This window comes from Stigmatopora nigra, chromosome 1 (assembly GCF_051989575.1).
Source record: "Stigmatopora nigra isolate UIUO_SnigA chromosome 1, RoL_Snig_1.1, whole genome shotgun sequence".
Classification (NCBI taxonomy): Eukaryota; Metazoa; Chordata; class Actinopteri; order Syngnathiformes; family Syngnathidae; genus Stigmatopora; species Stigmatopora nigra.
Window position 1 is genome coordinate 8,379,002 of NC_135508.1, and position 71,559 is coordinate 8,450,560.

The window sequence follows — 71,559 nt, forward strand, 5'->3', positions numbered from 1 at the left end:
AGTCCTTGATGAAAGCTGATAATTATGAAACATTTGCTTCAGAAAACAATGTTACAGTCATTAGCCATTTCTCTAAGCCCATTCGTCGACTAATCACAAAATCAATCGGTGACTGGTCGACTATCGAGAAACATTTGTGGCGGCCCTGTTCTGTACCGCGTAGCGTGTGGTGTTGACACCAGTCACCAACAAGGCCATAGCCATGTGACAGAACCGGTCGTATAATGTAAGTGGCGCTACGTGAAAGGACAAGCGGACCAGGGAGGTGGATTCCAAGTCACGTTTTTGAGGAGACCAGAGGAAGTGACTCAGGGTGTCCAAATATGGCCGCGGGGTCACAGACACTCTGGAAATATCCCATCAGCTGCCGCCACTTTCTGCTAACTCGTGCTCTGTCTGACATGGAAAGTCCACCAGTCGCTGTCTATTACAGCCGTGAGGATGTGTACGTGTGGCTGTGCTGCCCCCCAGTGGACGCGCAACTTCTTACACCAACAAACATTGCCTACTTAAAGCTACAGTCATGTTTTAGTAGACAGTAATCACTCATTTACCAAGATCCGCCATAATAGGTGAATGACCGCTATGTAAGGACAGTGTTTTTATGGTTTCTAAATTATATTGGTACATTTAAAACCCTCTACTGTTATTTAACTCCCATAGGTCGATACTGCCCTCTAGTAGCCAGTGCTATAGCGCCTTGGCCCGAATATAAGACGATGTTTTTTTAGCTTTGCAATTAGACTGAAAAAGTGGGGGACATCATACTCATTTATGATGATAGATGGCGCTAGATTGCTTTAAAGCAAATGCTGAACTTAAGCATACGAAAGCAAATCCCTGCCACAAAGAAGAAAAATAAAACTAGCGGAAGAACGAAGAAGAAAATACAAAATAGTGGTAAAAACAAAAAGAGAAGAGGTATCAGAAAATTGAAACATAGCAACAATCTCTAGAAAAGTTTGTCTAAGATCGGGCAGTTTAACCTGCCTCTGAGGAGAAGTTGTGATGTAAACTTCAAGATAATGTTGACAAATGAGACAGTCTTCAAACAATTGCAAAGCGGCTGAGAAATATGGTGTAAAGGACTGTAATGAAAGATGGTTGCTTGAGCTTACAGGCAAAGGAGGAGTGCAAATCCAGCGATGTAAAGATTCCTCTGCGCTCTGAAGAGTTTCATGTGAATGTGTTCAACAGCGGTGGGATTGTTGGTCAAGTCCACCTTCTCCGTCACACTGTATTTCCTTACCTCACGGAAGGCGTCTGCAAAATACAAATTAATAAATATTAAAAATATGATGCCAGTGGTTACAACAAACGCCATCAACCACATAATTATCATAAACACTCACCAATGAGAAGGAAAACAAGGATGGCCATAGCCACCATAAAGGAAGTGTTGCCATATGAGGCTATAGTTTGGACCAGTCGAGATCTGAAGATACTGTTCCACCTGGACCAAAAAGAAAATCCAAATTGTGAAATATTCATAAACAAGTCCAAACTGAAAAGTAGAAGAAAAAAGGGGAGGTTTCAAGCATGAAAAGCCCTTTAAGGTCATGCATTCAGCCCTGGGTTTTAACTAAAGCACTCACTGTTTCTTTTTAGCCGTTCAGAAAATGTGTCCTGAAGCAGAACCTTCATTTGTTTTAGTTGACGACTATATTCGCCATTTAAAAAAATAACATCTCTGCTTACTTGAGTACTTTAATAATAAGATATCAACTTTTTTTTAATGATTATTAGGGGCCAGGGGACAACTACTTCTACAAAGCAGCGTATATGCAAATTAATCATCTGAAAGACAATGTGCCACATGACTCGTCTTAATGTATCTTAAACAGAAGGAATTCTAATTTATCCCTGCTGGAAGAATTCAACAATTCTCCATTGTCAAAAATGTCAAAGAGGGACAGGTGTTGATTTCAAATGGTTTAAATTGCCTTTAAATATAGGCCATGAAATGGTAATTTGATGCTTCTATCATGAGATGCATCAATAGTGTCTTTATGACTCAGCTTCAATCCATTTCCAGTGAATCTGCAAATCCTAACATGAATTTGTACTTGAACTCGCACCTCTTGGCAGAAATGAACGGTATGCAGAGGAGGAGCACCAAGAAGACCTCCACATACAAGAATGCAGCCACGGCGGTCCACTGAAGACTCATCACTGTGAAACACGCACAAACAAAACACACCATTTTTATCTTTGCCAAGTCATCACATGCATTTGATTAACTTATAATCCTGCTCTGAACTACTCGGTCTTAGCCTTATCTTTAATCATTCGAAAATCAATCTGAAGTCAGGTTTTATCATGGTCCAAACTTTAAAAATTCATAAGGACAAAATATGGTTCTAAATTACAACATCTAACACTAACGAGGACAGTCTGCCTGTTAAAATTGAATAGATACCATCGAAAAACGTTATCTTAGTTCCATCCTTTAAAAAAAAAAATCAACACGTAGTTATGATACAATGTTGACTAACTTGTCCACGACTAAGAACAGGTTTCGAACATATTTACATACTGTGCTGAACAGAATGGTACCCGTCTATTTGCTGGAAAAACTGACGGTAAGTACAAAAAAGCAGCTTTGAAAGAAATAGGGCATTTGGATTTATTTAAAAAACAAATGTTTGACACTGACCTGCAGATGAAACTGAAAAAACACCTTAAGAAAAATGGAAAACGTACTAAACTGAAGTGCGTTCAAGTGTTGATCTTCCTTTAGTATATTAGCTTGGGGCACAGCCAATACTTCCTACTTCCGGGGGGAAATGCCAGCTCAACGAAAAGCCGCCACGTGATTGGTTAGATATGTGGAAATGGGGGCGCGGCTACGCACGAAAAGAACTGATTTGTCGTGTTATATATTTTTTTAAATTACATTTCTAAGCCTATTCTATTTCAATTTTCTTTTTAAATTCAGATGAAATACACTCAACTAAAAAGGGCACACTTCCATCTAATGAATCACTCATGCGTCATAATTGAAGAATTCGATAACCCTAATTAGCGTCACGGGGCTGCAGTTCCTCTGACGGCCAGCAGAGAGAAGCACAGTCCGAATATTACGACGCCAAATTGACAAATGATAATAAACAGTGGGTCATTTTATATAATTTGTTGTTTTGATGCTGTAGTTCACAAAACAAAACTTAATCATTGTGCATATACAGTTATTATGTAACTCTAATAATTCTAGTTTATTTTTGTGAACAATTACAACTGAGTCTTTAGCATATGCATTATAATTAATTCAAAACAAAGAAACACATGAGTTTAAAGAATGAACACATTTTAATCACAGTTGCACTCCAAAACAATACAGCACTTTCTTTATCAGTGCATGATTTGATGGTACACTGATCACTTCAGCACTTATCAGGGTTTTCAAAAGATCATTTATGCTTGGAATGTTTTGTGAAATGGATTGTTGTTTGAATACTGAAAGAAAACAAAAAAAAAAAAACATATAATAAAGGGCACTCTAACGTTAGTGTTCAATTTTGGATTCAGTATTTTCAATTGTTTTTTTTACTGCACCATTTTTTTACTGTAATAGAAGTACATCTCTCTAGTTTTTGATCCCTGACATTCACCACAATCAATTTTAATTAAAAAGTTACAGCTTTTGAGAACAATGCAATTAATCAAGATTATTAATTTCTACATGTTTTTGAATACGGAACTTTTCTTTTTGATCAAGTCACACACAAACAGTACATTAATGTATTTTTACAATTGTTATTGCGTGTTTGGTTAATTTCTCTATGGCAAACACAAAAATAATCAAATGAAGATGTTAATGAAACCTTTATTTAAAAAATGTAAACACGAAAACAACGATTTATTTTATTGCTAAACAATTGCATTATTAATATTAAATTGGTAAAAGAAGCAATTGCGCGTGCATTTGTAAATTTTTGCAGTCAATCTTTCAGTAGTGAAAGTAATGAAAATCTGAATAAATTGTTGGAATATTAAATGAACATTTTATTTTCATCATGTTTTAATGAATCTGCTTTGAAAAAAAATCAAACCATTGCCCTTGAGAAAAATAGTTAGGTTACCCCCAAACTACTTCCTTTTTAAGGGGGGCTTGGGGGGGATACATTTTGATCTACATGAGGCCACAGCCATGTTGCTGCTCCATTTTTTTTGTGGTTGCCTGGCTACTCTCCAACCAGCAAGCAACCCCCTCTCCATCTCTACATAATCCCCCCCATCCCCGAGAGTGCTGTTATCAGCAACATGCAGCCCCCCGATCCTGGCAGTTCATTCTCAGGCTAATGTGTCTTCCTGCTGGGGGAGGGGGGTCATTGAGGAAAAAGCATTGGGCTCCAATCTTGGGAGTGTCACGGTGCTTGCTTAAAATGATTAAGAAACATCAAAAGGACACACTAGCTAACAGTAGCTTTGTCCGACTACCGTTACCCCATTTCCAAGCGGCCTTCCTGCCTGCCTATCATTTATTAAATGTGGCAGCCGTGGCCATGTGACTGGCCACCACCCAATCATAAATGATGCACAAGATGGACTAGCTGGCTGTTGCCGGGCGGATTAACCCTGGCAAACCCTGGAGAAAAGAAACCAATCAGTGTACCTGACAAGATGGAGGGGGTTCTTTTTTTTAAGTGCAATGATGAAATGGTGCTTAATTGACTTCACGTTGGACTGACCTCCGATTGGGAGTGCTCGGCAACATCTATTTTAGTGAAGACATTTCACGGCAGACAGGTTACCAAGGCAACCCATCTGTTTTGTTGGGAGAATTGTGACATTTACGTCCAATGCTGTCCACAATCGTCGTTAAAATGTTCTGAAGCTAATTTCATAGCAACACCGCTTTCTCGCTGGATTGTCAGCTTTGTGGCAACCATGTACTTTTGGATCGAAACCAAATCTTGTATATAACCAATCAGTGCATATGCTTAGGTAGAGAGGCAGAGCCGGAGTGTTGTTTACACTTTAGTAATGATGTCACAAAGTCTGAACAAAGGCAATTGCAATGTAGAAAAAAGACAACGGCTACGAAATGAAGATGGTGGCCATGGTTACATTTCAAAGTAAAAAAAAAAAAATCAAACAAGGCAATGTTATGAAACATGTTTTCACAAATAAACACGTATGTTTCATTCAATCTTTTGTATTGTGATGACATCATGGAGAAACATCATCTAATGTTTTGTCCAGGCAGAGTTGGCCGCTTTCCGCGGTTGGTTTTCCTGATGTAACGCCGAGCGGACGTTGACGTCGGCATTGAACACTTGACACATCCTCACCTTATAAGACGCCATGACTGAAGTTCCAGTGAAAGCGTCGATGGGAAGTTCATTAACACCTGACTCGTTGGCACCCACAATAAATAATGTGTAAACAATAATTTAAATAAAGAAAATCAATAAATACCGTCGTGTGTGTGTGATTTCAGTAAGTAGATCTGGCCCAACAGCCAACTCACTAGCGTTTTCAGTCTGTTGAATTCATTAATTAGACATGATCCATCAGCAAAAGCTAGCATTACAGTCTGTTGAATTCAGGAATTAGACCTCAGCTAAATTTTCATTCTGCTGATTGCAGGCATAAGGCCTGATCCAACAGCATGAATGATCATTTTCAGGCTTAAAATATCAGTAATTACACATGACCCAACATCACTAAGTTTCATTCTCAGCCTGTATACTTCAGTAATTAGAACTGTCCCTACCGTATTTATTAACATTTTCAGTCTGTTGCTTCCTCCCACACAAATACACACACACACACACACACACACACACACACACACACACACACACACACACACACACACACACACACACACACACACACACACACACACACACACACACACACACACACACACACACACACACACACACACACACACACACACAAGCACACAAGCGCACACAAACACACACACACAAACACAGACACACACACACACAGTCACACACACACAAACAAACATACACACACACACAGTGGCGTTGGTCCAGTAGTGGCTTTCCTTCCTTCCTGGTGAAGAGCCAATCCGGATCTTCCCCTCAATGCCAAGTGTAAATGTCATTTTTTTTGTCTCTTTGATTCTACTTTACAAGGTCTTAGAATTGAGTGAATTTCCGCTTCGATCTTTGATCTCGGCTTTGGTCCGAGTCAGTTCTGGTATTGGTTCTGGTCTTTACATGGCACTGCTCGCTGGGTACAGTATTGGCATCATGGCGTCCTGAAAGGGGGAGGGGAGGGCAGCGATGGAATGTTCTGAGAGTGGTACAGTTCAAACTGGTCAGGGGTAGAGGGCCGTAAACACTGTAGAGTTTTCCCTGCCAATTGGTCGTAGCGTAGCTGACCAGTGAAGGACGGGTTAGGGTGGGGGGGAAACACAGCTGTGGTCGGTCAGCAGGCGTTGCGCGATTGGACGTTGACTTTCTTGTTGCTCGTTTTGCCGGTGGTCTGGTTATTTACACGGCGTCTGAGGGTCCTTTGTAGCCCTATCTAGCTGTCGAAGCTATTTTCACAATTGGGTCCCAGCCCGTTGCTTGGTAAATAAATAGCAAATTGATTGATTGACTGGTGCAGTTTGGAAAAAAAATGAAAATGCTGATCCCGTTCCCCCAGTTAGCAGGCGTCTTTGTTTTTTTCTCCTCAGCTCCCCGACATCAGGTTGATGGCTTGTTCCAGTTTGTGGCGCAGTTTGTGTTTGCGGCAGTAGGCGTCACGGTCCAGCGCCGTCAGAACCTGCATCGTTGTCATTGGTCAGTTTATGAAGTACTCCCAGATCCGATAAGTAATAATATTGATTCATTCATCAGGTTTTGTATTTTTTTTAATATTCCTTCAAGGTAACTAGTAACTCACCTCTTCTTTGTACTTGTTGATGTAGAAGTAAAGCTCACTGAGCGCGCTCAATGTATTAAACTCAGTGCCATGGAGACGCGACTGCTCCACCAAGTAGGCATCCATGTCTTGGTCGCTAATGCTAGGCATTTTTGCGATGTCTCTGTAGTACCTGCAAAAAAATGTTGTTTAAACCCTTAGCCTCTCTTGGAAGATACTGCTAGTACATCTCCCTCTATGTTCACTAACAAGTCCACATAGCTTCTGCGACTACCGATTAGGGAAGTACAGTAATCCCTCGATTATCGCGTCTTCACTTATCGCAAAATCACTTATCGCGAATTCACTGCGATTTTTTTTAGACAACCTTTTTTATTTCTAAACCAAAGCCACTTTTGACACTAGGACTCAGCACTGAAGAAAAAAAGTTAAGCTAATAGGGGTGACCGGACTTCGCAATTTTTCAATTATCGCTGCTTTCCTGATGTTCCACCATTAAAATCAATAATTTTAATTTTTTAATCAATTTTTTCTGTGTTTTTAATTCAAAAATCATTTTGTAAAAACTAAAAATATATACACAAAAAAAAGCTAAAATAAACATTGTTTTAGATCTATAAAAACTGAATATTCAGGTCTTTTAATCCAGTTCTTTTAATCCATTTATTAAAAAAAATCTAAATATTATATCTAAAATGGTCCAGCCCACGAGAAATCAAGTTGACGTTTAAGCGGCCCGCGAACCAACCCGAGTCTGACACCCATGGTCAATATTAACCGCGGTATTCGAGGGACTACTGTAGTAGGAATTTGGGACAGTAGCAACTATTTGAACTGAGACTTTTAAGTTGACTATGAGGTTATAGATAAGCTAGATAATATGTTAGCTACCTCTCCACCCAGCTCTTGTAGTTCGGAATGTCTTTAGCGTAGAGCAATTTGTTAGACGGGGAGTCTTTTCCAAGTCGATGTTCCGATGTGGAGCAAGAGTCCATGAAGGTCTGAGCCACGACTGACAGGCATGCATCAGTGATGCTACTTTTGTGAATGTCGAAAACAAATTGTGGATTCTTGATGACGTTGACCCAAAACCTGAGAGGAAGACTAAAAAAAGACGACCAAAAAACAGTCTCAACTGTAATAAACAAAATGTAAAATACTTGTACATAAAGTGGTATAAGACAAATCCATATAAACACACAAAGACAGTACACATGGCCTCCTACCAGTTGCTCTTCCAGGTGTGTCGCACGTCCGGGTCACTGATCTGTCGCTTGTCGGCCTGCTCGTCCAGAAAGTCGAACATGTATTTGATAGCCAGCGGCAAAGCGGACCCACGGTGAGCAGTGCTGAAGACCGTCTCGAAAAGGTCATCCACAAACTTCTGTAATGTGCCCTGATGTTGAGAGAAGCAAAAAGAATACTTAGAATCAATTGGAACGACGAGCTGAAATCGGAGGAGTTTTCTTGACACCTTTGTTGCTAGCAGGCGTGTCAGGTAGATTTCTGAAACCATTTTACTGCCCCGATCTCCTTCGCGCTGGTCGCTGTGCTCGTGGTTCTTAACGAGGTGCCACAGTTTTGTTCCTGAAGCAAATAGGAAGTCTGTATTATCACCAGACCAATGGCTGAGTCACTAGCACTATGATACATAGCTATTTGTGTGTTTGCTCAATGCTAGCTAAGTAAAATGTCAACTACCTGTCTCTTGGTCTGGCGTGATCATGGGCGCTCTGGACCTCAGACTGTCGGGACTACTGGACGTGCGCAGTAACGATTCTACAGAGAGGCAGTTAGTTGTGTATGAGTGTGTGTGTCCACGTGCTGACATATTTAGATAGTTAGCTAAGACAATCCTGTGTGTTTGCATACCATATCTGCTGAGCGATCTGGTGAAGGTGAAACTGTTGGCAATGTTGTAAGCAGAAACCTGCTTCTGGACCAATGCCACAACCGAGCCGTCTGTTACCTGACAATGCATTGGTGTTGCTGTGAGACCATGCGTCACTTTTGGGTCTCACGTCGCATGACGAACCCGATGACGTACCTGATAGTGAGCGAGTGTATTGAGTCGCTTCCAGTCGCTCTCAATCTTTGTGGTCACGTCTTCGTCCTGCAGGATTATCCTGGTAAGCCGACCTTGACGCCATTCTGATAACACACGTGCCCCAAAACAGCCATTTTAGTCAAGATGTTGGTAATGGGGAAACGCACGTTGTGTCGCAATTGCAATGAATAACTTCACAATAGGGATGAAGTGTGATAAATAGAGTAAATGAATCAATGAAGCACAAAGAGGGTGCTGTCACGCGACTAGAGTGAATAGTTTTGTAATTTCAATTAAAGTGAATAGATATTAATCAAATCAAACCCTAACCCTATAAATAACGTTCATCCTTTTTAAATCTAAGCCCATCATATTTGTACTTTCGATAAATTGTATTGTAATTGGAGTGAATGTGCAAAAAGTCAGAGTTAATCGTATCATAGTTGGACCAAAGCTCATTAGAATTGGATAACTGTACAATACAGTAGGTTAGACAGCACACGCCCATTTTGAGCGTCTTCATTGATTTGAGAAGCGTCATTGTACCGAGATCCATGTCGTCAGCTTGCTGTCGCTGTGAGAAGGGGATCCCCTTATAGACGGCGTCCAGCAATTTGTCTTTGACCTGCGTCACTGTGTCGCAATTCAACACCTTAACCGGCACCTCGGTACCCGCCTCGCCCTCCGGAGGGATGCACATCATCGTCTAAAGGGGAAGAAGACGTGCTCAGCCGAGGTTTGTCTGCGTGAGTGTGCGAGCATATGCGGGCATGCATGTTACCAGCTGCTTGTAGTCAATCTGCTGTCTGATGAGTTTGTCTTCACTAAGAGAGTAACGCGCTTCGCCTGTAATGGCATCAATGGGCCCTTTCTCCATCTGCTGCTTGATGGCGCAGTACAGCATGAACAGAGGCTCGCCAGCACATTCCTGATGGCACGACAATAAAGTACATTTTAGCTTATACTGCCAAGTTACCTGCCCACTACGGACTTATATCAAAAGTACATTGTATCATAATAAAATTTCCAGCGATCCTTCCTCCCATCAGCTGTCAGGCTCTTTAACAAAACAAATGGCTGAATGTTAAGACCCTATGTATATATTTATATCTATGTGTATGTAAGTATATGTATGTATATGTATGTATGTATATGTATGTATATGTATGTATGTGTATGTATATGTATGTAGATGTATGTATATGTATGCATATGTATGTATATGTATGTATATGTATGTATATGAATGTATATGTATGTATATGCATGTATATGTATGTATATGTATGTATAAGTATGTATAAGTATGTATATGTATGTGTTTGTATGTATATATATATATATATATATATATATATATATATATATATATATATATATATATATATATATATATATATATATATATATATATATATATATATATATATATATATATATATATATATACACACACACACACACATATATATATATATATATATATATATATATATATATATATATATATATATATATATATATATATATATATATATATATATATATATATATATATATATATATATATATATATATATATATATATATATATATATATATATATATATTTTTTTTTTTGGGTATACTATATAACACACTAAACTCCCCTCACCCAGATGGACATGAACACGTTAATCACCTTGAGGAAGCGATAGAGGAGGAAGGTGAACCAGTTGGTCAGCATCTTCTCTGCCACGGACTCAGTTCTGCAACACATAATTCAAAGATGCTGGGGGAGCCCGCACGAAGGGTAGAGGCGGTGGCGAATGGTTGCACGCGGACCTCCTCAGTAAGAGCTTAGGGTGGTTCCGGTTCTCCAGATTCTTCTCGATCAGGTCGGCCAGCAATTGCTTGAGGACCACTGTGGCGTACTCCATGCGGCCCTGGTGCAAACCACAGCTATTAGCATAACGATCATGGCATTGGGCCACGCTCAAGCACTAAAAGTTCAGCAACGTTGCACTATCCTTCCATACTACATAAAGCAAGATGTAAATGTCCTGAATGTACTTTTTGGTATACTGGTTCTAACTGTTATAGAATCTGAAATTTTGGAATGTTGGCTTAAAAAAATGCCTAAAAGTTTAAGGTTTTATGAGGCGTGGGTAAGACTGATTGGAATCAATTTCAATGGACAATTTAATTTCAAGTCATGTACATTTAATTTGCCCTTCAGGAAGCAGAGTGTTGTTGGCCATTATTTAGCAACAAAGCAACAGTACCTGCAGCGCAGCCATCAGCAGCGAAGCCACGTTCCCGCGGTCCCGCATGGAGAATGACCTCTGAGCCTCCAGCGTGTGGATGAATGTCAACAGGAACATTTTGTTGTTTAGAAGCTGACTGAAAAGTCGGAGGGCTTTCTCCACATTCGCCGGTGACTGAAATACATGCAGGCGTACGTATTTCTGACTGTATTTTCCCAATGTATAATGCAATGTAAGTTAGACATACATCCAGCTCCTTAAGTACGGGATGTTCTTCTATTCCTGGGAACATAACCCTCATGGTGTAAGTGCGATATTCCAGGAAGGGAATCTTCACTCCATCCATGTCATTGGTTAATTCCTGAATGTCGGTTTGGAGCTCGGCAAAGGCTGTCCAATAGAAAATACCTGTGTTAGTTCAACGCATACATAAACAAGTGTGTTGGGCGTAGCTGGGTGTGCAAACCTTCTTTGCATTCGAGGGCCACCCTGCTTTCCAAGTTATCCATCTGCAGTTGGAGTCGCTTCAGCGTGCGGTCCGCGTCCCGCGTCTTCCGCTTGTAGGCGATCAGCACAACGATGATGGCGACCAGTAACACGCCGCCGCCCGCGCCGATGCCGATGATGGCGGGCAGCGTCAAGGCACTGTCTGAATAAATGTGAAGCGTTCCAGGGGAGAACTCCAGACCACCAACCAGGATCTATAGAGGGAATGCAGTTGGAAGAAAAGGCTTACTATACCACCAAAAATGCACGAGAATGGTCAACAGCAACAATGCCATTTGTGTAGAAACTAAGGACTAAAAAGTTGACATTGCAAATGCTCTGGAATTAAACGAACAATTAAAATTGGCTATGAGAGACTTGAAGATTAAACGGTTTGACGGTCGGCTTACTAAAACGCGCTGCTCTCCAGTCAGCTCTGGCGAATCACAAAGCAGCTGATGTTCCGAAACCGTCAACGAGCACGGAGACTCGCCAATCAGAACGGTGTAGTTCAGACGGCTGTTGCCGGGGGCAGGAGGGACTAGGTTCTTCCCCTGTGGATAAAAGCAGTTAACAAAAATCTTGTTCCAAGTCCAGGCTTCCTGTGTGGACAGTTCTTTGAGTACCTTGAGGATGATGGGGGACCCTGGCTTGACCTCCAGGATTCCAGAATTTCCCAGGGGGTCGAAGGTTGGATTGGGGTAGTGCGTGAAAGGAGTAGCGTTAAGCACCAGCAAAGAAGAAACCTGAGTGCCGTCAAGCAAAAAATCAGGAAGACTGATTTACTCGTGGGAAGTTGAACATAAAATATAGGAGGCATGTTTGTGACATGCTGGCCAACATATTTTGAGGTTCATCACCTGATCCAAGATGAATCCAAACTCCTCAGCATGCAGCGCCACGTCTGGGGGGTTGGGTTTGTCATAGACCAGGCCGGGAGCCAAACAGGTCATGACGCTATCGTTGACTGCAGTGCAGAACTGAGAACGATATCATTGAAAGGTGTCATTGTAACAATCTGGACCTTGTAAAAATATTGTGCCATAACACATAGTCCTAGCGCGAGAGGAAAACATCCCAAAAACATGCACTACAATCCAAGTTCTACACAGGTGTGATTGTAAGTGTGAAAGGTTATTTGTCTTTGTGTCTACCTTTGTGAGGATAAGCGTTACAGAGAATGGATGAATTTTAAAGGGTGACACAATAGGCAATGAATGTGACAACAGCAGAGCCATTCCCATACTGTGTTAAAAGCATGTGACTTTCTGACAATGTAATATCATAAATCAGTAATATGTAATGCAATAATCATGTGGCATCAAGGCAATGTAACATGAGAATCGTGTAACATTAATGACACAGTTAATACTAAGTGATGTCATAACAAAACCATGCAAGGCTGTTAAGACTGCGGTGTCATGACCATGCAAGATCATAACAATGTTACATAGTATGACCAAGTTAGCAGGCTTACATTGTTGGTCTCCACGCCACCATATTTGGCTCTGATTTTGGGTTCTTGGATTGTGAGGAGGTTGGTTCCTGTCACTGTGATCACTGTACTTCCACTACACACAAAGGGAGTTTCAGATGTCTGTATTGTGATTGGTGGAGAATGAAAAAGGGCAGAGGCCTACTTGAGAATGGACCAACTGGGTTCAATGGCAGTGATGGTAGGATCCTCTGTGTATGTGTATTTGATCTCTGAGCTGGTCACTTCCGCCTTGTCGATCATCAGGCGAATGAGGGCAGGCCCGATTCCAAACGGTGAGGCAGGGGTGATACAGACCACCTCACGGTTAATGCGTCTGGACGAGTATGAGAAGAATTTTCCACTTTGACTACTACTGCTACAGATGTGTCATTGACTTAGGTGTTTTTCCACTCACTTGACAAACAGACACTCGTCTTTGTCGATGAAGACTGACACACTGCTGCCAGCGTCCAAGTTCCGACCCGCTACTGTCAGTCTAGTTCCTCCAGAAACTGGACCTCTCTCTGGACGAACGTTGATCAAACTGGGACTCTGAATTTATGAGGAAAAGCACATTGTAAGTCTTCTTAGGACTGAGCATGACCAGCCAGAAGATAAATGTAAGTTCGCATGAAGTCTTACCACGAACGCATAGGCTTGTGTGGACATGGTGCGGTACTCAGCACTACACACGCCAATACACAATTCTACTGCACCGCCTGGAGAGTGAGGCAGTAACGCTTCTGCCATGTCACATACCACTCTGTAAGAGTACACACACCCAAGAAGACACACAATTACACTACAACCAAGTCTACTTGTTTGTATTATTTTGAAATCCTTTGTAGTCATGTCACAATGACACTAAAATTTCATGTCATTTAGTGACTAAATGCACGTCAGTCGACTGTGTGATACGTAAATGTCACCTTGTTAGCACATTCCAAGGATTTATTTCCACTGACCTTTCCGCGCTGATGTACAATGAGGGGACGGGATTACAGCGAACACCGGCCACTTGCACATGCGTGATCTCCTTCACCTGCAGGCCTAAGTTCTCCCCCTCGATGGTTACGCGTGTCCCCCCTTCACGAGGCCCTGTCAGCGGGGCAATCTGAGGAACACGGTTAGTCAATCAAGGAGTTGAAACAGTGTCGTGGGCGGTTCTGATGCAGCCCGTGGCCGTTCCCACCTTGTTGATTCGCGGATGGCTGCAACGCAGGTTGTGGCGTCCGTGGTGCATCCAGCTGTGTTCTGGTGCCGAGCAGTGTTGACGCAGTACGCACTTCCTGCTTTCGGCGCACCATCCACACTGAAAGGCGGTTGGTGCTTTCAGGCATTGGCCACAGCTAGAGCGCTGAGCCTCACACTTGTACAGCAAGGCTAGGTATGTGACGCCACATGAGGAGGAGACAAATTGTTCACAAGACACCATTTTTTTAATATGTTGTCCTCCATGAATGCGGGCAAGTTACAGCAAAACAATGAATTGATGTCGATAAGCCAACACCAACCTCCAAAGTCAACTAAACATGAGTCAGGAAAATATTTATATCAGATCACGCTACCTTTCATGGACACGGGCTTGTCGATAAAGAAGTCTCCGTCCCAGACAATGTTGAAGTCCACAGGAAGGTCAGCTGCCTCTGTGCCCTCGTACCAGTACTGTGACAAAACAAGGAAATGTCAATACGACCAGACAGCTGATTTTAGGGCATTTCATCTCATTTTCTGAACCGCTTTATCCTCATTAGGGTTGCTAGGGGTGCTGGAGCCAATCCCAGCTGTCTCCGGGCCAGAGGAGGTGGACAACACCCTGAATCGTTGGCCAGGCGATCTCAAGGAGACAAAGGACAACCATGCACTCACAATTTAGAGTGGCCAATCAGTTTTTTTTTTTGCAATGTGGGAGGAAACCGGAGTACCCGGAGGAAACCCACGCAGGCCCGTGGAGAACACGTAAACTCCACACAGAAGGACATGACCTGGATTTGAACCCAAAACCCCACAGCTGTAAGGCCACCCAATTTTAGGGCACATATGTGAAAAACCAAACATTTCCACTTACATTGATTGACTGGCAGTAACATAACACGTTTTTCTGAAGGTCAGGAGGAAAAAACTACGCAAGCAACATAAATCTCTACAAAGGAAGGCCACACACAATCGATTCAAATCCAGACATCTTTCTCTATGATGTAGCAGATAGGTGAACCAGTGTTTCACCATACAGTAGAAACTCCAAAGCCTTGGAAATAAAATGATATGGAGTGTAGTACATTTTGTTTCACATGCAACTTTTGTAACGTGCACCTTGCTAGATCTCATCAAACGCTTAGGTCTGAATTCCACTTGCTTTTGTTGTTTTTCTGGTTCGATAGAGCTGCTTCCATTTGTGCCCATCTGTATGCAACAATTCTCTGTTTGTGCATCTAATGTTTCCATTTCCATTAAAATGATCCAGCTGAGCCCACCCGGCAACCTGAGCACGCAAGTACACACAGATGCACATTTATGCACACACACTCAGACTCCCATGACACTAGTTATTAGCGACCAAGAGATGAGATACCTGTAATCAGAAAGGGCTTGTGGACCCTGTTGACATGTGTTACAAAATAAATCAACAGTAGAACTGAAGCACAATGAACCTCTCTATTACTCTTTGCAAAATCTGCAGAATTAACACTTCAATTGGAGATTAATTTACCTGTATATATGCTGAGGGAAGAAGAAAAATATCATGTTTTTCCCCCAGAGAACAACAAGCCCGTGATTCAAATAAACAACTTGAAAAGCGAATGTCAGTGCATGTTAAAAAAACGCTCAAGTTCCTCTTGAATTAATACATTTGCTGCCACTGACATCGACACATTGAATTCATTTGAACTGAGAGGGTTGAGGGACCTCAATCTAGCTGTTGATTGGACATCTGTAGCCGTCAATGGCACTGACACAATAATTATCCTGCCATTTAGAATGGATTGAAAACCTATTGCTGTCAACGGCAATGGATGAGTTCACCATTTAACAACCCTCTAAATCCACACGCATGCACACACGGTTTGTAGCGTTTTAATGGAACAAGGACAAAAGAAGGTCACTGTGTTAAGAAGTCGTCTCAGTCAGAGGCGAAGCAAGCGTAGCAAGACTGTGGGGGATGTGGAACGCTAAAGTGTAACATTTTCAGTTAGTGGGGTCTGTAGTGGGCGGCGGGGGGAAAAATATTGATGGCTCGACACAACTCAAATCTTGGTATAATTCTTTTGACCTTTCAAAAATTGCCACAATTTGTCTCTCTTGCTTTGCTCCAATGTGCTGAGGCTTTTTTAATGTCTTTATGACCATCTTTGAAATATATATATATATATATATATATATATATATATATATATATATATATATATATATATATATATATATATATATATATATATATACATACATATATATACATAAATACATACATATATATACATAAATACATACATATATATATACATACATATATATATACATACATATATATGTTTGAATAATAGGACTTGGGCGGGCCAAGCATCCTGGGTAGCGTAGTCTTACCGATGTGTTCTGACACTGGATGCAGGATGAGTTGAAGCGGACCGCTGGAATGCGTTGGACTTTGCCCTGGATGTGGAATACGCACTCGTAGTTCTTCTGGCCCGACTGAGGTTGCGGGAGGTTGCGGGCTCGCAAGGTGATTGGACGGACCAGACCGGCTGGCACAAGGATGTCAGATGTCGGGAGGATCTGAGGACAGCCCTGGGTACAAGAAGTCAAGGTATCACTGAGATGGCGCTACTTTTTGCCAATGGGATTCAGAATCCAGCAAAACATAGATAAAAGGTGCTCTTAAATTAGTTTTGAGATACTATGCAGCAATCCCTTGATTATCACGGCTTCAATACATCGCAGTTTTTTGTTAATTTAATAAATTCAATACAATGTAAAAATCCATGCTGAAACTCAAAAGTTGAAGCCACTCCCCTGTCCTCCGCTTGCTACAGCTTTAGGGGTGACCTAATTTGCAGTTTTTCGTTTATCGCAGCCATGTCTGCTCTACATTAACCGTAATAATCGAGGGATTACTGTATTAATTTAGGTTATTTTTTGTTATAGCTTTCATCTCTAGTCTGAGCAACTTGAAATTTCGGTTGCAGGTGTTTACCTTGTTAAGTGCCAAATTGAAAAAGGTCTTAGGTTTGCAATGGCAGGTGGTGCTCACAAACGCAGACACATGAGCAAACACTCGCTAACAGATTTCCTCAGGGGAGTTAAAGCTTCATGAGCGAGCACCACCACAGTAATTAATTGCCTTGTGATTGACAGAAAGCCCATTAGCAGTACAAGAACCGGACCACGGCTCAGCATGTTGCAGTGACTGTGGAAAAATACTTGAAATCCAAGGGACACTTGCCCACACACACACACAAGCTGTTCTCCCAGTCAACAAATTCACAAACAACCATTCATCCATCTAATTTCTGTATCTCTTGTCCTTATAAGAGAGGTGTAACCTAAACCCTGGATAGTCCCCAGTCAATATCAAGGCAGATATACTGCAGGTGTGGCCAGCACATCATTCTGTGTGACCCCTACAAGTAAATCATGTAGTAAATCACATGTTTTTAGCTCAAATTTAAATGGCATCTTAAATGGAGAACTACAGATTTTTTTTTAATTGAATTTTGAGTTTTTTTGTTAGGTATTTTTAAACGAAACTTATATCAAAAACAAAAAAATATTTTTTTAAAAAATAAAATTCGAAAGATAATAGTAAAACTTAATGTTTCCCTTTTTAAAAAAAAAAAAAATACAAACACTGGCAATAAATGAGCTAAAGCAGTTTTTTCTAAAAATATTATATCAAGAACACATCTCATTGGTGAACCGATTATCAAAATACTTTTTTTTTAAATTAATTTGTAGTAGCCCAAGTTAGCAAGACACAAAGGCCCTTTTAAAAAAATCCTAACCACAATATGGCTTGCATCAAAGTTGATTACGACACCCATTCTAGGACATATATGCCATTGACATATGTGTTGTGCATAAACATTTGCATTCTACTATATACTTGAATAGGAAAACTAACATGAAGATAGAGTGGTATATGGTATAGAAAGGTTTGAGCAAACTGGTTTACCAGAGCCGTGCTGACCCGTCCCTCCAGGAAGGAGCAGTCTTCCAGATTGTTGGTGCACATGTGACGATATTTACACCAGTGACATGGAAACATGCTGCCCACACAGGATGTGCACCTGGAGACGGGAAAGAGCTATCAAACAAGTGGCAAGGCAAAAGGTCAAAATGGGATGTGTGAAAGTCATTCTCACGAGTTCAACACAGAGCAGTTGTAGAAGGTAAAGTTGGTGCTGATAAAGGTGCGTCTTGTCTCACTGGATCGAAGACTGAGTTGAACATCCCGCTTCTCTCCTGATGACACCACAAAGACAATTAACATATATGACAAGTACATCGTTATGTGTGTGAATGGGAGGGACTGACAAGGGAAATTGTTTCAAAGGACTAAATTGCTTTCAATCACATTACTGCAACACTTGTATTCTAGCAAAAACTAAGAAGTAACAGGCAACACTGCTACTGAAATGTACCAAGACAATCAGACAAAGCTAAAAAACCCTCGTGTTACTAAAACACTTTGATGCGAGTCTCTCTGTAACTACAAAAAAAGTGTCACAGACAATTAAAACCTCTCCCCGCACAATACCGAAGCATTCTCACATGACCAAAGTCCACTTTCGCCCATTAACTCTCACACAAACAGTGGAAATGCTTTCAAAATATACAACAACTCTCCATGCCGAAACACTCTGATGAAACCCTTATGTGTAGCACACTGAAATAATCATTCTAATTCAAACCGTTTCAAAAAATATGTATCACAAAATAATCCAGAACAATGTTATTGTTGCTCCATCTTTTGTTTTTACCGTAGGAATGTGTTGGAGGGTCTCTGAGGGTGGGTGACATGCATGTCACTTGACCATCGGCCGCAACTTCGGCCGAAGTTTCGCTGATGTCTTCAAATACGCAGGACACGCCTCCTGACAACTCTGGTACGTAGTGCACTTGTATGCTCAACTGCACACAAAAATATGTAGTACTTCAAGACATCTTCCATTTGAGGAGTGTAACGGGGTGGCCAGACAATTTACAGTAAACGTAGACAGACGCCGCCTTGAGCGTTGAACCATAAATTGAGATTGCCACTATATTGGATGCGGCGCTATACCAGAGGAGGAATGGGTTAAGATCTCTCGCTCACTTGCTGCTTGTAAATGTTGTTTTCCACTCAAAAAACAAGGGTAGACGCCAGATGTGCCCCTATGTTGATTGTGATTGACAGGCCAATTTCAAAAAATGATTTCAGTCGATTGGGTGCTGGTAAAAAGAAAAGAAAATCCACTCATAAACAAAGAAAGTATAGTCTGTTGGCCTTTTTTGCTATTGGAATTGTTTTTGGGTTGACATACAGGAGGGCTGCCAACCTAAGATGATCCCATTTCAGGAGTACCTTTGTCCTATTTCCGGAGTTTATTCGGAGTGAATACGATTCACACAAAATTGATATGCACAAGGCAAATCATTGGTCAGAACTTGTAACTCGGATGATTTACATTGCACTCGTGTTATCAAATTATTCCAGTTTACAATGCAGTTGAATCAAGATGGCGGAAGCCATAGCGATAGTGGGAATTTTGAGGCATTTAAATTGGAAATTTGGTACTTTTCCGAAATGGTTGCTTAAAAAAAATCGAAGTGACAATTTTTGGGGATTTCCAGAGTTTAGGGAGGTTTTTCGGAGTTTTCCTTGCATTGTAAACTCCTGAAATTTCGGAGTAGTTAGCAGCTCTCCATACAGGTAAAACAGTCACGCTCTTATCAGTAACAAGGCAAATTGAAATGGGGGAATGAGCTTTCTCACTTCAAGTGGTTAGTCTATGGCAGGGATAGGGAGCCTATGGCTCGGAAGCCATATTTGGCTCTTTTGATAGGTGCATATGGCTCTCTGCTAAACTGTGAGAAAACGCTGTTGAGCGAGCTCAGTCCTGAATGCATCAATAGGAGCATTACGTGATCATTGTGGCGCCAAAACTACTTCTAGTGCGGCTTTAAACATTCTTTTCCCATTCGATTCTTCTGCATGCATTCTCCCATTGATTGTCGTTGATTAGCAACAGCACGAGAATGTTGTTAAAAAGATCTCAAAGAACGTTTGTTCTTTTAAACTGGTGACCCTACTACAAATAGTACACGTTTTAGTTGTGTTTTTACGATTAAATTTTGAGTATGGCTCTCAAGGAATAACATTTGAAAATATGAATTGTTTATGGCGCTCTCCGTCAAAAAGGTTCCCGACCCGGGGTCTATGGCATTGAGTTCATGTACTTTGTAGTGCAATTTGGATACGTTTTCAAGGCAGATCTCCTACTATGGGCTAACATGGTCAAGGCGCCATCTATGTACACATCTATGAAGGGACATTCTGTACCTGCATTGCAGGGGCAGTCACAGACATGTTGCTGGGAGTAACAGAGATGTTGACACACTGATCTAGCTTGGTGTTGAAGTGCTGAGGCTCCTGCCACTTCTCACATGCTTCCTGTCTTGAACATCTGGAGGGGGGAACATGACAGGATTATCATGCATGATGGCAAAAAAGTCAAAAATGAAAATTAACATGAAACATTGTGGTTCCATGGACCTATTCACAGTTCATGTGCTAAAAAAACGTGTAGACTTGTGTGTATTTTTATGTATTTTGTGGACAGTTGTGATATGCTCTAATATATATTAGAATATGTAAAAAGGCAGAAGGTAAATTCAAACAATTTTAATGATCAACTGTTTAGAGTCATGGTTATTGCTTCTTGACCGTTATGTGATTTCTGTTGAAGATAATATTTTGTAGGCTGTCAAAGTAAAAGAGTTTTATTAGAAAATGAAGCAATGTTACAACATTAAATGCACTGTGCACCACAGTATTATGAACTAATGATGCATCTACTAAAGCCTGAATGTGAGCAACATTTTTCCTTCATGAGCACAAAGAAGGTCTCTTGAATTCTGAAGGCCAAGTTGATTGATCTAGCAAAGAGGAAATGTCTCCACCTGGACTTTCAACATCAAAGAAGCTTACAAACTGTGTGTGTGTGTGTGTGTGTGTGTGTGTAGTGTGTGTGTATATGTGTGTGTGTGTTCCCTTGTGGCGTCATTAATGTTTCTATAAATGCCTTTCACACACAGAAACATGCAAGCATGCGGTGAATAGCTGAGCCAATCAGAGGCGAGAGTGAGTTGTTTGCTGCAAATCCATCTATCCTTCCATCTAAATACAATACAATACACACTACTTGTATTATTTCATGTATTGCTCTTACTTGTTGTAGAGGACACACCATCCACAGTGAGGGTCTCCTGAAGATAAACATTCCGAACAGGACTGATACTGTTCACATGTCTCCACGGGAAGTCGACTCACCTGATACCGCAACAACAACAAAAAATGAGGATGTCAGATACTTGTGCGATTATATTGTGCATTTAGGAATAGCTGTGTCCATGCGTGTGTGTGTGTACCTGTCGGTCACTAAGCAGGTAGATGAACAAGTGGTCCGGACTGAACGTCATGTCTCTCAGGATGGGTTTTCCTTCAACTAGGGTCACACTCTCGTACAGCAAAGCATTAGTGGACGGTGGGGGAATTCCATCTACGCGGATCTGTGACACAAACACACAAACACAAATTTAGCCAGGACGTTATTATCCAAAAGACCCATGACTAACATGCCAATCCATTTCTATCGGAATTTTTGAATTTGCACAGTGCAATCTTTTTTTTTGCCCTTTAAAGTGTATACCGTTGTTTTTCCATGTACAATACACGTTTGTCTCTGTATGCGGACAAACAGTACAAATATAGTGTTTTATGTCAAGTCACACTTCAGTCCAATAAAAAAAAGTTCCTGTCTTTCAAACTCATAAACTCTGTCCTTCTACTTCATCTACGTGTGACCCAAAAAAACAAGACTGACTGAGGATGAGGGGTGCGAGATGTGTGTGTGTGTGTGTCAGGTGGGGGTTTACATGGGGGTACTGCAACGAGGAAAGCAGGTGAGAGGAAAGGGAAGGAAGAGAGACTGTGTGATGTTGTCAGTGTGTTAATGAGCTGTCTGCTTGTTGTGCGTTTGGTCTTAATTTGAGCTGATGAGTCCCACCTCCCACCACACCAGCACAAACACAGTGAAGAGTATGCGAGAAAAGGAGGAGGGGGCTTGAAAGTAGGACACTGCAGCAGACAAGAACGATATATGCTCACATGCTTGCGCATACACACACACGCACACACACTAGAGCCCCCCCACGCACACGCGTTCTTAAACACCCCCCAAAAATGTAAAATAACAAAGGCACACACAAAATTGATGAACACACAATAAACATGCTCACACACCAAAAAAAATCCAATAAATAATGGACACACACTTAAACAGACAATACAGCAAAGGTGTATTTACCGACACGTGCGCACGCAATTTTTACAACGGCACAAGCCCGCATACACGCACGCGCACGCCCATACATGTTCTGTTATGAAGACAAATGGGGAGAAGACAAACTCATGGGTACACACAACAACAAGACGGCAGGTGGTGAACACGAAGATGTTGTTTGAATTCCACAACGCAGCTGACGTGACACTGGAGTCGCTACCCGATACGCCTTCCTACAACACCCCCGTACACTATGACCCCCTCCTTCCTAAATCCCCGTTACGCTCACACAAGAAGGAATTGATTGAGGAAGAGTTGACCTTTCACCCGTGTTTTAAAACCTAAAGGCACGTTTCCAAACATGCACACACTGATATGTGGACATTAACCTTTCACCTTGAAACATTCTGCGTGCGTGTCTCTGTGGCCTCCATCTTGTGTCCTGGGGTGTCATGATAATGAGTATACCTATCAATACACTACTTGTATGCCATCCCAAATGTGTGTGTCTATATAAACATGTGATATATCATGGACCAGTGAGTTCTCAGGCATGTAAACAAGTTAGCTTTGAAATTCACACTCACACATAGGGGCAATCTTTGAGTTTTCAACTAGCATACCATGCAAGTTTTGGGCATGTGGAAGGAAACTAGATTACCCAGAGAAAACCCATGCAAGCCTTGGGAGAACATGCAAACTCTCCAACCAGAAGGTCCCTTGATCTCAGAACTCTAAGCCCAACACGCTAACTACCGTATTTTCACGACTATAAGGCGCACTTAAAAGTCTTAAATTTTCTCCAAAATATACAGTGCGCCTTATAATCCAGTGCGCCTTATATATGGAAAAAACTGAAAACCAAAAACGAAAAGCCACCATTGTCGGATATTAAAAAAAACACAAACGCCTGAACTGAAACAATACTGTTAAATATGCAGATGCCATCTTAGTTTACAACATCTTCCATCATATAGCTCCTCCCCCACTGCAAGATTGTATACAAATAATCCAAAACATCAACAATGGCTGGCTCTAGAGGTGACTGTGTTGTGAGTGCTTCATACCTGGAAGTCAATAGCAATTACCGTATTTTCACGACTATAAGGCGCACTTAAAAGTTACATTTTCTCCAAAATAGACAGAAAAACCTTATAATACAGTGCGCCTTATAATACAGTGCGCCTTATAATACAGTGCGCCTTAAAATACAGTGCGCCTTATATATGGGAAAAATGTAATTCATTGAGGGTGCGCCATATTATGCGGCACGTCTTATAGACGTGAAAATACGGTACACCAGACCACTAGTTTTGAAATAATCGCCCATAATTCATTTTAATATGATATTCAAATAAATTTTCTCCAACGGCTCACCTTCATTCTTAATCTCACGAGATTTGTCTGGTATTTTCTGGATAAAAGAAGGGTAAAATTTAAAAAAAAAGTTGATGATGATTCATGGGAAACAAAACAACAACTCCATAAATCAATTAAAAGCACATGTCAAGTCATAAATTGTAATAAAGAAGTAGGTCACCTCTGAAATCTGTCTAGCGCAATTAAAAGGATAATAGCCTACACAGTTGTCATGAAGACCACATTAGGACAACATGGATGGATACAAACAAGGGATTGTGTTTGTCTGTGTGAATTTTGCTGACATACACACACTACACATTGTTCATTGAGCCATCAGAGCCTGAGGGAGGAAGACGAGGAGGAAGGCCAGTGAGGGGTGAAATGAGGGGGGACTAAGCTTATTAGCCCATCCCCCTGACACACACACACAATGTATAATAGTGAGACCACCAACGGACGCTTTTTACCCCGTAGTCCCACAACCAATACATCATTTTTGTGCGCTTTCTTCGAGCTTCCTTCAGTAAGCAGGAAGCACTTTTGTCTATCTCTCTCTAATCGCGACACCAGCTTTTGTCAAGTTGTCTGTCATCTGTGTGTGTAATATGAGCTCCTTGGGAGAAGTGGCAATTTACCCCTCTTCCTATTTCACTGGGGCAAAGAATACAAAACCAGAAAAATTTTGAAGACCCTTACACCCCCTTTTTTTTTCGAAATGAAATATGAGCCCCGGAATTCTCCAAACAGGCTTGCTTAAAAATCAACATGCCTGACATCTGGTTATATAGTATGTGGAAATCCTCTTTTGCACTTTCTTACAAAGAACGCCCAGACATAAATAGATTGGTAATAAATGGTTGTCTTCTTGTTAAAGGCTGTGTAATGGCATTTTATTGATTTGATTCTAAATTAAGGGTTGTAGTGGTCGCCTGACTTCAACATGGACAGCATGGGATCGAGTACCACTGAGTGCATCACGACCAATTAGCGGCCAGTTTAAGATGTAGTCCGCCTTTTGCCCCAAGAAAGTTGGGATAGGACACAGCACCCTGTGACCCAGACATGGAAAGAGGTGTTTAAAATGGAGATATGCTTTTAAATACATGAAATATGTTTGAAGATAAGTGCCGAATAGCTGAAATATAGCAAGAAACACATACCTGTCAACCTCTACTGATAACTGCCCTTATAAATGATTATGATTCCCGTACAACCCCCCCAAAAAACGTACATACACCGTACGACGCATGTTTACTCGCGGTAATTCGTTTCTTACTAGGTGGCTCCTCCATGCTTGCTTCCACGATATTTACTCTATGTATATTTACGCATGTGCAAGTCATCCTTTATCGATATTACTGTACGCACCGCAAAAAAAAAATACATACCATTGAGGATAATTTTTGCTGGTATACCGTGACAATAGTAACGATCGATGACAGTAGCGTCGTTGGCTACCAGCTTACGAGACTATCTGGATTTTAGCCAAAACGGTCTTGTTGAGATCGGTTTTCATAAATATTGGCATTTTTTTAATTTTTTTTTTTTACCCGTACAAAAGTCGGTGTAGTGCGTACATGATTTGAAATGGTAAAAAAAGTAGAAAATACGTGTAAAACGTACAAGTTGACAGGTATGGAAACACAGTTTAAATTCTTCATCTGGCAGGAAATTTGGGTGAGCCTAATCAAAAAGTACTTCATGCAATCATTAAAAAAACTGTGTTTCTGCTCTGAATATAAAGCCTAAGTGGCTATTAGGCACATGGCAAAGTCTTCATTCATAACTTGGCTATGAAGCATTGCCTATAAGTTACAACCCTATAATACACCTTCCCTCATGTGTTTTATGTTAATTGCGCTTTGTGTAATAAGGTGCGGGAAAACAACTAGCCGTGGATGTGGGAACGAGTACTGAAAATGTGAGACGCTACACCTAGCGCACCCATCCACAAACCCATGCAAAATTAGTTGTGTATGCATAGAAAAGAAGGTAGACAATGTAGCACCCAATAGAAAAGAAGTGTGGATGGAGCAGAGAGAGCGGACTAAGACCTGACTGGCCAGCCGTGGTGTGTCAAATTCTTTATGGAGGGTCACAACCATTTTAGGGGTCCTTGGAATGTTCTTCATGAGGTCCTTGAGTTTTTTTCTAATGATTGACATGGCCACCCATTTTGTTGTTGGAATTGTCTTTCTATGCACTGGATTTTGTGGTTTTAATATGGAGACCACTTTTTTCCAGCTAAAAATGATGAGTTTAGTTGCATGAAGAGGCTGGCAAAAAGTCGCCATTTCAACATTACGAAGGTAACGTAGGAAGAGATGAAACATGATCCGATGAAGCATTTTACGGAGACATCGACTAATTCTTCTGTCGTCTCCATGGCAACAGCATAATAATTAATCCTACTCAGTGTGTGTCAGTTTATGTGTTCCAGTGGGGAATTCTAGGAACGCAGTTATACACTTACTGAGACATGATCTCTTGCAAAAACACACACAATGGCAACAGGAAACACAAGGTTAGACACAAAGAACTTTCTATCAAAAATTGAAGACAGCCACACACATATACATACACACACACATACAAGCTTCCATTATCTCCATGACAACAACAATCCCATTCATCCATCCATCCATTTTCTCAAGCGCTTGTCCTCATTACAGCAGCGGTGTGTCGATCTGGCGCCTGCTTACCCCAAATGACTTGCCGCTAGAATAGTTGTAGTACACCCCGAAACATCGCCAACCAATGTCAAGCCACATTCAAACAACAAATGGAGCAATCAAACTGACATTAACCAATGTAGAAACAAGGGCAAAGTGAATATAGAGAAACTGAAGGGGAAAAAAATCACGAGTCGGGCCTTCAAACTCAATTTTGATTAAATTGCTATGTCCAAACAACTGGTATTGGACTATTTGGGTAATCGGTGTAATTTCTGCTCGATGGTTGGGATATCCTCCATGACATTTCTTTTCAGTGGACTGGGACAGCGTGACCTGGCTGCTTCTTCCACGGTTTGATTTCTTGCAGTCGCCTAGCATTACGAAACTCGTTTAGCTACAAAATTAAGAGTTCTATTTAAGCGGATGACTAAAATGTAGCAATGTCGAAATAACCTACCACATAGGCTTCATGGCAGAAGTTGGTTTTGATTATAATTTAACTAATTGCCAAGTCCTAGTTAGTAGGTTTATTCTATTAAATAACACAGGCAAAGAATCAGTAACTATTCATTGCTGTGGCATATGTTTCAAGTCAATGTCAGGGAAAATATAAACATGGTCTGAATTCCAATGTCAGGACAAATGATTGAATGGTCTCCAGTAAATGCGAGGGTCCATATGAACACATTGAACTATAGTGGTACCTCGACATACGAGTGCCCCGACATACGAGCAATTTGAGATACGAGTAAAATTTTGGGAAATATTTATCTTGAGATACGAGACAAATTTTGATATATGAGAAGCTGCTCATAAGAACATCATGGGCACTGACCCCCTCATCGCAACTCCCTCCTGTAATGTCCCTATGAGCACTGGGCGGAGCTTTGCATTTTTTCAGTGTTTTTCTCGTTAGTCAGTGAGAATGGCGTATATATTACTTCTTGATGTTCATTTAAATGTGTTTATGTTATGTTACGAGCGCGTTGCCATGCACTAAATGCCCCCCCTTTCTCCCTTCCATGAATTCCGTCTAATTTTAGTACTATTCAACCACTAGTTATTTACTTCGTGAATGGATGGCGAATTAGAACAAATAAAAATGTTTTTCCAATCCTATATGCTGTTTTTTTCAGAGGGTTGGAACAAATTCATTTGTTTTTAGTTCATTTCTATGGGAAACGTTCATTTGAGTTACGAGTAAATCAACATACGAGCTCAGTCCTGGAACGCATTAAGCTCGTATCTCGAGGTACCAAAGTACTGGTCAATCAAAGGCAAGGTTCTTAAAGCCAAATATTGGACTGGCCTCCAAAGTAATGTCATGGCAAATATTGTGTAGCAAACTATGAACTGACAGAGAATCCTTCATTTTGCTAACTCCACATTTTTTTCTAACTCTACAGTGACACCGACCGCGATACTAGCGTGTGGCTGGCACACAGTGGGTTTCCTCCCATCTCACATTTAGAATGGGTGTGTCAGTCTGCTGACCACACGCACACACCATAAAATGCTCCGTTTTCTATACAAACCACACATACTTTTTATGACTGTGAGTTAGGATGTCTGTCCTTGAGAAGAGTTTTTATGGATTTGAAAAATTGGCGTCGAAGGACAGTGAGCGATGGAATGAGATAGGAGGATGAAAAGAACGTGTGTGTTGAATTGTCTGTGTGTAACAATATTTTTATGAGACATTTTTTGCTGCATAAGACTCATACACACACACACAAACATTGCCAAGGAAACGTTTGTAGCCACCACCAACTTTTTACAAGAGTTTGTCGTGACTCATGAGGAAGGGCGCACATAGTCATAAGACCAGGATAAAGTCGCATCATGTTGTTATAGTACACGATAAAATATGAAATATGTGAACTAATTCAAGCCGGGTGTCCTTCGGAAACCCAAAATGAACATGTGTTTGTATGCATGTGGGTGTGTGAGTTCAGTACAGCGTGTCTCCTCTTCACCCTGTGCTGTTTGTTTTGAAAAGATGAGCGTGCACAAACACACACTCGCACAAACACAGGCAGTCTCAAAGAGCCAATCAGATGAGAGCAAAGAACATGTGCTCTCACTATCCGTCCATCAAATATATTTACAGTATTGCTGTCTACTATTTAACAGCCCACCATCCCACCCGCGGGTGCGTTTGATATGTGCGTTTACACACAGGAAATGGCATTTGCACGCAGGCAAATTCGCACACGTAATATATGTGTCCTATGTGTCACTTTAAAATCATATTTTTCTCTCTGAAAATGTCCATAGAAGCAATATATAATAAATAGGATGTGAAAAATATAATTAGGTAATCTGGAAAGAATTAAGGATTTATTTGCACCATAATTACTTCATTTTAGTTTCTTCTGTGTGGGTTTTTGCCCGTCGGGTAGCAGTATAATTAGCAATGTCACTAGATTTCCTAGTCTGTCAAAAGCCTGCGTTTGGTTGGACTAACCACATCAAACGGACCAAGAATTCAGAAAATTGGATGATAGGTTCCAGGCGAATGTTTTTTTTCCACCAATGGTCAGACACACCTTTAAGTTAAAGTTAAAGGTTCTATGAAATTCAACAAGAGATCCTATATAAACCATCACAGAGAGAGAGAGAGAAAAGACTTCATAATGAAAGTCAATCCTAATTGGTTTTCATTTCATAGCTTCCTTTGCAGGGGCTACTTTAGAAATATCCAAACAGAAGATGATGTCACACCCAGAATGAGCTGCAGATTTTGCAGTCTGTGTGCAAGCTCTCCCATTGGCTTTCTATTCTTATTCTGTTGTTGCCATTAATGCAATAATTATCATTATTTTTGACCTATTCATCATTTCTTAGAATCTCTCTCTATATATTGTCTATTTCTCAACCATTCTTCCTTGACATTTTATCCATAAAGGAAGGAAAAGTCATTATCTCTCTATATTTGTTGCAATTTCATGCAGACCAAATAAGTTTTTCATTAATGATGACGATAACAAAAATATTTCATTGAAAAACAACAAAACAGAGAGAGGTTTCCAAGCTTGTTTGCTTTTGGAACAAATATAGAAAAGACTAAAATAGAAAGTAAGATAATTGTTTTGAGGATTTAATGCCATGGCCATGTTGCCCAGGCTTGGTCTGTAGTGTGTGGTTGGAGATCAAAATATCATCTGCTTACAATCCAAATAAAAGCACTCACTTTCTTCAGCTGGCCGCTGCGTGTCCCCACAAAAACCACAGTGTGCTCGCCATAGGTGTACGCCGCCACAGCGCCCATCCCCTCGGTGCGGTCCTCAAATAACGGACTCCCCTCGATGACCCGTAGACCGCCCAGTGGTTGATTCAGCACAAGACCACAAAAGTCGTCTCCTATCTGTTTCGGCTGAACAAAACAAAAAAAAAGTTCAATAACAAAAATAACCACAGAGGCCCTTTGAATGTGATCACGGGAGACAAATTTTTAAACATGTTACTGTAAAATTAAATAGTTACACATCTGGAAAGCCTAACTCTTATGTTATATTGTAAATCTAATCTGCCTACTTCCGAATCACTAGTGTCAGTCCATGTAATTCATACTATATTAGCGATGGGTCTGTCTTGTAACCAATCTGATTTAAAAGCAATTTGCATACATGTTTAGTTAACTATTTTTTTTTAAATCGGAATAGTTGTTAGCACAGATTACTACAATATTGTGATTTGAAAGCCTACTGATGAAACGCTGATTCCAAAAGTCAAAATGACATATTTGAAGGCAGATTAACTTTAAGAGTTTTGAGATAATGGAGACCCTGTACTCCACTTATAACCCCCCATATCTCCAATTGCAACAGAAATAGTGGTTAGGACAGTAGCTAGTACTCTGTCAGATCTTTTTATTGACTCAGGATTTCTTTAAACTCTTAAAAATTGAGAATAAAATGCCTTCTTTAACCTAAAACTACAGTAAAGTGGTTTGATTAGTGTTGGGACTCACTGTGTGGATGCAGGGTAGCTCCTTGTTGAGTAACCATGGCAATGAGAGGCGGCCTATCCCGCGATAGCAGGAACGTATTCGCTCCCTCATGGCCAGGTTGATGTCATGCAATGTGAACAGACACAGCAACGTCTCTCTAGGGGGGTTTGAGCGGTTCTTTTGACCCTGAACAAAACACACAAACACACAATCAAGGAGAACACCAACATTTGGAGGGCAAGTGTGACTAACAAAAACTATTACATCACTAGTTCTAAAAAGCCTAGCAGGCCTAAAGTTAGATCAAAACCAAGACTGCAAATAATATGGTATACGGTATACTATCATTTAAACTGCCTTAAAATGATACACAATTTCAATATTAACGCAAGTGCCTGAATAGAGGAAAGTAGAGGAAATTATACAATAATTAAAAAGGAATAAATTAAAACAGTTGCCAGTAAATGTTGAGATTTTATACTTATGTGAAACATCAGCTCTCGTGTTTTATATTGTAACACTCATTTGATTTTTAATGATCGACCGAGTGTCATTTGCTGTGCATTGAATTTTGTTGTATAGGTGCATTAGTACTATTACCAATGTGTTGCAGTACCCAGTTACTGGTAGTACATAGCTGGGTAGCTTTCTCTGTGACCATTCATCATGACTAAGTACTCATTTTTAGAATCGCTGGCCATTTTGAATGGCCTTGTTTGGGAATGGGCTTGTGTACGTGCGTATAAGCAAGGGGTGGGTGATCTTGGGTAGAAAGGTTCATGCTCAGAGTAGAAATGAGTATCACATGAAGATAATGGTAACTACAAAAAGAAAAGCTAGGTGCAAATGTACGTAAAATTTGAAAAAAAGGGAGATGGGGAAATTGTTTTGTCCTTAGGTGCTGTTTGCTTGTAAAATGTTGCTTTGAGATATGATGGTGTCAAGCATTCATTGTTAAAAAATGGCACAGAAGAAGGAGAATGCATGCAATAGTAACTAAAAGTGAAAGTCACCTGAGAGAAGATGACAAACAGGACATCATCATTCTCTGACAAGCCAAGCGCTTGAGCCAAGCGTCGTCCAGGTTTCTGTTTGTAGGCAGCTTGCACTAGTCGGTACTCCACTCCGTCCTTAGTGCACCCCAGGGGGAATTCCACGTAGGAGTAGAACTCAGTGTCGTTAGAACACATCCTCACAATCTTGGAGGTGAAGAACTTCTCTCCGCCAGCGTCCATCTGTGTCAGCTGAGTGTCCAGTTGCAATGTCAAGAAGTAGACATAAGTGCGGCTGGAGAAGCCGTAGACATAGTATATGTCGAAGGCTGGGTAGAGAGAAAGTGTATCGGAAGGGATCTTGATCTGCGATGACACAAACTCGTCCTGGTAGACCAGTGAGAACATGTTGACGCTCTCCTCGTCGGCTACTAGCTTCCTGCTGGACAGAGTAGGGAAGTACTCTGACTTTCCGTCGATGGCAGCGCCAATGAATAGGCGGCTGCCGCCCTTCCCTATTTTCTTTCTCTTGGGGTCGTTGGTCCAATCGTCATCCACAACAACCACACCTGAAGAGAAGTGTTGTGATCATCTTAGTAGCAGCCTGGTGTTAACTATCATAATAATAAGCGAACTTTTTCTCATCCTATCATTTATTGTAAAAAAAAAAATCATAATTTCATGTCCATGTTTGAATTTTTATGAAATGAAATGTTGATAGATGTGCATCTATCTCCCTTGTGTCATTAACTCCTTTGAGATTCAATGCTGATCTGATTCAAAACCCCCAACTGGCATTTTGATATGTGCCCACACATACCTGCCATGCCATCAGCCTCTCTGGCACCAGACAAGTAGTGCTCTTTGCGGTGATGAGGTTCCCCCAATTTGAAGAGATCCTCCAGTCTGAGAAACTGGCAAACACCCTGCCAGATGGAGCCACATGCCACCAGTCTGTTGCCAGTGTAGTCCACCAACAGGAGCTTGTTCACGTTGTCCAAAGAGTCCAGACTGAAAAGGGCAAGCTTAAATTGTAAGACAGATACATAGATAGACTGACAGCAATTACAATGGCAAAAGGGACAGACCGATGAGCGCAAGCCCGGACGCTGGGGGGTGGGTAACACTTGGCATTGTCCTCCACCGGTCCAGTCATGTGACTCCTCATTTCGGTCAGATTGGCCGACAGTTTGAGGACTCGGTTGACGGCTCCGACAAAAACCTCGCCTGTCCTCTTGTGAACGGTCAGGTGGGTGAGGGAGGTGTCAAACACCCGGTACACCGCTCCGCCACCTGCCGCCACCAGGGGGGGAGGCGGTGTTGCCGGAGCACAGAGGACAAGGAGGGGCCAGGAGAGCAGGAGGAGCGAGAGGACGGGAACAGGGAAGGAAAACATGGCGGGCGATGGACAAGACAGGAAAGGAAGGAGGAGTTCTCCGCAGGTGGATGAAGAATGTCACCAGGTCATGACTGCAACAAAAAAAAGATGGCTGCCATTAGACATGAGCAGACAAATCAAGAAATATTGGCATGTTAAAAACCAGACAAAGTAGTTAAAGCCGATTTCAGTAATCCCTCGAATATCGCGGTTGTGTAGACCAGACATGGCCGTGATAATCAATTTTTTTTCACATTTTTATGAACTTTAAAAACTATTTGAATCATTAATAGCATAAAAAAGTTGCAAAGAAGTGAAATTGCGATAAGAGAAGTCGCGATAATCGAGGGAAGACTGTATACACTTTTTAAGGGACCAAAATTAATGGGACATATTAACAATCATAAATCTTTGTTTGCCAATACTTTGTAGTAAATTACTGCATAAAACCTGTGACCAAAAACAGTATTAGTTTCTGGATTTCATCCCTAATAATGCTATGCCAGGTTTGTACTGCAACTACTTGCTCTTGTGGCAAAGAAACGCCATGAAATAAATACAAAATAAAATATAGGATCTGCATCACATGGTTAAAATTCACTTAACCAAACATTCTGAGAGTAAACAAAGTGATGAAAAGAAAATATATAGACAAAGCTTGTTTTTTTTACACAACATATCCCTAAGAGGGCGTGGCATGTCTGAAAGCAGCCAGCCGGGAATGTTCCAGCACATGACCCCCATGTCTGAAAAGACACATACCATTTAAATTCCGGCTCACATTACATTTTAATTATATTTGAAAGTGGATTAATAGTGGCGACTCTTTGGATCTCACATTGAGAGTTAGTTGACAGCAACATATTTCAAATAGAAAACTTCAACTCCCTGTTAATGAGATAGTACAGGAATAGCATACAACTGGCCATAAACCAATTGAGGAACCAATTTTCCAAGCACTTTTAGTCTTTTAAAAAGAAGGAGGTACCTAAACCTGTCATTTAAATTACATTCACCTCAAATGGAGGTGATGTGAATTCCCTCAAATTAGAGTATTTAAATCTAACTTTGTTAATTTCAGTTCATATTTTGTACAAAGGTGTTTGGAGTCAAAATTATGTGTAAATTCATATAAGGAAAGCCTTAACTGTGCCGTAAGAAATGATCCATTTTATGGGTCTGGAAGTAATAATCCTGTGACTACACTACTGTGTCTTTGTATATCTGTCTCTGTCAACAACACAGTGACAGGAAGAATAATTATTTGTTCTCCCACTTAACTGAAAAACACCTGGAGCTCACACTAAGTAGAAGTAACTAAACAGTTCCTTCTGTGGAAGGACTAGCAGTCTACACAGGTCACCATAAATCAAGGTTTTGTAAAAAAAAAATGTCTCCGGGGTCATAAAAGTCACTAAATATAGGAACAGAGCCAATAAGTTGGCAACAGGGAGTCTTTTCACCCTGGTTCTGTCAAGTTGTCATGGCAACAGTACGGTAAAGAATATAGTCGTGCCGAAGTTCAATTTAATCACTCATATGAACTCGTTGTAATTCACCCAACTGAATAATAATTTCGATTTCCACTCAACAGATCCCTATTTTTAAGTAACCCTATTTGTGATTGAAATGAAAATTTGCAGCTCTGTCTAATTGATTTAACTGAGACGTTTTTTGGTCATGGTTTTAGTGTGATTAAAAGGTAGAAAAATGCAAATTGGCTGAAGGAGAAACTACTGTATTTTCACGACTATAAGGCGCACCACATTTTAAGGCGCACCCTCAATGAATGACATTTTTCCAAATATAAGGCGCACTGTATTATAAGGCGCACTGTCTATTTTGGAGAAAATGTAAGACTTTTAAGTGTGCCTTATATTCGTGAAAATACGGTAATTGCTATTGACTTCCAGGAATGAAACACTCACTACACAGTCACCTCTAGAGCCAGCCATTGTTGATGTTTTGGATTTTTTTTGTATAAAATCTTGCAGTGGGCGAGGAGCTATATGATGGAAGATTTTGTAAACAAAGATGGCCTCTGCATATTTAACAGTATTGTTTCAGTTCAGGCGTTTGTGTTTTTTTTAATATCCGACAGTAGTGGCTTTTCGTTTTTGGTTTTTAGTTTTTCTGTTTTTTCCATATATAAGGCGCACTGTCTATTTCGGAGAAAATTTAAGACTTTTAAGTGCGCCTTATAGTCATGAAAATACGGTACATAAAGAAGTCGAAAATACACATGGAGAATGCTTGTAATGGCCTGTGTGGTAATCAGAGCTTTTGGGGTTGTGACTCCTAAACTCAGGTTATTAATGTATTTTCACAGCCTTAAAAAAGTGCTTTGATCGCATATGCGCTGCAGGAAATTCCCCTTTTAAACTACAGTGTACTCGTTCAACTCATTTTCTATAGCACCTGTCCGCATTTGCGTGTTTGATGAGCTTGGGCCGATAGCAACGGAGTTAGATTCTAATCATCGGCTTTAAACCTGTGAGCATATATAAAACTAGACTATATAAAGAAGAAGAATTTAAGAAGGAGGCAAATACTTTCTTCACAGCGCTTAATGAAAAAAATAACAAGCATAAGTTTGCAGTGTGATTGATAGTCAAATGAAATGGAAGAGTACTTCAAGAAACACACACACACAAGTCCATCTGTCGGCCCCCCTCTCTGGTGTCCCCCCTCAGCCCAGCAGGCTAATTAGTTAATGTGCTGATCTTTCACTACTTCTATGGGATTCAGTGAGTGTGTGTGGCGATGTCTGCCATACTGGACTAAAACTTTATTAAGGTGACATGGTGGTGGATTCCGTCTCATTAAGCACTAATCATCTTGACGACGATGGAAGCAAGCAGGAGACGTGTTAGAGTACATATGCTTACTGCTAAGAGGAAAAGCGTTCTAATATTTTTTTACAGTCCTTTCACTGTCTGGAAGGCATAGTAACTGTTGCTAAAGCATCAGTTGTTAAGCTTAGCCATTGAGAGACACATATGTCGCGTTTACACTGTCTGGGTCGAGACAGGATGTGTGTATTGACATTGAGCAGATACTAAAGTACCTTTAAATAAGCGGTGGATATCGTTTTTTTTTACTGAGAAAGGCAAAGCTTGAGAGGGGGGAAAAAAAAGAAGGAACGCAGACAGTTTACATGACGCAAGAAATCCAAGTAGTGGGGTTTAATGGGAATTAATTACTTTCGTTCCAGTAGTGTCTTTAGATATGACTGACCACAGAAACCAGATTTGTTGGAGCAGCTGTTCTTTGGCCTTTTTTTTACTTGAAAGAAAGAAAAAAACTCAGATGTGCCCTGTCATCAATTCACTTTTCAACAAAAAAGCAGTTTGGCAGGAAGTGAACAATTTGACAGAAAAGAGGCTTCAAGGAGTTTATTGCCACTCTTCGGGGTTGAGGTTTACTGTCAAATTTGTGGGAGCGCAGGGAGGGGTGTAATAAATGTCCAAGTCCAAGTAGTGATGTGCTTTACGGAAATGATCTTTCATTACGATATGCCCCATTTTGTCACAATGGAGATATACCACAATATACGTTAATATAAAAAAATGGGTGCTCGGACGTTTGGTCGCCGGTCTTTTGGTCACCGGTCTTTTGGTCACCGGTCTTTTGGTCACCGGTCTTTTGGTCACCGGTCTTTTGGTCACCGGTCTTTTGGTCACCGGTCTTTTGGTCACCGGTCTTTTGGTCACCGGTCTTTTGGTCACCCGTCTTTTGGTCACCGGTCTTTTGGTCACCGGTCTTTTGGTCACCCGTCTTTTGGTCACCGGTGTTTTGGTCACCCGTCTTTTGGTCACCGGTCTTTTGGTCACCGGTCTTTTGGTCACCGGTCTTTTGGTCACCGGTCTTTTGGTCACCGGTCTTTTGGTCACCGGTCTTTTGGTCACCGGTCTTTTGGTCACCGGTCTTTTGGTCACCGGTCTTTTGGTCACCGGTCTTTTGGTCACCGGTCTTTTGGTCACCGGTCTTTTGGTCCCTTTTGGTCGCCAGTCAAATGGTGACAAAGAGTTTATAGTTGAAACCAGCTCTCAAAATTATATTCATGAGGGAGAGTTTAATATCTAAGAGAGAGAGTATAATATTTAAGATAAAGAGTTTAATATCTAAGTACTGTTTAATATCTAAGTACATTTGACCGGCGACCAAACGTCCAGTCACGAAAAAAATTATACAGCAATTTTGAGACCTTTCCTCAGCCCTCACTTTATTCCGTAATGACATTAAACAGATGTGACGCAAATGAGAAATCCAACAAGTGACATACATACGTATTTTTCCCGCAAAAGCCCACCGCCACTAAATACTATATCCAATGACAGTGGTCTGGTTTGAGACTTAATTTATCAAATGCTCAAACATGTCTGTTTGCCATTTAGTTACGGAAACAAGTGGATAGAATCATTGATTTTCAAAATACAGCATAAACTCTTTATCACCTCCAATTTCCAGATTTTGGGGAAGCGTGACTAAAAACAGGCTTGATGACGCTACCAAGCTACTGGCACGAGTTGCCCCTCCTCACTCTATAAATACTGAGTGCTTTCATTTCCATCAGGGGCAAACGACTGCAAATACATGTTATTTGGGATCAGTAATTAGGGCCGTTTTAGCAGCGTGCAATTAGCTAGCAAGCTTTACTTACAACCCGAAAACTGCATCTCGACTTCTTCTTGTTTGTTTAATTCAAATAATTGTGTACATGGAAGGTCTGCCAAATTCATCAATTGTGCAGTTAAGCACTGACGCTGTTTTCTAAGTACAGTATTAGTAAAAAGGTATCTTCAGGCGAGCCCGTCTGCCCTACTCTTACCAAACAATGGGGCTAATTAACATGATAAGCACCCCCACAACGAGCTGATGAAATAAATGCTGCCCTCTAAAGTGATAATGGAATTGAATCTTTATGGGCACTCCATTAAGCGTGTGTAGGGGGATATGGCTAAATTAATGGTAAGAAATGCTGCAATTACTTGAGTGCTCTGTTAAGTTTAAGGGCACGGTGCAGGAGATGTTTATGTTTAGCGATGTGTATATGTGCTTAGTGTGCATATGGGCCACGCAAATGCTGTATCGTTATATATACTCACATTTTTTTTCCACGCTTTTGATCAGAGGAGAAACAAAACCAGCTCAGGAAAAGAACAGGTAAACAACATCGGAAAGAAAACTGCCAGTGAGTTACTCGTTGAAAATGTTCAAAGAGATTGGCCCAGCGGTATAGCAGGGAGGGATGAGGCCTGATTAAATGTTAACGAGACTACCAAAATTGTCGATTTGGTTGGCGTTGTGCTGAGCTGATCTGTTCTGTTCTCCCCACCCTGAGTGTCTCCGTCTCAGTCTCTACAAGTGAGACAGACAGTCGCCCTGCAGACTTCTTTTTGAGGTTTGTTCCTTTGGGGGGAGTTTTTCCTTCATTTCCATTGGCAAGTGCTTGCTCATATGAGATGCAGTAATGCCTTGACATAAGAGTGCCCCGACATACGAGGAATTTGAGATACGAGTAAAATTCCGAGCAAATGTTTATCTTCAGATACGAGACAAATTTTGAGATTTTGATGATTTCTTTTTGGCTGCATCTCGCTCGTGATCTTTATGATCACTGGGTGGAGCGTTGCATTTTTCCGTGTTTTTTTTGCATTAGTCAGTGCAGAATTAAGGAAAACACTCATTTTATATTATTAAACATCATAAGCACTTGTTATGTGTTACTCTTTTAGTTGATGGTGAATTACAACCAATAAAAAAAAATCTATTGTAGTAATCCTGTTTTGGGGTGTTTTTTTCAGGGTGGGAACAAATTAATTTGTATTGAGTTCATTTCTATGGGTATAATCGACATACGGGCTCAGTCCCGGAATGCATTAAGGCCGTATCTCAAGGTATGACTTTACAGTTGTTGTTGGTAAATGTATGAGGAAATCAGTTCTTGACCAGCTCGAAAAGCCTTGAAATTATTTCTGTTATAAATTGTTGCCATTTCAATAATACACACCTGTCTCGAGTAATAGCTTTAGACATAACTATTCTTACAATTATCCAATTTTACAATAACAAGAAATCCAGAAACTAAAGAACCAAGCATTACAAAAAATACAAATATTTATGAGTTATTTTCACCAAAGCATGTCACAAACCTGTTAATAAGACACTTGGGAATGCTTGAAGTGGGAAAAATACACAGTCTCCATAGAAAATAAAGACCTATCTAAATACACAGAGTCCCACCCCCCCCCCCCCCCCCCCCCGCCCCCCCACCCCGTGTTACAGGTCATAAGTCATCAAGAGCGGAAAAGAAAAGGGCCAAGTGATTGTTTCCTTTCAGTTGTAAAGGACATCCTGCCTTCCGTGTAAGTGTGCATGTATGTGCGTGTATGATATGTTGAGAGCCTCACAGCACTGACCGAGCATGTATGACATATTGCCAGCCTCCCAGCACTGACAAGAAGCATGCGACCCGATGAACTTTGACCCTAGCCACCTGCAGCTTGAGCTCAGTTTGAGTCGAGCTTTGACACACTCACACAGAAGCATAAAATCAATATTACAGTGGCACCTTTCCTATAATCACGTGATGAGGAACCTTCTGGAGAGAAGACAGAGGAAATCTCATTATCCTTTCATCGATGACCTCATGAGTGCACACACAAGTTCACGCAAACACAAATACACACACAAATGTGCAGTGACCGAAGTCGACAAGCCTCAAAAGAACATTGCATTTTCTTTTGTAAACAAGGCACCACCTTATCACGTCTAAAACACTACTTGAGCAGATTTTATGACAAAAGGTTGTTGCTCATGCTAATCAGTGTTTCCCTTTTTCGTGAAACACAACCCGGTCCTGCCTGCTTGTTTAAAACCAAAAGACAATTCTTGCGCTTATTAAAAAAAAAAAAAAATTAAAATGGGTGTTTTACAAATAATAGATTGAGTTTACACAATGAGAAGGTGAAAGAAAAGAAAAAAATTAACTCTCTATGTTGCACGGTTTAGACAAACAGTGAGAGATTCTTAACATACACACACACTCACACACCAATAAATCACATTTTATAAGGATTATAGATTAATTTAAGGCCAATGCTACCAAAAAAAGTTAAATATGTTTTGCTTATCTTACCATAAATTACAAAGTGGCCAAAGCGGAGTATTTGGTACAATGTAGTCACTTAATATGAACATTTAATTCAATTCTACCTCTTGAATGAATTACGAGTTTTGTCTCTTGTTTACCGGACACCACACTGCAACTAACACATGAAACGTTTAAATTAGAAGAAAAAAAAACTAAATTAACTTTATTCTCTCTATTTTCAATCTCATTTTCTCGATCAACGTCAAATGGGTTTGTGTATTAGTAGTGATTTTGTACAAAGCTCCAGCTTTGATGGTACGTGTGATGTGTCATGGTAAAATCCTCCCATAAAACCTGAAAATCTGGAGGAACGAGTGACAGGAAATGATGACATCGTGCTGATAACGACAAGAAAAAAAGTGTGCTTTTAAAGGTAAATATTATACTCTATATCATGCGTGAATACCTATAGGGGTGTGTTACCAGGGGGATGTGATGAAAAACCACAGCCAAGTGGAAACTGAATGAATAAAACTGCAGTGACCATAGTTAAGTGGCTAATCAAACAGTAGCATGTGAATAACAGCCAATGAGAACGCAACAGTGCTTTAAGTCAACACGGGTGAAGTGATTTGAACTGATAAACCAAGCCAGGTGGCAGTAGGGCGCCTAAAACGGTTTTCCAACGACTAAAACACACACATATATGGTATAGTACTACTTTATTTTAGAGGACGGATGAATCAAATTATAATCCAGGGAAACTTGTCATGAACTGCATTTCTACATCAAATACTACAAAATAATGACCAGGTAAAACTACCAAGGTAATAAACGAAAAGACGTTAAATTTAGAGGTGCAATATCACAGATTTTTACAGATTAATTTAATTATGTAAATTTTGTGAAATGACCATCATCTTTCTTAGAAAACGATGACATCACAAAAAGCCAGCATGTATGTCTCATCGCAAAAAGAGGATGTAGACGAGTTCCTTTTGGTTTTATCATGGAATACAAAATTGAAAGTTGATCCCCAAAACATGAGTTTAAAACCGCAACATGACACCGTAACTCAGAAAAGGAGACACTCGGTCTGGAAAATCTCTCCCATTCACAACCATTGATTTTACAAACAAACTTAGCAATTGAAAATGGCATAGGTTCTCTTTGGAAATGAAAGGCAATTTTCTTTAACAATGCACTTTTGATAATCCTGGCTGAGAAAAGAACGCCAGCTACAGCCCTGTTGTTTTACTTCCCATGCCTTTCATCGAAAAAGGAAAGCTAGACCAGATGGAAACCATCTAACACCTGTATATTTTACTACAATTTAGCTCAAAAAGCAAACCAATTCATTGGTCACATGTCATTTTTTCTCTTGATCCAAAGAGTCCTGAGGAAAATATTCACCAATTACAAGCAGTGTGTGTCTAATTATAAAATTCAGCCCTCGGTTGTATGGAAAAAACAGTAGCGTATATCGGCAGTGTTTGTTGTACACAACACGGTTGAACCATTTTCCAATAAAACAATTGAATTTCTTGTGGAAAAACAAAACAAATGATGTCCACCACGAGAATGAGTAGTAAGTCCTACTGCAACATTTTTGTAACAGCAAAAAGGTTATTACCGGTAACAAAGATTCTAATGATCATCATTATTTATGATTATGCAATTAGGTGATATCATCCGTTATACAAGTTCTCGCCAAAGACCAGCCATCCACTTCCTATTCCTCGTTAGGATCTGATGAGGTGAAACCAATTATAGGTAACTTTGGACAGGGTAAACCCTCAAACTGGTTACCAGTGTTATGGGCAATATTACGACACATTTTGACAAGGAAATATGGACAAAACAAGACTTTCCGCCCCCAAATACACTGACTTGCAATTCTTTTAGATATGTTAAAGGTAGGCAAAAATCCATTAAGTCGATACGGGAGTTCCAAAACCCAGATTCAAACCCAAAAATTCCCCAAAATGTGAAGCAAACTTGTTGACCATTCACTCACCATGCTGCCCACTAAACCCAAAACCGATAACTAATTATAGTGCATATAAATAAATCACTATTCAATCAAGAATCACCAACCTTCCAGAAACCATGCGTTACTTCATTTCCATCAACACTGTCACTCTTGATTTACAAGTCCCCGTAATTGGTTGGCGACCACTCCGGGGTATACCCTAACAGCTCTCCCACGACACAAACGAGAGGATAAGTAGTCCACAAAATGGATGACCGGGCGCACGGATCAAAAAGGAGATGCCTTTCCCGAGTCCTCAATGGATCGCCGATGCCATTCGATGACGTCAGATCGGATCGGTCCTTTCGATCGATGATCACGTAGTCAACAGTTTGACTGAACGATTTATCGGTGGCTTCTTTCCCAGAGCCATCGGCTCTCATTCAACACTTCAATCTGATGTGACGTGACGTTATCGATTGCTGATAAGCTGCAAGCCTCCCCTCCCCTCCACCCAGCACATGGAGCAGGAATGACAAACATGGACCGACCGATCCCCCCCTCCAAACCTTCGTCTCCCCCTTTGTTCTTCTTAAATGGATCAGTGTCTGGAGTCCCTCTGCTTGGAGGACACCCCCCACCCCCAACACACACACACACACACACACACATACCTCCTCCCCTTTTATCCCTACACACGGACTCTACCACAGGCATTAATGGCCTCTCCAACCTCCTCCCTTCTTTGGAGGTAGGGTGAGGGGTGGGGGTACCCCGACCCCCACCAGGCACGAGGACATCAACGTTCCGCGTGTCTTCTTAGGTCAAAGCGAGCAACCACACCTGGGTTGATAACTCCCTTGCATTCAAATCATACGAGAGACCCCCCGCCCCAACAGCACCCATCCTACCCGTTCCAGTTGGGGGTCCATGTGTAAAAAGGCGCACAAAAACACAGCACGATGAGCGTGGAAGTAGGACACCGTCATATTTCTACACCCCTACGCCCCCTTACATTTTTTCCCATTTTTTTCCAAACCAATATGAGCAAGCGGCCATACCTGGGAGATGGCAGGCGTTGGGGTCCGGTTAGCTCGCGAATCCAAAGTGGCTCGTATCATGGAGGCTGCACGAGACCAGCCGGTACCGGAGGATGGGGATCGCTAAAACGGGTACCACGGTGGGGTTAATAATCCGGGGGAAAGTGCTAGGGAGAGAGGCAGTCCGACCCCTTGGTTCTCACTCAACCTGCTTTGCCTCGGTTCGACTAAATGTGTGTATGTGCGTGAGTGTGTGCGACCACCCCACACCGCCCCCCAATCTGGACCGTAACACCCATTAGCCAATGCAAGGGAAGGGGGTAGGGAATTTTTTTTGGGGTGAGTCTTCTATGATAATACGTCTAAGGTTTGAGCCAAACAAATATGAACTTCTTTTCTTTATGATCTTTTGTCCAATAATTGCATTTAACTTCACTTAGCATTTCATTTGATTACTTTCGACGCGTTCACTATTGAGAACCCCCCTAAAATACGTGTGATTTGGAACACTCCATCCAGAATCTGCTGTTTTTCTCCTCTTTAAACAGATGTGGAGAGAGAGAGTGCGAGAAAGAGAGAGGTGAGAGAGAGAGAGTGCGAGAGAGAGAGAGAGAGAGAGAGAGAGAGAGAGAGAGAGAGAGAGAGAGAGAGAGAGAGAGAGAGATGGTGCAGCACTTGGAATGGAGAACAGCAACATGGCAACAAATACACATTTCTCAATAGTTTGATAGAAAATTAAGTAAAAACACACATTTACTAAAAAAAGGTTGTGAAAGCTGACACAACAACCTCCAGTTTCATAGCAATTCCCATGCAGCATGTCACAAATAAAACACGCCCCCTAGCGGCAGAAGGGAACGTAGAGGTTTCCCCACATTGAAAAAATACATTAAAAAAGGCTCCAGTTTACCACAACCCTGGACAGGATAAACAATACAGCAAATGGATGGCTTGGTTTATGTAAACCAAACCATGGTCCTCCATTTGTTTTGTGTCTTTTTTTAAAGAGGGGTGGGTGGTCATGTCAAAAATTGTTTCAACTAACACAATCAAATCTTAACATCTTGGCATCAACTTAAAGCAATAGACAATCCCCAGTATAAATGACCTACCTTCATGTGAATGTAGGTGGCACAAAATGATAGAGTATGCAAATCATACACATTCCTTAGAACTCTGGTAGAAAATAAAAAAAATAATGTTTAAAATACAAAAAAAGACATTCAATATATAAACACTGATATTCTCAAAACTGGTAAAAACAAAGTCGCTTAAAAAATCAATAAAATAATTATTGATGTGTTTTCATCAGTATTGCACTTTACACATCCTAGTATTTTTTTTGCTGGGATGTATGTAGTAAATGTCTTGTCTATCACCGCCATCAATAGTAGCCATAAAGTTGATATAATGCATTAGGTTAAAATGTCCCACTTACCCTGTCCCAACATACCCTTATCTTTCCTATCCTACTTCTTGGATGTCCATCATTGTCAATGGTAGGCAATGAGTTAATGACAATTCTGTTGCGAATCACAGTATGTTACTCTATTAGAACAACAAAAATGTGTTCCACAAAGCTAGAACTGACTGCGTGAGTCAGTCGAAACAATACAAAACACTAGTTTCACCGCATCTGGCAAAAGTATTAGCAGTTCTGCCACCGAATCTGTCGTCGATGCTAGAAAACTGAAACTAAGAAGACAAAGTATCTTCTTTTTTAGTCAATTTTATGCTGCTATTGCTATGTTTTAGAACAAAATCCTTGACTAAATGCCCTCCAAATTCTGCTACCCTGACAAAATCTAGGTAGGGAGAAACAGTCTTTTTATGATTACTGTCTCCAGAACTATATTTGGAGTCCAAATTTTGAAATCGGGAACAAATCCCATTTTATTCTAGTACAAAAAGCAGCATGCACTCATACAAATCAGGTAATGTTAGGGGAAAATATCAACCAAAGGAATGATTGCCAGCAGTCACAGTTAGGGCACATATAGAAAAACAGACATTCAAGCCAAGGGCAAATTTGAATCTATATATATTTGAAAAGTGAGATTTCAACCGGAAATCTCTTGGCTGTAATGCAGGCATGGAAACCATGACTCCAGATCCAAACTAGCTTGCCCTGATTCCAAAATATAATGCTGACTCAGGCATATCCTGGGTCACCCCTTCTTATACCCCAATAGGCCAAAAAATACTACTGTCTATAACTGACTTTTTTTTCAAAATTGATGGACAGATCCTAAAGTATGCATCTGTGTGTCTGTGATCCAATTACTATGACAACAGTTTCCTCATCAAGCAGGGTCTGATTGGTCATATGGTTACAGGGTGTGAGCCAGCAAAACCAGAAACATTCCTCAGCAGAGGCCCGGGCCCAAAATAACGTCTGCTGACTTTTAAGGTTTTCAACACAGAAGCCTGTAATCATTCCACCACTTCTTCCTCTGTCATTTTTTTCACTTGATGTTTTCATCTTTTTCCACTTTCACACACACACACACACACACACACAAATACACACAAAACGGCAGGGCGAGAGGGAGGGAAGGAGACAAAAACCATAGCCAGGAAGAAAAAAAGAACACCACAGGAGGAATGTCAGCTTCGGTGGTTGGAAGAAGCAGGAAATGACATCATGACCAGAACTGCTACTTCCTGGGTTTAAGCTGAACAATGGTGATGATGAGGTTGTTGCCAAAGTTACCGATGGGCTTCGCTTTGACCTGATTGTCCAAAAAGAAAAAAGGAAACAAGAACGAGCAGAAGCTTGAAAGGGGAGTTGGGTTGTTGCCTAGCAACAAGCTCTCCATTCTAAATCACATCATCACGTGAAATTGAATCACTCATTGCTCGTTTTGACATTGGCACTTTTTTCACTCTCTCTCTTTACTTGCTGTATGCTGTAGCCCATTGCCAAATCGAGACTCCTAAATACTACGTGTTGGTGTGAATAGCAACATGCTAACCTTCCAAACACACACATACATGGTCATGATCTGGTTACTAAACTAAGACTCTTATTCCTCCTCAAACTTCATGGTTATACATCAGAAAACTTTTATACAATTAGTTTTATTTCAAGAAATCTTTAATGTACATGATACAAAGTCCAAACCAGTCCAGACTGGCCCAGTTGATGTCTTTTATGGCCAAGCGGCAGGTTGGGGTCTTGGTCCCCTTGGCTTCTGAACTCGGTTATTAAAATCTGAAACAGAAACTAAATTAAAACATTGGAGGCTTAATTCATTGAAATCTAAAATGTTTCCTTTACTAAATTACATTTTTTTAATTGAATTAAATGTTTTTATTGTTATTATGGAAGATAAATGGCCTTACAACTCTGGGGATTCAGGTTAATTCAGGCTGTTTCACTAGAATCACAGCAATTTTTTTTTCCATGTGAAATGTTTGTTACCTGAAATGGGCTCCAAACGGGCACCAATCGATAATTCTGCTAATCCTGTGTTGGGCTCAGCTGTATGAGTTGAGCTGGAGGCACCCTCCGAAGGTCCCACCATACTGTATAATGGCCCCGTGCTCACTGATGGATCATTTTCATAGTGATGAGGGCTATATGAAGTTCTGATGGACATTCAAACATTTGAAGAAATTAAGGGTTTAACAATGAACAAACAGAACTGGAAAAAATGGTAAGGAATGAAAAATGTGAACCAGGAAAGAGAAGGATAAAGAAGGGAGATATGAATGGATGTACGGTATGTAGATCTTACCCGGATTCAGATGGTGGGTGCTTTTGTTTGGGCTTCTTGACCACAGCGTATGTCTCGTTACTCATGATGTCACTGGCTATACAAGGAGAGGACAGGTCACCAATGCTAAACTTTTATACCAAAACAGCAAAGCATCATGGTTTTGGGTCTCTAAGTCAAGACTTGCTTTCCCTGTACATTTCCGAGGTTTTTCTTTGTCTATGTTTAATGGTCACCTCTTTCTCTGTCAATGATTATTATTATGATTTTTTTAATCCTTTATTGTAAAACTTTGTTCCCTAGATCTAACGGGTGATTCTACAGTTTCCCAATGGCAACCCATATAGGAGATCAAGCCTCTATTTTTCATTGACTTGTGATCGCTACTTTCTCTCTTTTGTACAATTGTACAATACTTTCCTTCTGTGTTCTTTTCTCCTTGTTCATTTTTAAGCTTTTCTTCTTTTTTCGTTGTTCACTTTTGTCTCTTTCTTTTTTTCCGACTGTGTGATCTTCTCTGCTTGCTCACTTGTTACATAGCATTCTTTCTTACCCTAGTCACTTTTACATCCTTATTTTCTTGTATACTTGTTCCCTTATCGGCTCTTTCCTTCCTTGTTCTCTTCTACTAAACTTTCACCTCCCTCCTTATTCACACGTCATCTCTTTCTTTCCATTTTGTCCTTTCCTATGGTCTTCGTCTCACCTCATCCCTTCTTCATCTGTCATGCCTGGTCATGTTTTTCCTTGCTTACTTCTCTCACATCTGTCGCTAGTCAATTCTCATTGTTTCAAGACACTCATAATAGAAAACAAGTCAAGAAAAGGAAAGCAAGCAAACCTGCAAGTTGACTGTAAATTCGCCATACGCTTCGTGAAGATTAAAAGTGAAGTGAACTTCTCACCAAAAACCCGATTTGCATAGAGGAAACTGTCAGTTCCTCTTTTTTCGGATGATGTCACCTTGTACATTTTCATTTCATGCGTGTCATCCAATCAACGAAGGTCAAGCATAACGTTTCACACCACCCTTGTCATGTGACTGTCAGAGGGCAGCTGGTCCATGTAACCTTGGTAACTGGCACGCCGAATTGCACGCAGATTCAAGCGTCAGTTATATCACTGAAGCTCACGATAGCTCATTTAGTCATTAATATTCATCCCCCTGATGCTAAATATTTTGGATTATATTCAGAAAAAAACATTCACAGGAATTGTGTTCTGCTGTGCTACCAGGGCATCCGTTCTTAGTGTATATAAGTCTTGAGATAGTTTGGATTAATTATTATTATTATTTTTTTACTATTGTGGAGGTAAGGTTAGAAGTAAGAATTAGATAATATTGAATGAATGGGATTCAGAAGGGAGCTCTATATTGCATAAAAAATACAGCACTGATATTGGCGGGTACTAACAAATAACGGGCCGGTGCCATTTGCTGACACTTTGTGCTTCCTTTCTCCAATATGACACCTCGATCAGTAACAACAAATGTTGCAGAGATCACCTTCATGGACAGTTGTCTTTATATATGCTACATATTTGATATACCCTTTATTGGACTTTTAGGACTTTATGCTGTTGTTAATTATTCCTCTATGTTAAATATTGTTTCACTGTTCTGTTTAAAAAACAACTAAATATATATGTATATATATGTAGAAATTTAGCAACTTCTTCATCGTCCATTAAGTTCATCCTCACAAGGGTTGCAGAGGGTGCTGGAGCCTATCTCAGCCAACCACACGCAGCAGCAGGTAAGATCTGAATTGGCTCCCAGCCGATCGCAGGGCATAATGAAACAGACAACCACTAACACTCACAATCACCCGGCCAACAAGTGGAAATCGAACCCAGACTTCCCACACCAAAGTCAAGTAACCACTGGACCATCGGATGGCGACTTAATCGTTAAAATAAAATATACACAGTATAACATCTAACATATTATTGTTCTTTTAAACCACAGGGTTAGGGAGAATAACATCTATTGGTATTGGTTTGTTGGTCGAGTTTGGGTCGCCCACAAAATCGGTCGACTAAAACACCCCTCGACCTTTGCTCAACCAACAGTACGCACTCTAAAGAGGCGTGTCGTATCCAAGTATTCCTCCTACCTATGGCTCTCTCTTTAGCATTAGCGTAGCCTAGCGATCCGCTACTCGTCATAACATCATGTCGCAGGCACTTTCAGAGGAGGAGTTTCACCGTATGCAGGTAACAACAACACGACCACACGCTCGTATGACATTGACAAATTTCATTTCGTCGCCGTCCACTTTGTCCCAAAACGGGGGTGTATATTTTGTTGCTAACTATCGTTAGCCGCTTAAGGTAAGATGACTGATGTCTTTGCCAGAATGTTTAATGTTGCTGGCTTAGCCCTGCAACCCTTACACATTAGCAAATCTACATTTATGTGGTCATCCTTTTTGAGATCCGCTAAACAAAGTGTGGAAAAAAAATGTAGAACTGTCAACGCAAGTCTGCTAGCATCAACAAATATCAACAGGACGATAAACACTCAAACTCTGCTGTTTCTTTGTTAAAATACAGTTATATGCAAAATTACGTGCCGTTTCTCATCAACGTGATAGCTCGGAGAGTTTCTAGCCGTGTGATTTATAAGAATTTTGACGGTTGTAAATTAAAGTAGCTACATCATGCTAATCACGTGACCTGTTTGTCTGCGCATGCGTGTTTACCAGGCTCAACTATTGGAGTTGAGGACACGCAACTATCAATTGTCTGACGATCTGAGGAAGAACTCGACTGGTAAATAAAACTACTTCTTCTTATAACATTTTCATCACACTGAAATATGATAATCATGTTTTAGAACTCAGCACCTTGCGTCAGAAAAATGGGGTGTTGGAAAGAGATTTTGTCAAAGCACAGAAGGTAAGCCTTATTGTTTATTCCCCATTTATTCTGTTAAATAACGGGGTGTGTTTCTTTCCATAGGCACTTAACAAAAGTAAAAAAGCACAGGTGAGTAGTTTTCTAGCGTTTTACTCAACTTAACATAGCAAGCAGTTTTGACGCAAATAGCAATAATGTCCGGGTAAATGAAAGGGACACGCCCACGTGCGTTTGTAATTACTAATAGGCCCTTCACTGAGGCAAAAATCCACTTGTTTCCATTAGACAAACATCCTCCCTGATTATATTAAACGCCTTTCCTGAGTTTAACATGATTTAGCCTGATTGCAAAAAAAATGAAGTTAGAAGCCCTTTAACAACTGTAACAGAATTTCACCACAATATTTCAACAGCAGTACTAGCACAAACCACTGCAGTACTGTATTAAAGCCCACAATACCATTTGCACAAGCCAAAGTAAAAACAACAGTAGCACATGACAACTCCATGAAAAATCACATTCATTGGCCAATGAATTAGGTACCCCTTAAGTGAAAGTAAACCGTGTGCAGGAAGTGGAAGCGCTGCTGAGCGAAAATGAGATGCTTCAGGGAAAACTTCACAGCCAGGAAGAGGACTTTCGACTCCAAAATAGCACGCTAATGGCCGAACTCTCCAAGGTACACCCACGTCCGTTGTAAATGGATGGACTTAATTGGATTGAGATTTTTAATTGCTTTTGTCACTTCCAGTTGTGTCTGCAAATTGAGCAGCTGGAACTGGATAACAAGCACCTTAAGGAAGAAGGCGAGACCAGAGCTTCCCAGTCCAGTCCAAATGTCACCTCCAGTCCTGCTGAAGAAGAGTTGCTGCGCCTGCAGGCTGAGAACGCCACGCTGCTCAAGAAAGTGCGAGGTACGTTTCGTCAGATGTCACATTGATATTTTTATTCCTTTAAAAAGAAAAAAATACCACCTAGTATTGTGCTGTATAAACATAACCAGAATAGTAAAACATAACCTGCAAACTGAAGAAGAACGAATGAGGATCAGCATGGTCAATTGTTGGCCATTTTACAACAGGGCATTTCAATAAATGGCGCAGTATAGTCAATGGAGCTTGTAATTTGAAATAGCTATAATTTGCTCACTTTTTCAAAAATGTCAGTCAACTACATCAACTACATACTTAAAAACCATTATTACCAATGTTGTAATTTCTGCTGCTGTAATCTAAGGCAAAATAATTCTTCAAACAAAAGCCACAATTGGAAAGTCTGTTTGTTAGAAGTACAATGGAATCAGACTTTCCACCAATAATGGAATACTGCCAACAAAAGACACGGCCCTAAAAACGTTTTAATAAACTGGCGTAGATGTGACCGAAAGCAGTACAAAATAAACTGCCATTGTAAGAAGAGTCACTGCATGCTTTAAAGGTGTTTCTAATTTGACATTTGTATGGTATTTTTCACAATCCATGCTTTTGGAACAATTTGAAACGCCTAATTTGTGATTCAAATCCATCAAATGTCTTCCGAGTAACGTTGTATCGAAGGCCTAAAGCGTTCTGTTGATGTATGTAGCCCTGCAGGAGCCCTGTACTAATTCTGAACAGCCCAAAACATCACTCTCACATGGCGACCAAAACGCTACCTCACAGTTAGACCAGTCGGTGGATGCCAATGGGACATGTGATGTCAGCAGCAAAGGGGAGGAGTCAGCAGCAGAGGGTGTCAGCGGGCAGCAGGTAATTGACTAATAACAGGGGTAGCCAAGTCCGTTCCCCGAGAGAACCCTACCCAGTCTGTTTTTCATATCTCCCGTCTACCACACCTGAATCAAATGATCAACTCAACAGAAAGCTGTCCAGAAGCTTGATTATTATTATTGATCATTTGATTCAGGTGTTTTGGTGGAGGGAGATATGGAAAACAAACTGGAGAAGGACTCTCATGGACCGGACTTGGCCACCCTTGAATAATAATGTCATATCAATAAAGTCACCTTGCTCAGGTTACCATGGAGATTGACTTTGTTTCCCACTTGTTTTACAGAATGAACCTAAGCTGGAGCAAACAAAGTTTAATGGTAAGAACATGTTTGTTATCTTTTTTGCACCTACTAGCCCAAAGCTTTTAGAAGTGGATAGTACATGCAGGTTTATTTGAATTCACCAGGAGATGCTAAATAGACACCAAACTCCTCAGCAGTGGCAAAACAAACATGTCTAAGAGTCTTCAGACTGACATTTATCTTTAACATGTACTATTGTTTTTGCGGTACTCATTCTTGGAGTTACTTGGCTTTACCATAACGTTGCTAGAACACAATAGGAACCGTCTGCATTTATCGCAATAACAGTTAGAGCCTTCATAGGATAGACAAACTAGTCCTAAACAGCCCAGACAGACATTTGTATGTGTCAGGCCCACTAACTGGTAGATTGCCCCTACTGTGTATGGCGTCCCCTTTAGGCCTGTCAGAGAAGAGCGTAGAGGAGATTGTAGCTAAGCAGTCAGCGCTAGGCTGGTCGGCTGCTCTGTGTCCAATAACTCACTGCTTTGGAGCAGAGCTGGAGGTCGCCCTGAGCACTCAGCACGAGGAGAAGAGGCTGCTGAGGGAACAACTGCGACAACTGGAGGTGAGCATACATGTCATTCACTTCTGCTAGCGTGTTTTGTCCACATTTAACTGTAACTTTTTAAAATAATTGAATCAAAGTTAAATGCTCTATTAAAACAATTCTTTTCACAGTTTGATTTTATTGGTTAAATGTGGCGGCTGTTAAGTGACAATAACTATGTCCAAAAATTTGCAGGTCACCAAACAAGCTGAGATGACCAAACTGCAGGATGATTTGTCAAAGGTAAATGATAATTCTTACCAATGTATCAACATTTACTTGATTGTTACTGTTTCTTTCAGCTCTCTGACAAGTTAAAGAAAAAACAAGAGAGGTGAGACTTTCTGATATTTTCCTCTTTTGAAAGGAAATTAGTAATAAGAATTTTCTCCCAATTGCAAACTAGATCTAAAGATTTGTATTCATCCTAATACGGATGTTATTAATACCGAAAAATAATTATTGCTCCCTTTACTACCTCTCTGATTATTACAAACCTCTCCCATTTCAAACATTTTGAAAAGTTTTGGATTTATTCTTGCAACTCTCATGGCTTCAAACATTCTGTTGCAGTTTCCAGCGTCTGCAAGCCGAGAAGGAGGTTCTTTACAATGATAGCAGGTCAGCATAACATCTAATGATACCTCAGTCCAATTGACAAGTCACTGAACAAATTGGCAAACCTTTCTGCAGGACAAAGATCGAAGAGATCAACCAAAGGAAGGAGGAGGAGCTTAAAATGATCAACTCGCGAATCCAGAAGCTTCAATCAGATTTGGCGGCAGCCAATCAGGTCAATTGGACAGCATTTGTCCGTCAACATGCTCATTTTTGCGACATGATGGGTAAAATAAGTTTAATTCTGGCTTAGGTGACGGCTGAGCTGCGAGAAAAGCTTCTGACTCGCGACAAAGAACACCAACTGGCCGTCAGTGCGCTCAAAGATCAGGTTAGTTCTGTCCAATGACGTCCCAAACAGGTCAACATCTCTAAGACTCTTTATCCAGCCGTCTGAATGACTCGATTGACATTTGGAAAGTCGACCAGTGCCAATGTGCTTCTATTTCTGGACTACTTTGGATGTTCTGCTTCTTTTGTGGGTTTTCTTTCTCTGCATCTAATTCCTGCTTCCTAATTTTCCACCGCCTTGGCTTCCATGATGTGTGGACGCTGCAGGTAGCGAGTCAAAGCGCAGTCAGCCAGGAGCAAGTGGATAGCATTTTGCAGGAGAACGATGCTCTGAGGACAAATCTCGCTGCTTTAGAACAGGTATAATCTTTGAGAAGATCATGCATTTTGCTGGCGCTTTGCATGTTGCTAGGTTCATGTTCTGTCTTTCTACTTCTGACTCTTACAACAACCCTTCCGGCTGCCTTTATTAAAGGCTCAAACGTCCCCTGGATGCCACATTGCTTTGTCACGTACAGAGATGAGCATGTCTTCTGGTTTATAATTGATTGCAGATTCAGACGAGCAAGATGCAGGAGGTTAGCCTTCTTCGGGAACAGCACGAGGCTCAAGCGGCAGAACTTCAGCTGAGTCGAACAGAACAGGAAAAGCTTTTGGCTCAGAGGGATGACCTGGACTCGCAGCTGCAGGTATGCTAAGTAACTTTCATAAGGGCCCTGAAAGTTTATTTTCAACAATTGTTCTATCTCAAATATTGCATTTGCGTCAATTCAACCTTTGTTATTGCCATTATTTGTCCTTGACTGTCTTTCTTTTAGGAGTCCAATTTTGCAAACAGAAAGTTGTTGGAGCAATTAACAGACGAAGGTCAAGAAAAGGAGAAGCTTATGATGGAGTTTGAAGAGAGCAAGAAGGTGTGTATACACAAACCCACACTCACACTCCAGGTAACACATATTCGCTGAACAATTTTTTACCCAGACGGCTGATAAGAGGAAGGCTATGCTAGATGATATGGCCATTCAACTGAACCAGGAAAAATCCAACCACAAGGAGGCGTTGTCAGACTTCAAATTACAGCACGAGAAGGAGGTGAGCCGACCAGATATGCTGCTGCAGAATGACTGTGACTTTGAAAAAAGTGCTTTATATACTCGCCCTTTTCACTTTTTACCATAATTACGGGCAAACCAGATTCCCAAAAGCGTGCGGATGTTATACGAATGTAAACAAGCAGCACAAGTTGATCTGCTTTGTAATATTTTTCCCCATCATCATCATGTAGGTCCTCAGCATCAGGGCTCGCTATGAGAAGGAACTTCGAGGTCTACATGAGGACAAAAACCGCTCTGAGGAGGACCTCCGGCAGCAGCTCAGAGATGAGAAGGTAAAAAAAAAGAGGAGGAGGATTGGGCGGCAGTTTTGTCAAATATTTTGTGTTTCAGGCTCGTTGCAAAGAGCTAGAAAGTTTTCAGACCAAAGTGCAGGAACTAAGCAATCAGTTGCAGTCCATGGAAGAAACCAAAGGCTGGTTTGAAAGGCGACTCGACGAGGCTCAGGTGAGTGCTTAGTTATTAGTCCCACTGAACTTTAGATCAGGGATCGCCTATGTACGTACGGCCTGTTCCTGAAACATTCATAGGGCAACCATTTAACCCATTGGCCGCCATTGACGTTGATGTGTGTTGTGTGTTTGAGCAGGAAAACACTGGCAGGTTGACGTTAGAACACCAAGAAGCTGTCAAAACTCTCCAGGAAAAACATTTACTTGATTTACAGGTAACAAGCAAAATGGGAGGGGTGTTTTGTGATACAGTAGATGTAAGACTAAACACGGTGATCTTTTTATTTATATAAATGTTTATAAATATTTTGAGGTGTAAATAATAAATGACAGTTGTATCTCGATAAATGTATGTCAATCTTAAATTATGTCACCAATTATGTAAATGTGTCTCAATTTTGCCAGCTGGTGATGTCACAATGTATCTCGATCAGAAGCAACCCCCAATGGAAACAGACTATGTCTAATGATATGCAAATACTACTTGACGACATTGTGTGTATGTCATAGACCAAACAGGGAGAGGCCGAAGCCGTCCACGGGGAGCTGCTGGAGGTCCAGAATCAGCGCGATGAACTGCACGGCTCCATCTCCAAACTCAAACAGGTCAGCTTCCAAAGATTCTATGTACTGTGCAGTTGTATCTAAAGAGGTTAATTGAATTTGTGCTGTGACCACTCGTATAACTGGACACTTTAGCTAGCTCGACTTCTCATTCCCATTTAAAGTGAATCGTAATTTTCTTCATCTATATTAGCCTACCAAAAACAATGTAATGAGGATATCTCATCTTTTATCAAAGCAAATCAAAGCAAACACAAAAATAAATTACTATCTGTTCTGCTGACTTTCATTGTTTACATTTTTTTCTCTTTTGTTGTATCATGACATTGCGATAAGCAAAAGATATAGTAAACACAACTCTGATGGCTCAAATTTGTCGTTTGACATAAAACTACCGTCTGGTTTTTTTTGCATTCAAACCCTAAAACGGTTACCTTGGAAAATGTCTTCTTTTTCTACAGGAGATCAAAGACACAGTAGATGGACAACGGATATTAGAGAAAAAAGGAAGTGCAGCGGTGAGTGTATATGCATATTTGTGTGTGTGTGTGTGATAAGACAGATGGCAAGAAAAGACTTAAAAGAGATACAAATATACACTTTTATTTAGACAGTGTTATGCAAATGAAAAAACATCTTGATTGATATGTCTGTGTGTGTTTGTGTAGCTGAAGGACTTAAAAAGACAGTTGCAGCTGGAAAGGAAGAGAGCAGACAAACTGCAAGAGAGACTTCAAGAAATTCTTACAAACAGTAAGACCAGAACAGGTAAAACTCTGAGCCCCCCTTACAATAACATGCTTTATTTTACTTTTGTTGATGTTAAAGGTGCTATGAAAGGTTTTTAGGGTGACCACTATGTTAAAAAAATAAAGACTCATTAATGTAATTTTACATTTCCACTGATTTAATTCATAGTTTTTCCAGCCAAAACAAAGCAACAGAGATCAGCTATTCTGGTTGTGACCTCACAACTAGCTAGTAGGTGTTGATAGAATGACAGAATGCTCACATGAGATCAACAGAATGGAAAGTTAGTATGCTGGCAGACCAACAAAAAAAATCAGATGATCATTCTGGTTGTGACATCATTTCCTGTTCGGAGAATTTCTCCTGGGGCCAACATAGCTGAGAAAAAAAGACCAGTCCTATTTTCTGACAATTTTTTTGGGTGGTGATTCAGTAATAGTGTCAGCTATCATTTTTTATGTCACTTGCTATTTTAATTCCCAACACTTTTAATATTTATTTATATTTAATAGCAAATTTTCGTTTTCAAATTTCACCTGGCTAAAGACTGTCAGGTTTATTTAGGAAATACAACTAATATCAAAAGTATGATCAGGCATGTTGATGCCATGAAAGAGGGTTGATGATACACTAAGTGAAGGTGTGTGTGGATTGTGTGAATGGGTGTGGGTGGGTGGGATGATCGTGTGAGTTTGCGTGGGTGAGGATTTGTTGAGTGAGCACACATTTCAAAAGATCAGCAGCATCATGTGATGTCGTCTGGAGGTTGGGTCTCATTTTGGAACTTTCTCTTCAATATTTTATATAGTAGTGCTTTAATTTCCTGTGCTACACATATTGCACGGACACATACAGTAGCATATAGAATCTATATAGCCAGATAAATGTTTAAAGAGTATTTTTGGACAAAGCTGACAATCAGACATTTGAAGTAGGACTAAGGCTCTTAATGGAATAAGTCTTTGCCATTGAAAGACTTGTTTAAACTTTCCCACTGTTTTTGTAATGTGTGGTTCTTTAACCCGAACCAAATGGTCTTTTTGATGGTAAAAGGATTCAAAATTCTAAGTAATTTATGGTGGCTAACAGGACATGTTCTTTTCCCCCCTTCTGCAGGCCTGGAGGAGTTGGTCCTGTCTGAGATCAACAGTCCCAGCCGTAATCAGCAGACTGACTCGTCCTCCGTCTCGTCTTTCTCTTATCGAGACATGATGAAGGAGAGTCAGAGCGGCGGTCACAACAAGGTGAGCCAGGACCTTCGGCGGGCGGCATAGAGAAACTCGTGTGTTAAATGTCCCACGTCTACTTCTTTTCCTCAGTCGGGAGGAGCAAGCCCTCAGTGTCAGCGTGCCGCCGAGCTATCGGACGACGAGCTGGGTGAACTGTTTCAGAGGCTAGCTGAGGTTCAACAGGAGAAGTGGATGCTAGAGGAGAAGGTTGGTCCTTGTGTTGTGATGTGCTGCTTATAAATATGCGGAAAAAAAGATGGTAGACCTAAATCAAACGACTACCGTATTTTTACGACTATAAGGCGCACCCTCAATGAATGACATTTTCCCATATATAAGGTGCACTGGATTATAAGGTGCACCCTCAATGAATGACACGTTTTAAATTTTTCCATAAATAAGGCGCCCTGTCTATTTTGGAGAAAAATCTAGACGCAAGTGCGCCTTATAGTCGTGAAAATACAGTACTTTTTTTTTAGGATTTTTTGTTTTTATTCTGCGTGGAGGCCACTATTGGTTGAAGTACTAATGTTTATTCAATATATTTTTTTGCATTTATCAGTGTCAGTACAGATTTTGTTGTTTTCCAGCCTTATTCTATTTCAAACTTGACTGTAGAAGCTAAATACCGTATTTTCACGACTATAAGGCGCGCCACATTATAAGGCGCATCTCATTATCAGGCGCACCCTCAATGAATGGCACATTTTATTTTTTTTCCCCATTTATAAGGCGCACTGGATTATAAGGCGCCTTGTCTATTTTGGAGAAAATGTAAGACTTTTAAGTGCGCCTTATAGCCGTGAAAATATGGTACTTCAATTCCAAGAGAAGGTTCTCGTTTCTTAGAGAAGGCTTTAAGCCAAAGAGAATTGAGAAAATCTTCTCCTGGCCCTGTTTTTACAATCTCACTGGATTTCCGTTCCTGTCTCATAACCACATATGCATGATTGACAGGTCAAACATTTGGAGGTGAGTTGCTCGTCCATGGCGGAGGACATCTGCAGGAAGAGCGCCATCATTGAGACATACGTCATGGACAGCCGCATAGGTGACCAGATTTGATTAAAAATAAATAAAATTGTTAATTCTTTCATTAAGTTTAAATAGCTCCCCCAACCCCCATTAACTTGAATCTCACAATGTGTCTCTGTCCCCGATGTGCACAGACGTATCAGGTGGCGCCGCGGGCGGGCACGGAGCTCCTCAGGTTGACCGAGGCAGTCTTGGTTCTGTCTTGAGGGATTTGGTCAAATCTGGCGATGAAAATCTGCGTGAGATGAACAAGAAGCTGCAGAACATGTTGGAGGAGCAGTTGACCAAGAACATGCACCTTCATAAGGTAAAGTTCCATGTTACCTGATAAGAAATACCTGCTAATGCTAGCACAAAGAAACGGCTAGAATGGTGAATTTCAAAATTGTCCACCATAGCATTTGCTTGTGATTGAGTCACATTTGACTGTGTTTTTATCTTCCAGGACCTGGAAGCTTTATCCCAGGAATTAGTCCGTCTCAGTAAAGAACAGGTACCTGACAGCAGTTCAGCTGGCTCTGGTTGAGACTACTTCCTGGGTCATCATCTACATCCAAAAATTAATTCAGCTCAGATAAAAGATCAGGCTTTGACCAACAACACCTGGGACTGTCTTCATGCAAGTCTTGAACATTAGGTCATCCCGGGCTATGTTTAAATGCCAGAATGTTTCCATCCATCCATCCATCCAAAGCATGCTGGGGATGGAATTGTTCAGCTCATTGTTTTTAACGAATGTACTGTAAAGAAATCAAACTAAACTTACGTGATTCACTTTCATTTCAACTCGGGTAAAACCTGATGACCTCCATTGCAATTAAACATGTCACCTCCCATTCTTAACTGTATTAGAAAAAAAAAATATAGCGTGAAGTGCGCATCTGGTGACTATGACCAACTCTAAACCCTGGTCGCCGATCACCAGATGGCGTAACGTGCAATGTCATTTTGGTTTGTGGCTGTGACTGTTTGTATGATTATATCACAGTCATTTACTCTTAATTAACGCTTCTATGAATGTGAGTTAAATAGGAATATATATTTAAAAGAACGTTTTTCTTATTTTATCTTTTTTTTTTCTTGAAACTTACGACATCAGAAATCTGTAAATTAAAATGTCTTATTTGTTGAGCGAGGTCGACGTCCTGCTTAATGTATTGTGTTTTATTTATAAGAGAAAAGAGTTTATTTGTTTCGCCTTGACTCTTGAGCACTACATGCCCCCCCCCCCCCCCCCCCCCCCCCCGTCTAGTTTCTGGCCTGTCACAGCGTTTTGACTTGTGTTTTTTTTTGTTGGTCTTGATTTCCCGGAATACTTTATTGACTGACTTGTGATGTGGCTATGTGTTCTTGGGCCTGGAAGGAGAGTGATTTGAAATTCAGAGGAAAGAATGCTTTAATAAAAAAGAAAAAAGGATACGTGTGAGAAATCAAATTTGTACTTTGACTGCGATACATATTGAACCCTATTATGCACAAATTATAGTTTATTTTTGTAGCATTCTGACATCCAAATCATTTCACCTGGATTCATTCTATGCAGTTAGTTGGTCGTCTTAGCCTCAACGGCATGAAAAAAACAACTACAAACTTTACAGTGTTACTGGGGCAGTAGACAGTACTTATGTGTTTTTTAAATTTTTAAAACATTGTATTTGCTCCTAATTAATTGCTATGATTAACAAAAAGTTTTAAAAATATTCTTTTATTGACAAAAATATTCACTAGTCCTTTAAGGAATCACAGGTTTAAAAATAGTCACTTGCTATATAAAAGGTTAAGCATGATTTTAAAAATAAGTGATTTATCTCTGATTGTGCATTTTGTCCAAACCAGGTCAGAATATGTCTCAAATAATGTTTATTTTAGATTTTTAAAACACGAACTATGACTGTAAGGTACCTCCTCTGTTTGTAGCTTTGTTTTTTAGTTAATGCCTTACAAATTCTTTTTTAAAGAAGAAATGATTAATGCAACCTCAAATTGTATGAAGTAAAATGTGTTTAACATGGGGCTTGTTAAGCAACGTCCAATCCCTCACTTCCAGTGGAAAAGTTTCTTCTTTAGCAAGTGCAGTGACTTCACTCAGGCTTTTCATTTCAGAGTAAAAAGTGGAAAAGTTCGGAAGGCGAGCGTCCGCCGGGAGACGACACTAATTAGCCGTTGACGACTGGCAGTTCCGCCGAGAGCGCGAGATTGCTGAGGCGAGCGCCCAGCTTGGCCCATCGGCGTCTGATTGGCTGAGGGTTAATTAGGTGCGCTCTTAATTAAAGCCTAACTTGAGGGGTTGCGCTTAATACTCATCACACATGGGTAGTGCCATTAACCTTCACAACTTACAAACTAAGGTAACTACTTTTTTTTCTCAAATTTATCAACATTCATCGAACATTTTCCTTCACACATGGTCATCATCTCCAATCATATTCACAATTAGGGATGAAGTATCAATCATCTAAAAAAATAGTTCAAACATCAATGGCAGACATTTTTGAATAAACCTTTACAATATAGTAAAGGAAGTCTTAAATCCATTCGTTCATTCATTTTCTGAATTGCTTTAAGGTGGTGGGGGTGCTGGAGCCTACCCTGGCTGACTCCAGGCCAGAGGCAGGGGACAGACCGGAATTGGTGGCCAGCCAATCGCAGGGCACAAGGAGACAAACAACCATGCACACTCAAACAAATACCTAGGAGCAATTTACAGCGTCCAATCATGCATGTTTTTGGAATGTGGGAGGGAACCAGAGGATCTGCCGGAAACCCAGACCTGGGTGGGTTTTCTCCGGGTACTCCCATAGACATGCATGGCAGGCTGATTGGACACAAACAAACAATTGAGGGACTGAAAACTGCCATCACAGCAAAAATAAGAGCCATCCTGAAAGAGGAGTGTGTAAAAGTCATTGACAACTTAGTCAGACGATTACAGGTTTGCTTGCAACGGAATGGTGGACATTTGGAACATTTCTTGAGAAAGCCATAAATTGACTAAAAATTGACAGAAATTGCTGAAACCCTGGTGAATGGTCTTCCATAAACTGAATAATGTGTGGTTGTAATTTTGAAATAAATAGCTTTTTAATCAAAGTCAAAATAGACATTTTCATGGGTACACATCTTTTTGGGTCACCCTGTATGAGTGTGAATGGTTGTTTGTCTCATTGTGCCGTGCGATTGGCTGTCCACCAACTAAGGGTGTACCCCGCCTCTGGCCCAAAGTCAGCTGGAATAGGCTCCAGCACCCAACACGACCCTAGTGAGTATAAAGCGGTTCAGAAAATGAGATGTGACGAGAGATATCCATCATAAGCAGCAGTTCCAAAATGGCCACTATGGCATTGGCTCGTAAACAAGGCGATGATGTCACCGGGATGGCGAAGGTTGAGGATCCCGCTGTCTGGCAGCCGACCGCGTACAAAGTTTAAAAAATTTACGGCTTTTCTCTTGCAGCACCCGGCTAAATATAGAATCTTTGTGTGGGTGTGCACACACACCCAACGCAACCAACACCCCCCTACTCTAACAGGAAACTCTTATTATCAGAGAGCACTCCTATTTCCACGCTGGCAGTGAACACATCAATCCTGGTCCATCTCGTGCTACTCAAAACACTTTTTGGCATCAAAGCGGAAAGAGGACACTAAGGCCTCGCAACGTCGTCATGGACACACACACACACACACACACACACACATACACACACACACACACACAAGGAGCCTGAAGGGTATTGATTGGGGTGTAATGAGAGCCTTTACGTTTGTTTTTAGCCCGAGTGGGAGAGGTAGATGTGGCACTGCGGCAACGCTTGTGTGTGTGTGTGTGTGTGAAGGCGGTAGTAATTGAAGAAGTGCGGGTGTGATCACATGACGGCACCCACGCTCCAGGTTTTTCCCGCCTGGTAGGGAAGTGGCCTTTACCCGTATACCTTTACTATAACTGGAAGTGTTTACTTTATGCAGGTTACCCATGGTGTCCAACTCACTTTGGTCTAGTTCAGGGGGGTCCAACTGGGGTCCTCGAAGGCCCCTATCCAATCTGTTTTCCCTCCATCAACACACCTGAATCAAAAAGGCAGGTCGTTAACAAATTTCTGCACAGCTTGGTGATGAGTTTAGCATTTGATTCAGGTCTGCTGGAGGAGAGAGATGTTGGAAACAAAGTGGATAGGGGCCCCTGTGGAGCACTTTTGGGTAAAATTGATGAAAATTTTCGTTTTTTGAATGAGTGTCTTAACTCTTTCATTGGCTTTGACGTCCATAGACATCCAATCCAGTTTAATTAGAGGGTTCGCAGCAATGGAATGATCAAATTCAGGGGCACCACCTGGTGTCCATCGTTGGCTGTGATAGGCTCCAGCACTCCCTTGTGATCCTAGTGAGGATAAGAAGTACATAAAATTAATGAATAGACATTGTTCTGTATAAGTATTTCCCATTCTTGCTATATATACCACTTGACACATGACATTTTTCCCATTAGATTTTTTTAAATGTCTTTTTTTTCGGTAAACATTTAAAATCTTGTTTTTTTTTTTTACCCAATATGGAGCCTTCAATTATGAATATAGTATTTAAAATTGTAGTATAGTACAATTGCCAAATGGGAACCATAAAATATGATCCTGTGGGCCGCAATTGACCACTGGGCTGCAGATTTGTGACTAGTGTCTTACATGAATTTCATAAAAACATTTCAGAGAAAAATCATAATTAATGCATGAAAGGGTATATACAGTAGATTATCTATATTTATTGGCCTGGAGCATTTAAAAGGACGGGGAGCTTTTTTAAGTGCAATGTTAATTTTCACAGTGTGCATAATGTAACAGTTGCTTACAAGGATATCCAAGCTACTTTTAAGGGATGAAACCAACGCTACTATATTTTAATCCTGGTCATTAAGTGCTTGTGGTTGACTTGCCCTCATGATTCTTCCTGGTCGTGCCGCTGCATTATTTATGAGTCGGACTCGGACTTGGCTGGCGATCGATGCGACCTTCACGAGGTTTGTCCTCAGCTCAGTCACGACCAATCAGGACAATGTCTCAATTACCGCTGCTTTAATTGACTTTTATTATTATTTCTACTTGCTTCGTAGGTTTCAAGCGGACAGATCCATTGTTGCGGACCATAGGTGTCCACACAATGACTCGCGGGCCAACTGTAGCCCCACTTGCCCAGTTTTTAGTGTCCCGCAGCAAATTATGGAAATACAGTTGAGTATGGCCTGCACAAGAATCTTAAGTATAGGCGCACTTCTCATCTTTACCTCTAGAGGGTGCTATTCCCTTAAATGGTGAATCTTCGTTAGCTGAAGGGCCAGAACCAGTCAAACTGTTGTTTCAATGTAGAAAAGTGTTTTGGAATTCAGTATTATGTTGGGCGTAAATAAATTAGATATACAAATTAAGATATCTTGGTTGTTATTTTATTCACTTCTTGCTGTCACTGGGCAGTTTTGCTTTATTCTTCTTTAATCTTATTCCAAATATATTGGATGTCTATCGCCATCAATACCAGCCAATCAGATTATACCAAAAAAAATAAATACATTTTAATGACGATCTTTTTACCCAATTCCGATCCACTGTTTAAAAAAAACAAAAGTGGAATGATTTCAGTCTGTTTTTATAAAAAAGTTGGGACACACCTGTTGCAGGTAAAGACCTACTTGAAAATCTTAGCCAGACTATATTTGTTTCAGATTTGTGATGGTTGGTGGACTCCAGCAGGTTTTATTTAAATATTTCTGACATGCTTTCATATTTTGAAGCCTATTCTAAAGCCATTGTAATCCAAGACTGTTTTTTTTTCTACAATCCATATTTAGCCCCAGATTTAGACTCTCCTAGGCTTAGAGTTTGGTTTTAGAGTGTCTTCATAATCATGTCAGTAGTGGTGCTTTTCCTTTTCTTCCGCACACCGCCGTCTGTAGGTTCTCCAGAGAGAGAAAAACCCTCATAAAAGTGCCAGTGTCTGCCTTAACGTAAACACGTTTTATTATTTCTTCTTTTATTATTTGCCTGTATCCCCTTGCATTTATTACAGTCGCCTTCTTCGGCTCATGCTACACTGCATCATTTTGACTCTTATGGATTTTTTTTGTCATCTTACTTGAAAATGTTTTCAATTTGTCACAAGTCTGGTCAGTAAATGGGTCTAGTAACTAGTTTGAGTCTCTGAGTCTGTCAATGTGAGTCTGGTTCAGTCAAAGTAAGCAAGATTACGAGTATGAGTCTAGTCTAGTGCAGTTTGAGTCATCTCAGGTTGAGTCTTGACTAGTGGGTAATATAACTAAACATGAGTCTCCATCATGGCAAAAAATTGTTTGAGTCAGTGTGAGTCTTGATGAAATGGGTGTTGGTCCACATGACTCATCTTGAGTCTTTACGAGTCAGTGCGAGTGTCAAATAAAGATCAGTAGTTTGTAAAAGTGCATTTGTGTATACGTATTAGTGAGTTTGAGTCACTTTAAATCTATTTTTGACAATACAAGACGGTGTGACTCGATATTATTATAATGTGACTTCTCATAACTCAATTCAAGTCACTTTTGAAAGTCTGTGTGAGTCTTGACCAGTCATTTACTTGGGATGTCAAGGAGATTGAAATGGATCCCTGGGAGACTGTCCCCTGGTGGACACCTGGTCTAACGCTGATGCAGTACCTTTATGGCATGAAACTTTGATGCCGCCAGTGCAATGTCGGCAAAACAGCCGCTGACCAGCGCGTCTGGCATTTATTATTGAGTGTTAGTGTGCACATTTGCTTATGACTACCTTTACCTCATAAACAGATGTCCTATCTATTTGAATGGGGAGGGCTGACAGTCCCAGTCAAAATGGATTAGACGCATATCGCGATCAGGCAACCAATCAGTTCAACAAGCAATTATTTTAAAATAATGTCATAACATTTCAATAAAGCTTCGTAACATTCAACATGCGTGGCCCAACGGTGTGGGACCTGGGTTCAAATCCAGGTCAGTCCATTTGTGTGGTGTTTGCCTGTGTGGGTTTTCTCCGGGTACTCTGGTTTCCTCTCACTTTCCAAAGACATGCATAGTAGGCTGAATGGACACTCTAAATCGCCCTGAGGTATGAGTGTGAGCGGGAATAGTTGTTTGTCTCCTTGTGCCGTGCGATTGGCTGTCCACCAATTCCGGGTTTCCACCGCCTCTGTCCTGAAGTCAGCTGGGATAGGCTCAAGCACCCCCCATGTCCTTAGTGAGGATAAAGTGGTTCAGTAAATGAGATGAGATGATATATTCAAAGTGAGAGATGTTTGTTTTACATGATGACCCAAAAGCATGTGTGTGTGTGTTTGCAACCATATTTGAGTGGCGTAAGTATGTCTAAGTGTGTGTACATGTATATGTTTGTGGTCATGTGCATTTCTGTTGAGGCTAAGAACTGAGAAATGACAACTAACAGAGGGAGAGTGAGAAAAGCGAGCGGGACGAGCAAGCTAATGGAGGTGGAGCTTGGGTGTGTGGAGGGGTGTGTGTATGTGCATTTGTGTGTGTGTGTGTTTGCGTGGAATAGAGAGAGAAAGAGGATGACAGCAGATGTGCTTGTTGCCGCGGCGCCAGAGCACGACGACGGGGCAAGAATGTAAAAGAAAGAAGACTTGTCCATCTTTATCTTTTCTTCATCACTCCTCCTCTTCATTTGGAAACTTCTTCCTCCTCCTCCTCCTCCTCCTCCTCCTCATCATCATCCTCCTCCTCCACCTCCTCTTCCTGTTGGTGGAGCGTCAGAAGCAGCAGAGGTAAGTAGGATGAGATATGCTCCACATTCACTGATGCCCAGAATAGAATGAGACGGGATGGAATAGAATGGAAGTTTATTGAGCAAAGCGACGGACGGAAAGGAAGAAGAAGGACAACTGACAACGTCATCCAAAGCCAAGTGACTCCAACTCTGACCTATGCCAGTGCTAGTGACATAATCCTGTTTAAATTAATGATGAACTTTTGGGTACATTCTACATTTATCTTTGTTTCTACGCATGCGCACGCACACATGTTATTAACATGAATAGTTCATGAACGAACAGACTTGGAGTTTCCACTAGGATGACTTTTTTTTCGAGTTGATTGAGTCGTATGTTTACGAGTCGGTTGGAAATAAGTCCGTTTCAGTCTATAGAAGGCAGTGGTTGTCTTTATGAGTCACTTTGAGTCCGTGGGTGTGTTCGTGTCCGTGACTATACGCTATGTACTTGGTCTATACGTCGCTATGAGTCTGTGCCAGATGGGCGTGAGTCTGTGCGAGTCTGCGATGTTTTGTTTTTGAGCCCTTGCATGTCACTTTGAGGCATTAGGCCTCCGTTTTGGTCAAGTCGGTACAAGTTGGCCTACGGAGTCGGCGTGAGTGAATCAATTGATGCGTATACGTCTATATGTTGGTGAGTGTGCATCTATATGTATGAGTCTTTAAGACTACGTTTCAGTCCGTGCAAGTAGGCATGATTTTTGTAGGAATCTTCATGAGTTTGAGTCACTTGAAGTCTGTTGTAGTTTGTTTGGATCTTGGCCAGTAAGTGAGAGTCCTTTTTAGATGTCATTCTGTATAATAAGTTGCCATTCTTCCTGTGTGTAAAATGTCGCTTGTTTAAGAGTCTGCATCTCCATTGATGTGCAGATCATTGGTAAGGGAACCACCAAATCCTCATGCCTTGATAGATGCTAACTTTTGAACTCGGACAGTATCCAATTGGTCTCCATTCAGCTTGGAAGTCACTAAGTTAATACTGTACAAAGAAATTTGATGTGAGCTTTTTGTTAGAATTTGCTTTTTTTTCATGGGTTTGGGGCCTTTTTTCTTGCCATTTTATCCATATTCTCTGAATCTTTTGAAAATGCATTGCCTTAATTCATTCGAGTTAAACATTGGGAATCATTGTTTTTAGACCGTACTCGCCCCACCCTTCCTTGTGAATAACTAAGCACTTCCGATGAACCTGTTGACCTGTGAATTTTTTGTTGTTGTATTTCTTAACTTTCCCAGTCTTATCACACTGCTTTATGTAAAATAGGTTTATTCTGTTTTTATTTGTTTTTATACTGCATCCAACTTGATTGAAATTGGAGATTATATTGATACATTTATTCTGTATTGAAATGATGCTTAAACAATAATTCTATTTAAATATTTTTTATCTACATGTGCAGTAACTTGAGATTGAATTGAATGCTTTCATTATCATTATACAGGTATAATGAGATTTAAAGCTTTCACCACGCAGTGAACGAAAAATGACAACAAACAGACAAACAAATAATCAGTAAATAATAAATACGTGAATAAATAAGTAGTCCAAGTGAGATCAGGAGAACGGAGCGGGCTTGTTCCGTTTCAAGTCCAGAATGAGTTCCATGTCTACAGACTTGTAAACAAACGCACAAACATATAGATAGTCAATATATAGTTTTCATAGATAAATAATCAATAAATCAATAGTAATAGATAAAATAAGAGGTCAACATCATAAATAAGTAGTAGAAGTAATAGTAAGTCTTGATTAGGTCCTAAGTGCACAACTCGAGTTGAGTATGATGACAGCTCTTATGAAAAAACTGTTCTTGAGTCTGTTTGTCTTGGCTGTTATGGCTCTTTAAAGTTGAAGTGGTGGAAGCTGGGATGCATATTGTCTTTTATGATGCTCTCTCCCATTTTGAGGTCCCGGGGTCGTAGATATGTCTATGAGGGTCTGTGAATAGGCAAAGGGAGTTTATTTTTTGGTAGATTATAAATACCAGTCAGAGTGGTCTGAGGCATGTCAGATTCTAAAACTCTTTCAGTTTATAAGACTCAAGGCTGAAACTTACCTAGTTAGCGTCAGTTTGAGTGTTGTTCAAATCAGTTTGACAAATGACTGTGGCTCTTTCGGCTCATGGAGTATGAAACTGAAGTCGTCCACGGGAATCCATCGAAGTCAATGAGTGTGAGTCTCAGTGGCTGTCTTCAGTCAATAATAATTCCTGTGAGCTAGTGAGTACGTGTCGCTCTCTCAAATACGTTTGCAGGGTTTCCCCTGGAAAAAACAACCAAAAAAAACAAAGCCTGCTGGTAGAGAAGTTAATTGGCAGCTCAAGGTGTTTTGAAAGTAATTATATATATATTTTTTTAATTTACATAGGAGAATTTTGGTGGAAATTTTGAGTATTGTGTTATTGCCAGCCATTTATTAACTCATTACCTGCCATTCACAACAACAATGGACACTCAATTCATTTAAACCGGGAAGACTGGTTATGAATGTTTATTTTTCAATGCCATTGATGCCAATTGTTTATTAAAAAAACCCCATAGCACATCAATGGAAGCGAATGAGTTAACTGTAGTTTAAAAAATAAAGGCTCAAGCTTGAAATACAGTTTTACCTAACAAAGATGCAATGGAAAATAATCCTATTTTGCATTTGACTTCGATCCTAGGCAATCTTTTAAAACAATCCATTGCTGGCCACTTTAAATTGTAGTAAATTAACTTGAAAAAGTGGCCAAGGCAGTGTTTTTTATACATTTCCATTCACAATTTCTTAACTGGCTGTAACTGACACATCCAATCTTTCAACTTCGAGTCAAGTCTACATATTTTTATGTCATCATGCCTTGGTCATGTTCACATTTTGGTTTCTGTGCTTCATATGCTTCAGTGTATGCGTGTTTCCATTTTCTACATGCTCCCATCTTCTCCTCATCGCAGTCTTCTCCATTCTTCTGTCTAAAGCCGGGGTAGGGAACCTATGGCTTGGGAGCCACATGTGGCTCTTATGATGGTTGCATATGGCTCTTAGCTAAAATATGAAAACCAGTGGTGGGAGTCCCGAACGCACCAATAGGAATGTCACGTCGGGACTGTGTCATTGATTTCATTGTTACACATTGAACTCATTGATATTCATTGATTAGCAACAGCGTGTTGTCAAAGGAATTCAGAGACTTTTTGTACTTTAAAAGTGATAAAATGACTGCAAAATTTCATGTATTTTGAGTTTAAAATTTTGAGTATGGCTCGTAATGAATAACATTTGAAAATAGGAATTGTTCATGGCTCTCTCCTTCAAAAGGGTTCCCGACCCCTGGTCTAAAGACTATGCGTAGACCACATGGTTCTGCCTTTGACTGCCTTCATTATCCATGCTTCGGTCTTCACCTTTTATTTGTGTTTCCTTTTTACATGTTTACATCGACCGACATCTTTCCTCACGATTTACTTATGTCTTTAACATGTGTTTTTTTTTACATGCTTTTTTTCATGCATCCATGTCTCATAGATGCTTCTGTCCTTCACATTCTTTTTCCCTTTACGCTTTGGTCTCTGTGGTACTGTTGGGCTCAGGTTAGGGTTTCTCTCTGCCAACTTCCTTGCGCCCAGAGCATGAGTCAAAAGTGTGTTCATGAATTATGAATCAAACTTTCAGCCTGACTGGACTCTTCTGACTAGCTGCTTTCACGTGCACACACACACACACACAATCGGATTACTGTAGATTTTTTTGAGAGCCATCCTCTTGAGGCCTCTCTACTCTTCTATGCTTCTGCTCCTTCTCAATTTGTCCCCTTTTTTCCCCCCTCATCATCTGACAGAATCACCAAACATGGGCGCTGAACCGCCGCCGCTCGGCCCAATGAGAACGAGGAACGGCAACAGGAAGTAAGGACGAGCCGGGGAGGAAGAGGGCGGCGGTGGCGGCGACGTGGAGCTGCAGATGAAGCCGAGAAACACTTAGAGGAGGAGGAGGAGATTGTGTTGAGCTTGCAACTTCACCAGCATCATCACAATTTAATAAGACTGCGGCGTGGCAAAACACATACACGCGCATTCATTTGGATCGGAACAGCGACTAAGTTGTTGTTGTTCTTTACCTGAGTGTCATCTAGACTGTCTGCACATCTTCTTTTGAATGACGTGACCCTCAGCAGTCATTGTATCCCCTTCCTCCCTGCCTAAGCCCCTCCCCATCGTCAACATGTCAAGCCGCCGCCACGCCAGGAAATCTGGCCAGGGTCAGTGACACGCCCCTCCCCTCCCGCCTAGTTCAAGTGGGTTTGATGCAAGATGGCAGCCGGCGTGGCAACATGGCTGCCGTTTGCACGGGCGGCGGCCGTGGGCTGGCTGCCGCTGGCCAAGAAGACCATGCCCAAACCACCTGTGGACAACTCGTCCAGATCGGACGAAATCCTCTATGTCAATGTCAGTGGGGTGCGCTTCCAGGTAAGGGGTCCCGTATCCTGCCCAAGTACCGTATTTTCACGACTATAAGGTGCACTTAAAAGTCTTCAATTTTCTTCAAAATAGACGCCTTATAATGCAGTGCGCCTTATATATGGGAAAAATATCAAATGTGCCATTCATTGAGGGTGCGCCTTATAATGTGATGCACCTTATAATGTGGTGCGCCTTATATATGGAAAATACGTATTTAGCTTCTACAGTCAAGTTTGAAATAGAATAAGGCTGGAAAACAACAAAATCTGTACTGACACTGATGAATGCAAAAATATATATTGAATAAACAATAGTACTTCAACCAATGGTGGCCTCCACGCAGAATAAAAACAAAAAATCCTAAAAAAAAATAAAACGTACTGTATTTTCACGACTATAAGGCGCACTTAAGTCTTGGATTTTTTTCCAAAATAGACAGGGCGCCTTATAATCCAGCGCGCCTTATATATGGAAAAAAATAAAATGTGCCATTCATTGAGGGTGCGCCTTATAATCCAGTGCGCCTTATATATGGGGAAAATGTCATTCATTGGGGGGTGCGCCTTATAGTGCAGTGCGCCTTATAGTCGTGAAAATACGGTAATTACTATCAAGTCTAAAACCTAACCTAGCTATTGATCTAAAACCTAATTCTTACCCTCAACCCAAAACGTCATTTTACTTCAAAACAACTTCAGACAAAGTTGGATATGTTTTGTTTGTTTGTTTAGACATGGAAGAATACACTAGACCGCTATCCCGACACGCTGCTGGGCTCCTCGGAAAAAGAGTTTTTCTACAACGACGACACTCAGGAGTACTTCTTCGACAGAGACCCCGAAATGTTCCGCCATATCCTCAACTTTTATCGCACCGGGAAGTTGCATTATCCACGACACGAGTGCATCCAAGCCTTCGACGAGGAGTTGGCCTTTTATGGCATCGTGCCCGAAATCATCGGCGAC

General features: G+C 40.8%; 4 protein-coding genes and 1 long non-coding RNA gene across 14 annotated transcripts in view; 2 read left to right on the plus strand and 3 right to left on the minus strand.

Annotated features, from left to right (window-relative positions):
* The window catches only part of bcap31 (B cell receptor associated protein 31), a 5,568-nt gene extending 2,747 nt beyond the window's left edge, over positions 1–2,821 (minus strand). For both annotated transcript variants that reach the window (XM_077727470.1, XM_077727388.1), the window contains exons 1-4: positions 2,657–2,821; positions 2,079–2,172; positions 1,353–1,453; positions 1,119–1,263 (exon numbers count right to left, since the gene is read on the minus strand). In XM_077727470.1, the coding sequence (XP_077583596.1) occupies positions 1,119–1,263; positions 1,353–1,453; positions 2,079–2,170 (338 nt within the window). In that variant the 5' untranslated portion in view covers positions 2,171–2,172; positions 2,657–2,821. The remainder of the gene's footprint in view (positions 1–1,118; positions 1,264–1,352; positions 1,454–2,078; positions 2,173–2,656) is intronic.
* A 2,146-nt stretch (positions 2,822–4,967) lies between these two features.
* plxna3 (plexin A3) lies at positions 4,968–43,366 on the minus strand. The gene is made up of 38 exons (XM_077727972.1): positions 43,136–43,366; positions 32,717–33,098; positions 32,449–32,639; positions 31,650–32,197; positions 30,658–30,822; positions 29,878–30,060; positions 21,734–21,874; positions 21,535–21,635; positions 20,646–20,769; positions 19,084–19,234; positions 18,466–18,565; positions 18,276–18,390; positions 16,691–16,891; positions 14,677–14,773; positions 14,301–14,491; positions 14,074–14,222; positions 13,751–13,871; positions 13,524–13,660; positions 13,272–13,442; positions 13,109–13,202; positions 12,492–12,611; positions 12,258–12,377; positions 12,042–12,185; positions 11,612–11,846; positions 11,393–11,535; positions 11,164–11,319; positions 10,724–10,824; positions 10,581–10,647; positions 9,681–9,827; positions 9,446–9,605; positions 8,900–9,003; positions 8,725–8,821; positions 8,554–8,631; positions 8,327–8,439; positions 8,079–8,248; positions 7,744–7,956; positions 6,874–7,024; positions 4,968–6,753 (listed from the first exon to the last, which is right to left on the minus strand). Exons 2-38 carry the CDS (start codon positions 33,022–33,024, stop codon positions 6,661–6,663), a joined length of 5,700 nt encoding a protein of 1,899 aa, XP_077584098.1. The 5' UTR covers positions 33,025–33,098; positions 43,136–43,366; the 3' UTR covers positions 4,968–6,660.
* A 2,827-nt stretch (positions 43,367–46,193) lies between these two features.
* On the minus strand, positions 46,194–49,501 carry LOC144204431 (uncharacterized). 2 transcript variants are annotated; one of them, XR_013327901.1, is made up of 4 exons: positions 47,675–49,501; positions 46,855–46,930; positions 46,539–46,705; positions 46,194–46,340 (listed from the first exon to the last, which is right to left on the minus strand). It is a non-coding gene; the product is annotated as an uncharacterized LOC144204431 (long non-coding RNA). The 2 variants fall into 2 exon arrangements; XR_013327894.1 differs by having other exon boundaries at positions 46,205–46,328.
* gripap1 (GRIP1 associated protein 1) lies at positions 48,908–59,594 on the plus strand. Of its 3 annotated transcripts, none has more exons than XM_077724975.1 (29): positions 48,908–49,050; positions 49,542–49,608; positions 49,673–49,734; positions 49,798–49,824; positions 50,268–50,375; positions 50,448–50,610; positions 51,281–51,444; positions 51,752–51,785; positions 52,172–52,338; positions 52,516–52,563; positions 52,623–52,654; positions 52,894–52,941; positions 53,014–53,113; positions 53,192–53,269; positions 53,497–53,589; positions 53,784–53,918; positions 54,048–54,143; positions 54,211–54,321; positions 54,515–54,616; positions 54,675–54,788; positions 54,931–55,008; positions 55,304–55,399; positions 55,819–55,875; positions 56,026–56,125; positions 57,224–57,351; positions 57,427–57,543; positions 58,294–58,387; positions 58,506–58,678; positions 58,817–59,594. In XM_077724975.1, the coding sequence occupies exons 1-29, from the start codon at positions 49,009–49,011 to the stop codon at positions 58,895–58,897; spliced, it is 2,715 nt and encodes a 904-aa protein (XP_077581101.1). In that variant the 5' UTR covers positions 48,908–49,008; the 3' UTR covers positions 58,898–59,594. The 3 variants fall into 3 exon arrangements, with proteins under 3 accessions (XP_077581101.1, XP_077581269.1, XP_077581186.1); XM_077725143.1 differs by having other exon boundaries at positions 52,268–52,338; XM_077725060.1 differs by lacking the exon at positions 53,497–53,589.
* Positions 59,595–60,675: 1,081 nt separating this feature from the next.
* Positions 60,676–71,559, plus strand: part of kcnd1 (potassium voltage-gated channel, Shal-related subfamily, member 1) — a 21,830-nt gene continuing 10,946 nt past the window's right edge. The window contains exons 1-3 of one of the 6 annotated variants that reach the window (XM_077725746.1): positions 60,676–60,719; positions 69,973–70,600; positions 71,326–71,559. The exon at positions 71,326–71,559 is cut by the window's right edge and continues 12 nt beyond it. In XM_077725746.1, coding sequence (XP_077581872.1) covers positions 70,445–70,600; positions 71,326–71,559 — 390 coding nt within the window. In that variant the 5' untranslated portion in view covers positions 60,676–60,719; positions 69,973–70,444. The other 5 variants (XM_077725572.1, XM_077725651.1, XM_077725998.1 and 2 more) reach the window with 5 other exon arrangements.

What these genes read in the sequence shown, in the direction of transcription:
- gripap1 (XM_077724975.1), top strand. Translation starts at nt 49,009, where the DNA reads ATGTCGCAGGCACTTTCAGAGGAGGAGTTTCACCGTATGCAG. An exon ending in TAATGGCCGAACTCTCCAAG is followed by an intron (nt 50,376 to 50,447) that starts GTACACCCACGT and finishes TGTCACTTCCAG; the next exon opens with TTGTGTCTGCAAATTGAGCA. An exon ending in AGAACATGCACCTTCATAAG is followed by an intron (nt 58,679 to 58,816) that starts GTAAAGTTCCAT and finishes TTTATCTTCCAG; the next exon opens with GACCTGGAAGCTTTATCCCA.
- plxna3 (XM_077727972.1), bottom strand. Translation starts at nt 33,024, where the DNA reads ATGTTTTCCTTCCCTGTTCCCGTCCTCTCGCTCCTCCTGCTCTCCTGG. An exon ending in TTGGATTCATCTTGGATCAG is followed by an intron (nt 12,378 to 12,491) that starts GTGATGAACCTC and finishes GACGGCACTCAG; the next exon opens with GTTTCTTCTTTGCTGGTGCT. An exon ending in GGTCCCCCATCATCCTCAAG is followed by an intron (nt 12,186 to 12,257) that starts GTACTCAAAGAA and finishes TTTTATCCACAG; the next exon opens with GGGAAGAACCTAGTCCCTCC.